The following is a 72,089-nucleotide window of genomic DNA, read 5'->3' as shown; positions in this document are numbered from 1 at the left end:
GCACTGGATAATATTTTAAAAGCATGAATTATGAAGTATCATTTACAAACAAGGAATTCTATTACTTGGGTGATCATTTTAACAATCTGCTTTTCTAATTTTATTTTTTTCTTTAAGGAAAATATGACCTAATCTTCCTTTATCAAATTTCTGAATCAACTCAACTGTTTTCTACAATTCCATCACTTGGTGTCTCCAGAATATATAATCAAAGGCATATACAATATATATCCTTTCCAGAATCACTTTGAACACATCCACAAGCAATTGCCTGTGTCAGAAAACCTCACTTTGAGTATACCTGGCTAAATACGAAGATTTACCAATTCATCTGTAAAATCATCATTTAAGAGGATTGATCCAGATATTGTCTTCTAGAACCTGAAATTTCTGATTCCATTTAGATCAGAATCATTCTTCCCTGATTCCATTCAGCTGTGACAATATGCCCAGAAGCTACTGCAGGTTTCACTAAATTATGGAGCAAATGTCAGACTTCCTTTGCATTATCAGACACACATCTTACATGGCCTCTTTATTGGGTTTTTATATCTTGAGAGGTTCTTATTAGAATGAAAGGGAGGCTTGCTAGGTGCAAATGACTGCTGTTCAACTATTTAAAGACACATTTAATTAAACTGGATTCATTGCCTGCATGGGGCAAGTTAAATGAAAACTAAATAGATGGAGTATGATTACATATTATTAAGAAGAGAGACAGCTCTGGAGACCAAATTCTTTTAACACAACATTAAACTGAACTCATTTCATATGCACAGTTTAGCACTGGCCTATAAGGAGAACGTGTTTTGAGAAAATCAGCAGAATGGTTATGAGCTCTAAACAGCTTTTAATAAAATGCAATGTTTCAGGGAAGAAGCAGTTTCTAAGCTTCACTTAAATATGCTAATTAAAGGAAATGAAGTTACCCACTGATTCAAGGTTCTCTTTGTTTCCCTTTGCTTTTTAGGTTCATCACACCCAGACAACTTTCTACCTTATCTTATAAATTCTGAGAAATTATTCAGATTTCTTATTAAAATCATGTCTGGAATTGCTGACAGATGGAGGAAAAAATGCTCAAGTCTATTAAATCTGCTGTTCATTTACATTGACTCTGCCTCTGGTGGTTTATAAAATGAAACATCCTTCATTTGGGATCTACAACTTTCTTACCAAATGGGCCTACCAAGGATAGCAATAATAGTGATTAGCTGTTACCTAGCTTTAGTGGGACACGTGGTTTCTAGACTTTACTTTATTTGGCAACTAAAACCATCCCAAAATTTAGATAGTAATGTACTTATGTCACAGGAATCAATAAGATGGGGTTCTAGCATCAGTAAAACCATTTATGCTGGCATTCAAATTCTGAATGATTCCAAAAATTTTATGTCCTCTCTAGCTCCATTTGAGGCAATGCAACTCTGCAGAAGACTCCAATATTTAAAAAAATATGTAATATAGTCAATGTAACTGCAGAGTTGAGGGGAGAATTTCAATAATATTTAAATAACAAATACTCTTGTGAAAGGTTTTACTGAATTCATGGAAATCATTTAAAGGACTAGAGCACATACTTTGTATATCTAGGTATTGTGTTAAATTCTTCCATACTGGGACTGACCTGAAGTATATTCTAGGGTTCAGATGATTGCCTTTCATGTGGCCAATCTAGGGTTTACTATATCTCAATGGGGTGCAACACAATGATTTCTTTCTTTTATTTTGTATAATGCCCTCGAGTCTTTCCTCTCTGGAGAAACTCACATTTCTCTTCACATTTTTCAACATACATAAACTCTGTCTCTCTTTCTGTGTCAGAATATTTTTGTCTCCCTTCTCATAGTCCCCAAATAAAGATTTAACTTAAAATATATTCCCTACTTTGCATGGCCCACTGAACACTAAATTGAAAGTAGCCTTTATGCACCCCTGGTTGTTGCTCAAAAATATTTTTATAGGGACCAGAGAGATAATACAGCAAGAAGGGTGCTTGACTTACCTGAAGCTGACCAGGATTTGGTCTCCATTTCCCATTTTCAAACACCATCAGTAGTAATTGTGTGTGTGTGTGTGTGTGTGTGTGTTTGTGTGTGTGTGTGTGTTGGCCACGTGCAAGGCAAACACACTCCTGCTGTGCTATTGCTCTGGCCCAAAGCTTAATATTCTTTGTTTTTAATATCTTTATTTAAACACCATGATTACAAACACGACTGTAGTTGGGTTTCAGTCACAAGAAGAACACTCCCCTTCACCAGTGTAATCCCTGAATATCATAGGAATAACCAACCCCTCCAATTCTCTTGTTTGCCATTACATAGGTATTAAACAATGTGGAGCAACCTTAATTGGAGCTGCCTATAATAAGTAACAATTGTCTAACTGTCCCATAGCTCCTTTTCATTTGCAAAACTTCTTATTCTACCCTTTGGTTGCATGAGTTGTCACATGTTCTCAGTTTAGCACACAGGGTCTCATTCTGTTCAAGAGACTCACTCAAAAATGTTTGAGGGCTCTAATTCTCATATTTTTAACCAGAAATATTGATTGAGTAAAATAATCTCTAAGGTAGCAATGATGACAGGCTATGTAACTGGCTTTACTAGTTGCCCTCCTTCAGAATCACGAGAGTACCTAACTGAAAAGACAGACATACATTGATGGAAAACTTAAGTCCAGTCATTAACAAAGCCAAAAACTTACACATGCACTTTCTAAGTACATGAAGCAATCAATTAAATTGTTTTTTAAGTAAATCTTAATCATTTTTATTATTAACATTTAAAAATTATAAAATATAGTATATCATCGCCATAAATTTTATAACTGTAGAAGCCCAGAGAGAGATAATAATTTTATAAAAAAACAAATTTACTATTACTTATGCCACATGTAGGCCAAATAGTGCAGATTAATTTTTCTAAAAGTTAAATCACAAATATCTAGAACTGAGTGAGAGGTGTCAGAGAGACAGTATAAGAGGTAAGGACTTGCTTTGTTCAGAGCAACCTTTTTTGGCAATTACTTTTGAATGACCTGTTAGTCTCATAGTAATTTTAACTTTCCAAAAGTATCTGTAGATATTAATGGAAGGCTTTTTAAAGGTAATCATTGGAATCTTCATTATTAATTTCATGTAGGAGAAAGAGTTTTGAATCAAAGAGAACTAGATTTAAAGTCCTAATTTCCCACTTATTAATGTTCTCTTTTGAATAAGTTGCTAGGCATTTATTTGCAGAAACATGAAGTTGAAGAGACTATTATCTAACACAAAACATTGCTTAGAAGATTAAATTAGAACTGTTAGAATCATAAAAATGATTTCCATACAACTTTTTATGTAAGCCTTACTAATTTATGGATTGACAGCTCACAGTGTCTTTAACTCAGTTTATGTGCTTTAAGTCATATACATATGTCATAGTGACTATTTTAGGATCTGTGCTAAATTTTGGTCATTGATAAGATATTGATGGGTGCTAAAGACTTAGATGAAAATACTGTCATTTCCAGAGTTTTCTCTTAGATAAACAAAACAATAATTTATTTTATTTATATTTGCTTTAAAAATAAACTCAGAAATAGAACTTTCTGACCACTTAAATGCAAGTTGAGATGAGTCTACTCATTTGCATAGATGACCTCTGCTTGAACTCATTTCTCTGGAAATAAAAGTTTAGTGCACTACTAATTCAACTTGAGAAAGTAATTGGAAGTCTTTAGCAAATGAGGAAAATTCTAATTTTATAGGACTGGAGATTTAATTCAAATGAAAAAACCTTCATTGATGACATGAGTTAATTGTGCAGTTAACATGGAATAACCTTACCTAGCATTACAAAGGCAATACAGCATTCATTTGCAGGTATAAATGATTAAAAGATTCTTTAACAGAAAAGCACATTTCTTAATATTTTCTCCATCTTGCATATTAAATGAAAGAGTTTATATTTACTAAGGAGTTTAATATCTTCCATAATACCTTATTGTAGAATACTAGTATAATTTCAAAATTTAGGCATAAAAATAAGATTTAAAAAAAATAAAATACTAATAAAAGAATATAGATTGCACTCTTGGAGATCATCTACTTTTTGATATCTTTGGGGACTTGAGTCTAATAGCAAAGTAAAATAAATAAACTAATTTGATACATCAAACAAAGCAACTTTTTTAATAGTAATAGGAATAACCACAAATATGAAAAGGCTATGTAGAGATTGCCTTGGGAATATATTTTTAGATAATATGCTCATATTGATATAATATTTAATGAACTCACATTACTCAATAACAAATTTTTAAAAGTCAAATAAAAACTGAGAATATTTGAATAGGTACATCTTCAAACAGTACATATTAATGTCAGTAGGCACAAGAAAAAAACTTAAGCTTAAAATATTATTGGAAATACAAATTAAAGTCACCATAAACACCTGTAAGAATGGTACATATCAAAAAGATTGAAAACAACTAATGTTAATAAGATTTTGGACAATTAAAGCTCTTGTACTCTGTAGGTAGAAATATAAATTAGTTCAACCTCTACTGGAAACAATACACAAATTTATGCTAAAATATAAAATGAAAGTATCATATTATGTAGTCATATAATTCCCAAGTATTTACCCAAATATTTTTCATAAATTTTAATTTGAAAAAAATAGCATTTTTCTATATTTATAGTAACCCGTTAAAGTAGACAAGATCAAGGATCAATACAAAATTTCATGGATTAATTACTAAAAATAAATTAATTATATAAATATAACTGCCTGAGCAGCTCTGTACTTCTGAGAATCTCCAGAGAACATGGAATTTGTGAGCAGTTAGTATTCAATGTCCATAGCAACCAGGAAATGGATATATATGCTAATAATGAAAATAAGTGCAAGGTACCAATGGCATGCAGTAAAAAGATCTTTCCCTGAAACTTTTATCTGGAATTTACCTATACATTTTCAATATTAATATAAACAGACATTTTTATATCTTATCTATTTCAATAAAATGTTCCAAAGTCTCTTCATATATACCCTAACCATATTCACCAGCATTACATTGTCCTTTAGTATGTCAGAATTATTATTATTATTTTTTTTTGTGGTTTTCGGGTCACACCGGCAGTGCTCAGGGGTTACTCCTGGCTCCATGCTCAGAAATTTCTCCTAGCAGGCACGGGGGACCATATGGGATGCAGGGATTTAAACCGATGACCTTCTGCATGAATGGCAACCGCCTTACCTCCATGCTATCTCTCTGGCCCCAGAATTATTTTTCTTGTTTTTATTGTGTTTTAAGGCAAATATGACCAAAATCAAATAGTTTCTTACTGCCTTTACAATCATTTTCAGGCAGAGAAATATACAAAGGGTAATATTTGTCATCCATCTCACTGATCATTGTTCAAATCCCTGGCACCACATAGCGTTACCTGAGCACTAATAGGAGTCACTCTTGAGCAGACAGACTAACTTGAGTCCTAAACATAAAAATATTTAATATACTTAAATTAATTTTGAGTTCCAGATTAAGATCTAGAAGGTACTACAACATCTGTCATCTATATTTCTTATGGGTTAGGTAAGGATTTTTCTGGCACTAGCTTTTTCAGTTCCGTAACTAAAACTTTTGGTAAAGGTCAAGGGAAAGATGTATATATATATAGGATTTATTTAAATGAAAAAATGGCAAAGCCCACTTCTGAATCTTCTCCTAAAACTTCTCCAAAACTAGTAGAGAAAAAAATAAGAGGTTAAAAATTAAAAAAAGAATGACATCTGAGTATTTTAAAGGACCTATGTGGGAAATACCAAATTTATCTTTAAGTTTGAGCTTTGTTGGAATCTGATAAGTTTTGAAAAAAAAAAAGGGTAGAAAATCACATTTCTACCAATACAAATAGAGTGTCCAAGTTATGTAGATGGTGTTGATTGAATTCTGATAAATTAAATCGAACAAAAGAACATCTACAGCAACTGGGTTAAATAAAGAGACAATCTTTGCTTCCCTGAAAAAAGTGTTAAAATAATCACATATTTAGGAACTATCATGAGGGTTTAAAACCCACCAGAGGGTAGAGTTTATCCTAATTAATGTTACTTTTTACCATTTATCTCATAACTCTATGGATATATCTAACTGATAGTGCACAATTATTGATGAGCACTTATATGCACTTGTATGACTAACGTTGATCAACTTCGTTGATGCAAGACACAAAATTGCCAAACATTTTTATGCTTTATATATTGTACCATTTTTACTTCTTCATATTCAACTTTAGGTCCTGTAGTCTTCTAAAATATTTCCAGTATCTCTGTGCAGTCTGATTGACTGCAATGGGCAACCAGCTCCTACCGAAATTCTCTGGAAAAGTTTAGATGAAAAATTGTGTACCCATTTTAAAATATGAATTATTCAGTGTTTTTGTTTGTTTGTTTGTTTCAGGGGTCACATCCGGCGACGTTCAGGGGTTACTCTGCGCTCCACTCAGAAATTGCTCCTGGCGGGCACGGGGGATCTTATGGGATGCTGCGATTCAAACCACTATCTGTCCTGGGTTGCTGCATGCAAGGCAAAAGCCTTATTGTTGTGCTATTGCTTCGGCCTCTATTCTATGTCTTTTTAAGGATTTTTTTTAAATTTTTGTTTGTGTCACACCTGGAGTTGCTCATGGATTATTCTAAAATTAGAGATGACTCATGGCAATATCAGGGGTCCATATGGGATGCTGAGGATCAAATATGGGAGCCTAAGTGCAAGACAAACACCCGATATGTGCTACCGCATCAGTCCCTCAGAGTGTATTATTTCTAACTTTCAACAAATTTTAAAAAGGACTGAAGAGGGGCTGGAGTGGTGGAGCAAGGGGTAACGTGTCTGCCTTGCCTGCACTAGCTTAAGATGAACCGTGGTTCAATCCCCCAGCGTCACATATGGTCCCCCAAGCCATTAGCGATTTCTGAGCACATAGCCAGGAGTAACTCCTGAGCATCACTGCGTATGGCCCAAAACCCCCAAAAATAAAAAAATAAATAAATAAAAATAAAAAAGAATTGAAGAGTAAAACACATTAATGCCATCTTTTGGAAAAGTACCCCATTCAATATGTAAGCCTGTCACTCTTATAATGGGAATGGTGAAGTCCTTTTCTAGGAACATTTTGTGGAGCTAATATAAAAAACCACCTTAACTACTAATTTTTAGTTATGAGAGCTAATGTAATTACTTAACTTCTCTCGGCACCTATAAATTTGAACCCTATTAGTTAATAGGGTTTAAGTGTTAAATTCTTAACACAATAAAGTAGTTAAATACTTAGCAACAGGGAACACTCAGTAGCTATAAATTCTATTACTATGGGTAGAAAAAAATTAAGCGTATACCCAAAAATAGTTCAGTGTTGGGCTTCATATCCATTCCTAGATCAAAGATTGGCCTTTTGTCAAATGTCAGTATCTTGGCTTTATTGACAATGAGTTTTAATTGAGTTTAAAATAGCTGTAAACAGGAGAGGTGCCACAGAATTCACTTGGTTTGAGATTTATCTTTTTAAGTTAGCAATTTCCTACAGAAAATCACATGTATCTGCTCAGATTGCAGTTTATTTTTGTTGTCTAGCTTCTGATTTCAAAAAAGTGACACATATTTACAAGCTAATTTGGTCCTACTATAATTAAAGCCTTTAAAATATCTTTAGAAACTCGGGTTAACAGCCAATTGAGAATGTGTAGATTCTTGAAAATCATTGTCCTTGATTGGTGAAGGAGACTGCAAACAGCTGTGAGCCTTGAAAGGGACTGGGAATCTGATGCTCATGTTCCTAATTGGATCCTTACCTGGAAACTTTCGAGGTACTGGATTCTTTCTTCCCACTCTTAAGTTCCTGCTAACTTCTCTGACTAAGGTTTCTATTCACCCTAACCTGTTACAAAAAAAACCTTGAATGTATTTCTTATCCTCAGGTACACATATGCACCTTCTAAAAACAAATTAACTTCTAATGCCTAAAAATGATCAAATTTCTATCTTGTATGCTTATTCTTCAACAGCTTAGCCTTTAATTTATTTCTCTGGTTTATGCTCACTCAGCTTCATATTTTAAAGGTGGGGATGGGGGCAGGCTCAGTTGATTAGCCTCAGATGCTATGCTTTTCTCTGTTCACAAAACAATAGCACATAGGTGATTTTATTGGTAAAATCTTGATAATAACTGATGGTTAGAATAAAATGTCAAAAATAAATGTTAGTGAGTATACACATAATATATTTTAGGTGATTTTTTTGTAATGGAAATAGAACTAAAATGTAATTAATGGTTTAGGAATATATATTGTTTGTTTTGTGACCACAGTGACTCTAGTTAGGACTTACTTGTTGCTTTATATTCAGGGATTAATCTTTTTAATTTTATTATTTTTTACTTTATGTTATTCTATTTTGTTGTTGTTGTTGGTTTTGGGCCCAGCAGTGCTCAGGGGTTACTCCTGGCTCTATGCTCAGAAACCGCCCCTGGCAGGCACAGGGGACCATATAGGATGCTGGGATTTGAACCACCGTCCTGCATGTAAGGCAAACACTTTACCTTCATGCTATCTCTCTGGCCCCTATGTTATTCTATTTTTTTTTTTTTTTGGTTTTTGAGCCACGCTGGTGGTGGTCAGGGGCTACTCCTGACTATGCACTCAGAAATCGCTCCTGGCTTGGGGAACCGTATGGGGTGCTGGGGAACCGGAGTCCATCTGTGTTGGCCTCGTGCAAGGCAAATGCCCTACCACTGTGCTATCGCATCTGCTCAGTTTAGGGATTAATCTTGGTGGACTTGGGGACCATATGAGGTGTCTGGATTTAGACCTGAATTGGACATGTGCAAGGCAATTATTTTTAAATAGATGAATAATCCGTAAGAGAATAATCTATTATATTGATAAGAAGAACCTAATAAACTAGAAAGAAGAGCAAAATGATTAAAGAGAAAAAGGAAATAGCAATCCATCCATTGCCATAATTTTGAGCTAATAGGAGCACTTGGCATCTGGGAGCAAATAAAGACATTGATATTTGTGAGTTAATGTGGGAGTTTGCAGAATATTTTTGCTGGATCTTTTTTTATTTAAGTCATATGAATTTGTGAAAGAGGAACTACATCATCATTACGAAAATGGTCTATTGGAATTAGGAATTTTATGTACTCCATAATAATGATAGAATGAAAAAAGAATAAATACAAAATACATTTTTCAGTTGGCATTGAAAGCTCACATGAGATTATCATGAATTTAAAATAAGGACTTTGACCTAGTATCATAAAATTATCTCTCTTTTAGTTATGTTAATTTACACAGTTCCAGACATGAAATAGGCAGATAGATGTAACTGGGGTTGTGGTTTTTCCTATGTTGAATTTAAGAGATGCAACAAAATATATTTTGCAAGGTGATTGTGATTCTTGGTTAAAATAATTAAGATAGCATAAGAAGGAATAAATTTATGTGAGTGAAGAGGCATAAATATTTAAAGCCCTGATATATCATAGGTACTCATGGAGGTGAAAGAAGTTTGTAGAAAGAATACTGAAAGAAGCAGCTAGAAACAATAGATAGTGGTTAATGCTATACTAGAAATGGAGATTATGAGGAAGACAGCATTAATAAAATAGTTTAAGTATTGGAGCAATTAACTGCAGGATATAGAATAGAGAATCGTAGGAAGAAAAGAGTTTATAAAATTAAGGTCAATATAAGAAAAACTCAATATATTAGAAACGTTGAAATCAACAAGAAGAGGGATCATATAAAATGGGTTTATCTGGGATAAAATAATATTTAAAATTTAAATATGTCTTGATAACTATAAAATAAAATCATCTGTTCATCTGAGTGTTAGGGTTGAGTGTTTGCAAGAAACAAAACTGAGAAATCAAGAAAGAGGGAACAATGAAGTATAAGTCCATTGTATAAGGTTGCAGAGAACTGACTAGTTTACTCAAGAGTATCAGGCTAAATTAGACTGATTTAGACTCTAAATAAAAGGTGTTTGTAATTATGAGAGGCCACAACTACTACAAGTCACATTAGAAACAATTTAGGAGTTAGTTACAGTATATGTGACCAGAAAAGTATTTCATAGGATCAAAAATGAAGAAAGCATAAAAATGTTGGATTTATATAATATCTATAATGATGAAAAATAAGAACTTGTTCTTATTGTTGAAATTTTTACTTTCTTGACTATGATTTACAGCTTTGTCTAATTAGGACTAAATAATTTCTTCGTATGTGTAAATTTCTTCTTATGACACTGGACGATGTTAAAGAGATAGTATTCTCAAGATCATGATGCACTGTGCCTGTGGTAATAAATTGAAATTGAGTATAAAACTGAGTTTGATTTTTTATGCTCAATCTCTAGGGATTAGCAGAAATGAAAGTGGGAAGTAGTGGTTATGAGAATGTGATATGCCACATCTGAAATTGAACCTTATTTTTATGGGACTGATTCTTCCAGTGCAACACTAAAGAGATACTACATCATGCTATGTTATCATAGTATAGATTTTGAAAGTGGAATGAGGGAAAAATAATACACACATTTTGATTTCATGAGTAGTAGAAACAAAAGAATATTTTTCTTCACAGTAATATTTAAGGTACATAGTGACAATGAATCAGGGACATTCACACTATCAGTGCTGTCCATCCTCCACCCCTGTTCCCAGCATGTATCCCGTATTTCCATCCTTAACCCACCCAGACTGCAAGTGTAACTGGTCCCCTCTATGTATAGCTTGTAGATTGGGCATCAATTCTCTTGTCGTTAACATTGGGTTTGGTGTTTAGTTCTGATCATTTTTTATTTCCATTTAATGTTCATACGACTGTTTGGTCCATCCATTCCACCCACCTCAATTTATGAGACAGTACAATATGATTCAAGTTATGTGGTTCTGTTGAAAAAAATAAGAGAAGAAAAATTAAAAAAAAACTGGGAGGAGTTCTTATAGAGACTATAAATATCAATTTAAAAGAAGAAAGAGAAAAAACCCATAACAACCCCTCAAAAAACCCACAAATAAACCCCAAAACCAGCACAACAGCAACAAACAAACAACAACCAAATAATAACCATAAGAACAAAATTTAAGAAGAGAGGGCTGTTTTATTTTTATATGTTGCATTTAGTCCTCTTGCTTTCAGCTTCATTTTCACTTAATGTTACAAAATATAACCCATTTTATATAAATTCAAATTACTCAATCATTTAAAGGAAAAGTTCAAATTCAGAAATTCTTTAAATACTTTGATTATATCTAGTTCCGATACTATAAATTTGGGATAGGAAAAATTTTAACTGAACTCTGCGAGTTCTGCTCATATCTGAACTGTAGATCTACAGTGATCTCTGTCGGAAATGCAATGTGATCACTGACATCTACTGTGCTTAATGGCAACAGGATTTTTACACACTGGTACAAGCAGCCTCTCTGGTTGCATTTTTATATTAAAGCTATTGAGAATCATTGACCATCTCTCAAACCTTGCCCACCCAGTTGAATAGTAGGCAAAGGATAGAGTCAATAGGTAACTTGATTTTATTTTGCTTGTAAAAAAAATGGAACGACATCTTGGGTATGGCATGCCCTTTTGTACTCATTTTCTCTTGCAGACTTACTTATGCTATGCCAAAAGTTTACCTTGCTATCCATAATTGAGAAAGAGTTCTTATTGACTTATTTCTTTCAACTCTTGACTCAATAGAAGATACAGATATAGTATGCTATCAATATTTAAAATATTTATATTTTGATATTGATATTTTATATTTTGATATTTATATTTAAAATATCAATATTTTGGTATCATAATAGAAATCTTACATTGGAGTTTGACATTGTGTTGCTCCAACCCCCATAATGAACAAAAATTCTCTCAACTAATAATCCTCTTTTTGCAACAACCAACTCTCCATTTGAGTTCAAACTATCCTTAACTTATGAAGACATGAGGGTTTGATCTAATAAAGTAAGATCCTTTTATTCACTCTCATCATATCCTTTCCCCCTGGATGAAGACTTTTGATGGCTTTGCCTTTCAGTTTCCCATTAGGAAACAACTTTGGAACTATCACTGAATAAAATACATAATAAATGTTTACATTTTACTAAGGCATCACTTTTTATCTTAGTGAAAATATTGTTAATGAATGAATTAATATGTAGGGTAATTGGGAAACCCTTTGAAAAAATATATTATAGAAATGGAAATAATTTCTTTAAATTCTTGAGAAGAGAGAGAATGAGCAGATGGCTCATTATGCTTTCAGGATTATTCCAAATGGCAAACTATTGCCTGGACAAATATTTGGAATCTAAATAACCCTTCTACATTTGTACAGAATATTTCAGTACTCTGTGTACTATGGAAGTCATGTTAACCATTATAAAAAGACATTAAACTTTCTAGTAAATAAACCTCTATGATTTATTAACACATTTGGATGGCTTTTGAAAAAAATCAAGGGGAGGAATAGACATCACCAAATGGCAGAGAAACTAACAAAGTCTTAGAAGACTATAGAATTTGAAGTTAAAATGATAAAATTTTTAACTATTTATAGTTATTTTTCAACAGATACTGCACGCTTTATTTGTAAATACCTGAACTATTTTAAAGTGAAAAGTGAGTATTCATAATGGGTTTATTTGAAAATAAATTTATTTTTAAATGTTATGAAAATTGATAGAATTTACAATCTTTATGAGAATATAATTTCCTCTTTTGTTATTTAGCTATATATAAAACCATATCAAGCAAATTATTTGAATGTAAAAAGAAAGTTAAAAAAAGTTAATTAGCAATATAAACTAAGTTTTAGAGTGAAAATGGGGGCTCTAAATGCCCTAGGTTTATTACTTGAAGTTAATTTAAAAGATTGTCAATAGGGATGTACTGAGAAAAATAGCACAGTACAACCTGTGTGATCAAATAGCCCACAGGCTGATTCCCACAGTGCCACTAATGACTTTGATATTAGGCAAATCTTAACCTCTTTTAGTTTAGACTACACTCTAAGTATCAATTTATTCCTCAGTAAAAGGAAATCATTAAGGTTATCTTTTTGATTTGCAGAAATGCAATAATATGCATGCTATATTGCATAGTATAGTTCCTAGGTTATAGATTTTAGGATTTTTACATTGCATTCTAGTGAATTTATTATGAAAAAGATTGAAGTGATAATTTCATATTTGAATTTTTCCCAACAATTTTAAAAATACATTCAGTAAAAGAGCTCATATGTGGGAATGGAATATAGTGGGAAAGATACCCACAGACATGGCAGGAAGTCTTCCTGATCTTGTTGCCTTCCAGTGACTAGATAAAGAAATGTCACACATCCAAGCAAAAGACACATCTATTTACACAGTTGTGGTTATTTCTGTGTCAAATTTACATTTGTTATTCTGGTTCTCTTGTCTTTTCCCAGGAATATTTTCTCATATTGCTCTATGTAGATTCTTCTATTTTTTTTGTCTGTTAATTTGTTTGTGTTACATTATTGATCCAAAGGAAGTAGGAGTGAGAGTGGGGGTGCAGTGAGGTAATGGAAGCTCTTACATTAAAAGAAAAATTGCTTGACATTTGTAGTTGCTTTGAATTCCTGACATTTGAGTTTAGATTAGCATCGTTAAGTTTATATAACATATATTTAAGGCACACAACTGGTACTGTTAAAAACTCTAATTTTAAATAACCATAGCTATCAGGGCTAGATATAAATTTATTCTTCAGATTGGGGAACAAAAAGGACCTATACATCCCTTTAATATTATTGTGCACAAGCTAGAAAACCTATGATATTTTTTCTATTGAAAAATGTATATTATGCTTAAGAACTCTTCCTAAAAGAGTCTTGAGCTGAGTCCTTTGGTGCAAAGTTGCAGCTCACTGCAGATTTTGATAGTTGAGTTACAACTCACTGAAAATCAGAGTTTAAATGAAAGTGCTGACAAACCTTCAAGCCAGGGCAGCACAAATGGCACCTTGATAATTTATAGTCTACAGGCAGCTCTTGGGTTTATTATCACAATGACAAATGCACTGTCATTGTTAATAGTATATTTCCCAGCAAGGGCTTCTTGTTATGCAAGCCAGGTTCTGTGTGTCATGCAGCATGATAGCAATAAAGTCTACAAGAATTTGTAATGAACTTCAATTACTAATAGATTATGGGTAATGGGAAATATGTGCAGTAAAGATATGGGTTTTTATATGCACCTTCTGGTATTCTACAAGGCAATGATTTATGCTACAATTTATGTTAACAGTTTCTGCTATGAAGAGGTCCAATTTGGTAGAAAGCAACTCCCTTCATAACAAATATTTAGCTATTTTGCATATAACATAAAGGTATAAAATTGATATTCAACTATTTAATTATAGCATTTTATTTTTATTGAAAAATGGAGACTTCCTTTTGATTAGTACTGTGGTAATATTCTTGATATAAACAAAACATGAGATAGATTAATGTCTTTAGTGAAATATAATATTTTATATGTAATTTCTTTGTATACTTTTTGCAGTAATGAATGGCCCATTTAAGATTTAATAGTATTGTCTTGCTTTTAATTTGACATTTTAAAAACTCATAAGTATTTATGCTAAATTAAGAAAATTTATGATCTATATTATTATTTTCTTATTATAGAGATTGACAGCTGTGGGATAAATGTGGAAGTACCTTTACAAGTGATTTATGTGTATTTGTATATGATATAAACACATACACACATATAGTCTATATATGCATAAATGTTATCAAAAATTGACAAATTACCACAGTCTGCCAGTGTTTGGTCCCTAAAATATTCAATAACATGAAACTACAAATAAACAAAACATTTCACAATGAATTGTGAATTGGATGTCAATGTATTTAGGTGTGTTAACATTAATCTAGGTGTGTGACTCAGTGGTTGATCACTTGTCTTGCATATGCTCTGTGTCTCATAAAATGAAAAAATAAAATTGTGAAAACAGAATAAGCAACCTTTGGAACCCATTGAAAGCAGCTTTACATGCATAAAGCGTATGTAGCAACTAAGATAGGTTATTATAAATTTTGTCTTTAACTCAAACACCCCATTTTTACCTTCATTTTCTTCTGAATTCACCTTAACATAGGAATCACATGCTATCTTACAAAGAGCACACAGAGACCTAATGAATATGTATATGTTTCCTATTATACTTTACTGGTAATCTTTGAATCATAATTTTTCTCTCTGATTAATGATGGGGTGAAAAATAATAGAAGTTCTTAGTGTCTAGAAAATGTTGGAATGTGGATAAGTGACCTAGCTTTGTCACTTTTTTACTCAGATGATATGGAAGTTCTGCAGCTTGTCAAACTACAGAAACTTGTTCTGAAAAATGAGAACAAACAGCAAAGAATACATTTTACTTAACAGAATGTCAGAATTTCCTTTAATGTCTTGCTTAAATTAAGTGTTCCGTTCATTTTAGATAATATTTATTGTTATCTGCAATATTTAGAGAAATGCTATCTACATAGATCAGTAAATGATTGAAGATTTATATAAGTACTGTTTTCATCACTAGTATTACTCAGAAATGGCAAATCTTGTGATTTTGAGGCTAAAGTAAGCCAGAGAATCATCTGACTGATTCATAGGAAGACACATGGCTTCACATGGTGCTTTAGACCTAGGGTGAAATCAAGGAATGAGCATATCTTTCAGGAATAGAACTGCTGGCCTCTAGCACCACAGGGTTCAAATTAAATTATATTGTTCGGTCTGAGCATTAACCATCTGGCTCAGTTAGTTGAATATACCAAGAGAGTTGGGGCTGGAGAGATAGCATGAAGGTAGGGCATTTTGCCTTGCATGCAGAAGGATGGTGGTTCAAATCCTGGCATCCCATATGGTCCCCTGAACCTGCCAGGAGCTAGTTCTGAGCATAGACCCAGGAGTAACCACTGAGTGCTGCAGGATGTGACTCAAAAAAACAAAAATCAAACAAACAAACAATAAAATAAAGAACATACCAAGAGTGACCTTTAAGCCCTAGAGCACTGTTTGGGAATCCCATACCCAACAACACACACAAGAAATGTAAATATTTGAGTCTCCCAGGTGACTCAAAACACTGAAATGGTACAAAGCAGTGCATGAGTATAATTTGTAAAATTTGTTGATATTCATTCAAGTTTGTAATTTATTTAAACAACCACTAAGTTTATTGTCTTCTAGGTGGATATCTATTAAACCTGGATATTTCTTAACATGGTATTTATTAAACATCTGGAATCAATGTAATTGATATATATTTTAGGTATAAAATGAATATACTTCTCATCTTTATGATTAGGGCCTAATTGGGAAAAATTTTCCAGCAAAAATATTCAACTAGACCTTGTACACATTTTTATTTTTTAATTTTTTTTCATTTTTTAATAACACTTAAGTGCAGTTTTATATCAGAAAAATTATTATGCTAATCTTATCTAGTTTTGAGAAATATGAACTTACTTTGGGTTGCTAATGCATGATTTTAACTATGATTACAAATAAATTAGTACCACTGGCCAGGATAGAAGGTTTCTCCTTAATGAAGCAACATTGCCTCATTAGATTACAGAACCCAAATCCTTGGACCTGTTGTTATGCATCGCACACCTTTCTGCAAAATGTGAGTTATCTCACTATGACATCTACATTCTAATTATCCAGAGAGAGAAAAGTGGGAGAGAACATAACTCTTCCTTTATGGACATACCCTACAAATTATGTAAATTCTCATATCACACTGCTAGACATTTATCATTTGCTATGCAACTTTATCTAGGCATTCATGCCTTAATTTAAAAATTAGGTGCTATAGTACGAAGGAAAGGAGAATTCTATATTGAAACAGCATTACTCTCTGCCACATTACCTTATAATTGTCAGTAAGCCAGAGATACACAGGCCTCTAATCACTTGGTTTTAGCAACTCATTTTTATTTTGAATACCAATAACTGAGACTGTCGTTATATAGGAATTGATGATAGGTTAGTTCTCTAAGACTATTCTTTGCTCAAGCAGATAGATGAAAGTCTTATGGCAACTGCCTTTTATTTAATTATTTTTATTTATTTTGGGATTTGGGCTGCATATGGAGGTGTTCAGGGATAAGCTTGATTTTTCTCAGATCTTTCCAGCATATGTGGTTCTAAGGAACAAACCATGGTTGGCCACATACAAGGCAAGTTTCCTACCTCCTCTACTCTCTGCTGCCCAGAGTTGCCCTTTATAGATATGATGGGAACAGAGTAGTTAATGGTCTAGAATGAATGGCTCTTTATGCACAAGGCTCTGATTTCAAGTATTTATACAGCATGGTCCCTCATGATGCCTGTCCACCCCCAGCACTACAAGGTGTGGTGGTTCCCCACATTGTGGGGTCTAGGCAATTTCTCATTGCTGGGCCTGAGCATAAAACAGTTTGGCACAGTTTTTGAGTATTACCAGAAATGCCCCCTAAAAATTGCTTGAGAATTCCTCTGCACAACATTCTGGAATCAAATTTTATTAAGTCTAATATGATTTTGCCAAGATCATTCCCAGGAAACACAATAAAACTTCAGAAGCTAACAGAGAATTTTTTTAGCAAAATTTGGGAATTTAGGAAGAATTGAAGATAAAAACAAACAAGGATCAAAAATTAGAGGCTATTATAGGTGTAGACTCAGAACATGGTCTCTGGGGACCATCTTTGTAGATTGTAGTTGTGCTTCCATTATCTGTGAAGAAAAAAAAAGTTACAAAACTACTTAAGTCTTTTTATCCTAATTTTACAATTAAGGGCAAAGAATAACCATAGGCTTTTGGTTTATATTAAATAATTTAACGGTTCTATCACATATAAGATCTCAATAAAGACTTAATAAAGCAGAGTCCTTAAATTTTATAAGGTCTGTTTTATTGAGCAGAAACTCTTCCTCCACAATTACCTCTTTTTCAAGCTAAAAATCTATAAATTAGAGAAATGGAAGAAAACTTAGTGAAGCAGCTGAGCCTGGGAGCCAATGTTGACTTCACCATTCCTAGAACACACAGATGGGAAACCCATGGGTTGCCAACCTTACCCAAACAAATTCATCCCATGAGGCTTCTTCAGAAGCAATAATCCTTGACTAATTTCCTCGTCTCATTTTCTGGGTATCTTTTATAAATGAGATGAACTCCAAACTCTTCTTACAATCAGCCCTGGAGAATTAAAAGAAAAACAAATAAACAATAATAACAAACCACAAAAACTGTAAAATACCTCCCATTAAAAGCTATTGTGGAATAGAATAAGCCTGTTGGAAAATGGACAAAACTGTAGCAATAGCTTGAAAAATAAGACGATGTGTTTGTCCTGATAATAAGTAGCCTGGAACAACAGCTTCTTCAAAACTCTATAATTTATATCCAGTCCCGACTTCAAAAAGTAGAGAACTAACTTATAAAACCCACACATCAACATGTGGAGAAAAAGGAATGTAATACGGAACTAAAATTAGCATGAAATTAGCTATCGTGGTACATAAATAGAGGTGCTGACATTCCCCTGCCTCTTCTGTATCAAGTCTTTGGAGAGCTTCCCAAGCTTGGACTACAAATGACGGCACCTATGATTTATTTCAATATTTCTACTCAAGGTAAATTATTTGCAAAGTCCTTCAGTAACATTAAGACAAATCAGAGAACAGATCATTCTTCAGCAGAGGAATAAGAGCATGGAAATATACTGCTTATCCAGAATTTCCACAATGTGTCACTGCAGCTTCCAGAACAGTGTATCATTGTATTTTTTAATCCATTGCTACAAAGATTATGGCAATATGACATGGAGCACTAATGAATTTTTGGCACATTTAGAAATTGTGACTGTTGTAGCTTTGGGAAGCTCTTAAATCAACTCCCTTTTTCATTGTAGTTGCCTTTTGGAGGTATATATCACACCACCTATAGCTTTAACTACTTTGCATTAGTTGATCTTGTACTAGGGATATATTTCAAAGTGTATGAGTCACTATGGCAAGGTTGTGTATGAGAGACAGATTCTTTTTATTAACTTTAATTAAAGAAAATTCATCACATAGTTAACATAGTTGACTATAATATATTTGTTTCCAGATAAGTGCAAACAGTAACTAAAAAGGAATAGAAAGAAAAAAGAAAAAGGAAGAGAAGAAAGAAAATTAAAAAAAAAAAGGTACAGTGGCATTTGCACAGGTTATATAGGTCAGGGTTTAGGATAGAGTCTCTTGGTTCTAGAGGTTCCTATCCATCGTTATTGTTGTGTTCAGTCTTCTGTAACACTTTCTCCCTGTTTTCGTTCAGTCCCTAAGCCAAAGTCTAGGATATTATGGATCCAAAGGTTCTGCTCAGTCTCTGTTGTCCAAGTTGGACATCTGCAATAAGACATCTTGTTGTTGTTGTTGTTGTTATTGTTGTTTATGTGTCCTGGGCTACAGCCTAGGGTAGGGTTTTCTTTATTAGTCCCAAGGTAGGCTCTGTTCAGTCACGGTTGTCAAAGTCAGTTTTCTGTTGTTGATGCTCTTATTTTTCACAGTTCAAAGGACAATATCTCTTCTGATTTCCATTTAGTGTTAGGTGATGTGATAGGACAGCTTGGTCTTAGGTCAAGTTTTCCTTTCCTCATTGTCATATCAAAACTGGCACAAGTTGGTGCCAGAGTAGTGTTATAAATCTCCAAAATTCCAAGATCGCTAGCTACAGTGGCTTGATTTTCTCACACACAACTGAGAGGAAACTTCCCTGGCATCACAAAAAAGCCTTTGGGATGAGGTAATGAGTATATATGGAGCCAGGGGTTGATCCCATGAAGGTATGCTTCAAGGATGGAGAAACCCTGTATCTCTTAGGTCATGGGAATTCCCTTTCTTCCCCAATGCTTACTGTGCTATGCAAAAAAAAAAAAAAAGAAGAAAGTGTGAGGGAAATGCCAAACCCTACCACTCCAGCACCCATACTTTTTCTTGTTTTGTTTGTATTTGTTAGTTTTTTACTTTATTTTCCTTCTCTTTTTTCTTCCACTTTTCTCTTTCTTTTTCACTCTTGTGGTTATTATTTAGAGATTTATTTTTATTTTTATATGCTGGGTCCATTTTTTTCTTTTTCTTCCATTTTTCTTTTTTTTCTCACCAATTTTTTTTCTCCCCCTTTTCTTATCCTTTTTATCTCCAATGACGGTAGAATAGATGCTCAATCTACAAAACAAGCTGTAAAGTGGAGACCAGTTGCACTAGTATTCTGGGGGGTAGAGGAGGGAGATATGGGATACATACTGGGAACAGGTGCGGAGGGAGGACAGCACTGGTGGTGGGAATGCCCCTTATTCATTGTCACTTGTACCATAAATGATGCAGTGAAAGATTTTTAATGCACTTTGGTCACAATAAAAAATATATATTTTAATGCAAAAAAATTTTTTTTCTGAGAGGATAAGATATAAAGAAGGACTTGGAATAGCAAGCTTGAGATTTGCACTAGAGGGTATGAATCAATCACTATAGCCTTAGACTTGAACTGGATTATACTGCCAAAATGCTCCTAATCTAAAACAGCCCCTTTTATATAAGCAATATTTATGCATGGGGAGATATATAGATTTCCCTAGATGACAAATTACTAGTTGCAGCAAGTGTAGGAAAAAAAAAAACCTGTATCTTACTCAAAACAAAAAAGTATAACGGTCTTCTTGACCTTATTTTGTGACTGGAAAAGTACTATTCCAAATAGTTTTTGTGATTTTGAAATAAAATAAACTTTTTCAATAAGACAAAAAAAATGTGCAGTGGCAGATGGGGGGCATTAGTGTTGGGAATGTTGCTCAGATGAAGGGGGGGTGTTCTTTTTTTATAACTAAAACTAGATACATAAAAACATGTATCTAATCATGGTGCTTAAATAAAGATATTTAAAAAAAGGTACAGTGGCAAGTAAAGTTGTGAAAATTATTGTATCTCCAAAGAAGTCATTAAGACAATGGCAGAAGTATACCCTTTTTGTTAGCTATCCATATGTTATTTCATTTGTTTATTAAAATTAGTGGTCAAATATACACATTGGCATCTAAATCAGGGTATTTCCAATAGGATGATAGCATCAAACAAATGAAGTTGTCCAGGAATTCAACTATACTGATATTGTGACTTTTGTGGATTGTGTTCTCAGCCACTAATACACACAGAAGAAGGATGCATGGGTGGAGGAAGATTGCCATACTTGCTCTAAAAAACCCATACTAAGCCCCAATATTAACATACCCAAAGTTTAGTCAGAATGGTATGTCCAAAGTGGAGAAGAGGAGTGGTGAGACAAGGCCATAGGCAAAGCAGTGATTAAGAGTGATGAATGAAGCAGACATGGCTTCAGCAGGACAGGGGCATGGACCACACTCTTCTACCAACATTGCCAGCTTCGTGCTGTGTGGCTTGTGATTTTTTTTTATGGTTTGGGTTACATGTATTTTGAGAAAAGAGTGATTCTATAAAGCTGGCCCAGTGCAAACATAGTAACTGTCCAGATTCTTTATTTAAACAGGAAATTGGGACCAGTAATAAATAGAGGCAGAGAAAGGAAAAAGTCAAGGCAATTATATGAAAGAACCCAGGTATTTCTGAGTACCTGGCATTATGAAAGGTAGTGGTAGAAGCCATTATGGTAAGTACCTCAATCATAGAGTTTTATCCATGTATATGAGGGAAATATATGTTGTTATTAAATGTTTTGTTCTTAAAAAATAAAGTAAAATAATTAGTAAGTCCAGTGATATTAATTTAAGAGTGCTATTTTTCCATAAAATGTTATTTTGATATGTATTTCAAATGTATTGCGGTATGGAGTTTTACAAAACAGCAATGGCTTAAACTATTGGGGGTATAATGCTTCTACATTATAGCCTCCTCAAAAGTACAACAAAACTCATTGGATGTTATCCCTCCTTTCAGGAATTTCAAGCTTTACTCCTGAAAATTCAGCTTAGAAGAGTAAGGATTTTCTTCCCATAGGAAATTGTTACTTTCCTTTGTTTATTTTATTATTACTTTTTTGTCACTGTACTCTTGGTTTTTCATGCCCTGTGCTCAGGGAACATTCCTGATAGCACTCAAGAGCCTAACCTGGATTCCAGGATGGAACCTGAGCCAGCAATGTGCAAGGCAAGAATCCTGCTCATTGTGCTCTCTGGACCCCCACCCTGTTTCAATGCACACCTCATCTGAGTAGGATCATTAAGTATTAGTTTTTTCCTTAAGACATTTTATTTAGTCTGACTATTTCCAGTTACATGCATGTTTTTACAAAATACAAGATCATATTTTTAAATTAGTTGAATAATATTCTAATGTATATATAAATACATATGTCACATTTTCAGATTGAAAATTGAAATTGAACTTTCTGTTTATTTTCAAAATCTCCTCTCCCTTTAAAATCACCATGTAGCATGGCAAGCAGCCACCTCTCTATTAGCTCTAGATTCTTATAGAAGCTAATTTTCTGAAGCTGCAAGGACCATTGGGGTTTGAGTGTGTTTTCTTTTTCCTTTATTTAATGTCTGACTTGTGACTGTGGAATTACATTACCTGAAATTTAGTCTTGTTCATTCTACTTCACCCATTTCATATATATGAACAATATATAATATATTATATGTAATATATGTATATATTAATTTGTAATTTATATGTATGTATGTATATATATATATATATATATATATATATATATTGCTTTTTGGGCAACACCAGGCGATGCTCAGGAGTTACTCCTGGCTATGCACTCGAAATTGCTCCTGGCTTGTCGGACCATATGGGAATCCAGGGTATCGAACCACAGTCCGTCCTAAGTTAGTGCATGAAGGAAACACCCTACTACTTGTGCCACCACTTCAGCCCCAAGGATCTTGTGTCTCCCTGTCGGGGAATCAAATCCCGGCCTCCCACATGACAGGAGAGGATACTCACCACTAAAATAACGAGAAGGACACATTAAAAATATTTTGGCAAGCCTTTTAATGCATACCCACAAAAACTACTAATTTATTAATCTATAATTGGGCATTGATTTATTTCCAAATCTTGCCTATTATAACATAAATCTGAAGTGAACATGAATATGAATGCCTTTTGTTGTTTTCTAAAATTGTTGTTTTTGTGTTTTTCAGATTCCTAAAAGTGAAAGTGTTGGATAACATAGTAGTTCTATTTTACTTCATTTGTAAAAACTAAATTTTGATACTGTTTTTTGTTTGTTTGTTTGTTTGTAGACTGAATACTATTTATCCTGAATGCTTGCTTCTTCTTATCTTTGATAACCAAACCCTTTTTAGATTGCAAATTGACCTTTAAAAACTGATAATTTAATAAAATGAGCAAGAAACTTGCTTTGCATGTAGCCTTCAAGGAATGGTCCCTGAATTTAGAACCAGTAGTAAATCCTGAGCATCATGATATGTGTCACCCAAATAAACAAAAATACTGATAAATTATAATGATAGATACAAAATTATCTCTCTTTAATGTGGTATAAAGGAATATAATATGGGAATAAGAAATGGTCAGGTACAACACAACCTGAAAAGTGGTTTACAGGACTGAGTTTACATTTTATTTTTGATTAAGGGGCAAGAAATACAAAATGGAGCAAGATAACCTCTTCACCAAGTGGTGTTGGGAAAACTAGTAAACTCCATGCAAAAAAGTGAACTGTGGGAGCCGGGGCAAGTCCAGTAAGGCCTCACCATCCACATGAACTCTAGGACTCTTTATTTTATAAGAAGACAACAAATACCCATCAAATAAGGACCTAATAACTAATATATACAAAGTACTGACAGAACTTAACAAGGAAAAAATCTAACCCCATCAAAAAATGAGAAGAAATGAACAAGCAAAGAAATACAAATGGCTAAAAAGCAGGTGAAAAAGGCTCCACATCACTAATCATCAGGGAAATGCAAACCAAAACAACAATGCAGTACCATCTCATGCCATAGAGACTAGCACACATCACAAAAAAAAAAAAAAAAAAAAAAAAAACAAGAACAATCAGTGCTGGAGGGATGTGGGGAGAAAGGAACTCTCATTTGCTGCTGGTGGAAATCCTGTCTAGTCCAGGCTTTATAGAAAACAATATTGAGATTCCTCAAAAACTGAAAATTGAGATCCCATATGATCCAGCTATACCACTTCTAGGGATATACCCTACGAACACAAAAACACAATAAAAATGCCTTCTGCACACCTAAATTTATTGCAGTGCTATTTACAATAGCCAGAATCTGGAAACAACCCAGATGCCCTACAACAGATGAGTGGTTAAATAAACTGCAGTACATATGCACAATGGAATACTACTCAGCTGTCAGGAAAAAGGAAATTTTCCTATACATGGATGGACATGGAAGCTATTATGTTGAATGAAATAAGTCAGAGGGAGAGAGATAGACACAGAATAGTCTCAATTATTATTGGAATTTTAGAAAAATAAAAACAATATTGTAATAATACCCACAGAAAATAGAGATCAGGGCTGGAGGGACCAGCTCACAATATGAGGCTTACCATAAAGATTGGTGAGTGCAGTTCAAGAAATAACTACACTAGCAACTAGCATGACAATGGTAGTGAGTGAGAAAAATAAAGTACCTGAGGGAGGAGGAGAATGGGAGACATTGGTGGTGAGAATGTTGTACTGGTGAAGGATGTGTTCTTTTCTATAACTGAAACCCAACACAAACACATTTATAATCATGGTGCTTAAATAAAGATATTATAAAAAAGTTACTATCCAAGTTCTTACTGCACTTATGCAGAATAACAAATACTTATACTAAAGACAAATGTAAAAAAAGAGAACTCAGACCTCTCTTTAACACCATGCACAAAGGTTAAATGAAAATAGATTAAAGATTTTTATAACAGAAATGAAATCTTAGCTACATAGAGGAAAGCATAGGCAAAACACTCCATAACACTGAGACTAAAGTTATATTCAAAGAGGAAACACCACAATCCAAGCAAGTATAAGCAGAGAAAAACAAATGGGACTACATTAAACAGAGAAGATTCTACATTTCAAAAAACAGGTGGCCAAAAGAAACATGAAAAAATGTGCCACATCACTAGTCATCAGTGAGCTACAAATAAAAACAAAAATCAGGTATCATCTCAGAGAGATGGTACACATCACAAGGAACAAGAACAGCCAGTGCTGGTGCATATATGGAGAGAAAGAAACTCTCATTCACTGCTGGTGGGAATGTTGTCTTGTTCAGCTTGTCTGGAAAACAATATGGATATTCTTCAAAAAAAATAAAAAACTGGAAATCGTGCTCCCATATGATCCAGCTATACCACTTTTACATATATATACTTAAGGAATACAGAAGCACAATAAAAATTTTCTCTGCAGTCCTGTGTTCAGCACAGAACTATTTACAATAGCCAGAATCTGAAAGGAATCTAGGTGCCCAACAACAAATGAGTGGCTATAAAAACTAGTAGATCTACACAATGGAATACTATACAGCCATTAGAAAAATGAAGTCATTAAATTTGCTTATACCTAGATACTCCAATAGATTGGTGTGGATATCATTATGCTGAGCGAAATGAGTTAGAGGGAGAAGGGTAAACAGAATAATTTCACTCATTTGTGGGATATAAGAAAAATAAAAGACAGTATGGCGATGATATCTAGAGACGATAGAGATAAGTATTAGGAGATACAGTCCATTATAGGAAGCTTGCCACAAAGAGCAGAGTGCAGTTAGAGTTGAGAAGGATATACTATGAAAGCAATATTGGAACTGATCACTCTGGACAAGAACTGGATGCTAAACAGGGATTAAGTGACATGCATGGCACCCCTTGTTAACAGTAGTGCAAATCAAAAAAAAAAACAGTAGTGCAAATCAAAGTGTCAACAAAGAAAAGAGACAAAGATACAAAGACGGAGGCAGAGAAAAGAGAGAGAAAGTGAAGTAAAATGCCTGCCTCAGAAACAGGCAGTGGAGGGTGCATGAAAGAGAAGAGGGTATCAGGGAGGATGAGAGGAGAACTGGGGACATTGATAGTGGGAAATATGCACAGGTGAAGCTTGTACTTTGTATAACTGTAACTCAATCATGAGCAACTTTACCTGTGGGGGGGAGGGAACTATTATGAACAACCCTGTAACTACCATGTTTAAATTTAAAAAAAAGACAAAATGAATGGAGGTGGAGGAGCACACTATTTGGGAGAGGACACTAAGGCATTGGTGGAGGGAAGATGTGGACACTGTTAGATGGTTTGGTATTAAATGCTGTGTTCATAAAATCTGATAAATTACATTAGATTCAATTACAGTGCTAAACAATAAGAATTTAATTGTATGGTGTCATACTCTCTAATATGTGTCCAAGGTCAAAATGGATCATATTTGCTCACTATATGGATGAACAATGTGAAATCAGATAATAGAGTTTACCTCTACCACAAATTTGTAGTTAGAGGTGGTCCTTCATTTACCTTGATTAGTTAAATCTCAACTTTCTCATCTTCACAATAGGAAAATAGCAATTAGTTTTAGAACATATAAGAGATCAAATGAGATAGTACATGCTATTGTAAGATATTTAAGTGGCAAGAAAAAGACCCATGAATACTTCACGCTTTGCATGTAGCCTGCAAGGAATGTCAATTCTTGACAGATAAGAAACTGATCATGAATATTTGAAACAGTCCTCTCTTGCCTTCAAAGGTTATGTGGTTATATTCAATCTGCATTTCTCTTTCTAACCAAGACATTCTAGTGAGATCCTCTTTCTTAAGACACTTAAGATTATGTAACCTTCCAGTAAACCTACTATAGAAAGCCCCTTAGCCTGACTCTTTCAAATTTATAATCCTCACTTCTTCATAAATGGCTGTGTAATTATTCTTTCTTCTTCGTATGCTCTTTTTCCAATTCTTTGCATGACATGCTCCTTCATTAAAATGCATATTCAGAATTAACTCATTTCAAAAGGTTTTCCCTGAATATCCCAATTAACTTTATTTTCTGTTCTCACTTATATTTTATTAATCATGCACATTACTGGCATGTAAAATTTTTTCCCTGTCCATTAAAAAAACAGGTAAATGAAGCTAAGAAATGCGTTGAGTTTTTTTCTGCATAATTGCCATGGCTTCAAGCACTATCTCACATCTTCAGTAAACATTGGCTGAATATTCATTTCATGATAGAGTGAAACAATGAATAACTAGTTTCATCACAATTATAATTTAAATTTTATAGAGAGGAATTAGAAAATATTTAATGTTTTTTAAAAAAATTTCCTATCAACTCCTGCCTAGTATATGACTTTTCACTGTTTTCTAATGTTCATCCACAGATCTATTCAGGAAGCATTGAGAAATTGGAACACTTTGTATAGTACAAATCATAGGTACCTAGAGAATAAGATTGGCTGATTTCCTAATGAAAAGTTTAGTTGGCCCATATATGAAATGTATGTTTCAGAAAGTACTAGCAGAGAAGGTAGAAACATTTGGTTAGAATTGTCAATTATAAGTGGATGAGAATAGCTTCTATAGCTATTAACTCCTTAATTTCATGCATAAATTGTTCTTAATAAGAACTTTATCTGCTTTACTTATCTATAAAATATTTTAGCATTGTGATTTACAAAGTTATTCTTAGTTAATTTTTATACATACAATGTTTCAGAATAAATCACAACACCGGTGTCAACCTCTCCCCACCAATTTTCCCAGAGTTCATTGCATACTACTTACTCCGCATGCCAGTCTGCCATCATAATGAACACCTTTATAAATTGATTGTTAAAGTTTGGGTCTTATGATTTCATTGATATTAACTCCATGGTTTGCATATTTAGTTCTGTCCTTCCTTAGCACCACCAATGTATATGAAATCCTTTGGCCCAGTTCCCCAATCATTTCATATCTCTTTCCCCTCCTCAATTCTATTTATTTTCTTCTCCTAACTGTCCTCTGGGGCCAAAAGTGTTCTAGACAACCCTGTTTAAGTCATTGCAAAATTATAATAACCACATATAAAAATATTGGCCTGTGTTTATCCTTCCTCAATTTTACTTCATTTAGCATGATATCTTCAGTTCTATCATGTTGCTGCAAATTGCATGAGCGATTGCATCATCTCTGAGAGCTACAAAGTATTCCACTCTATATATGTACCACATCTTAAAGATCTATTTGTTCTTGGACAACTAGGTTGATTCTAACTCATAGCTATTATACTGTATTTTCTGTTCCCACTTATATTTTATTAATCATGCACATTACTGGCATGTAAATTTTTCCCTGTCTTGGGGCCGGTGAGGTGGCGCTAGAGGTAAGGTGCCTGCCTTGCTAGCGCTAGCCAAGAAAGGACCGCGGTTCGATCCCCTGGCGTCCCATATGGTCCCCCCAAGCCAGGGGCAATTTCTGAGCGCTTAGCCAGGAGTAACCCCTGAGTATCAAACGGGTGTGGCCCAAAGAAAAAACAAAAAAATTTTTTTTTCCCTGTCCATTAAAAATCAGGTAAATGAAGATAAGAAATGCATTGAGTTTTTTTCTGCATAATTGCCATGGCTTCAAGTGCTGAGTGCTGTGATGAACAGTGTTGTGTATACATCCTTTTGAATGAATTTTTTTCGATCTTTGGGATATCTAAATGTGGAATTGCTAGATCATATGATAGTTCAATTCTTATTTTACTGAAAACCCTACAAAATATTTCCTGTAGGCAATGAACTAGACAACATTCCCACCAGCAGTGAATGAGCGTTTTTTTTTTTTCACCATATTACCAACACAGATTGTTCTAGTATTTTTGATATGTGTCATCCTCACTGGTATAAGATGATATCTCATTGTTGTCATGATGTAGATTTTCCTAATGATAATGAACAATTTTTCACGTGTCTGTTGGTCATCTGTTGATCTTTCTCAGAGAATTGTCTATGAATTTCCTCTTTCCATTTTTGATAGGGTTTTTAGATTTGGAGGGGTTGATCTTTGTGAGTACTTTGTATATCCTAGATATCCATCTATTATCTGATGTATTGAGTGTAAATATTTTCTCCAAGTTGGCTGTCTTTTGTTTTAACCCAAATTTCTTTTGCAATAAAATGCTTTTTCTTTTTGTATAGTCCCATTTGTTCAGATTTATTTGTGAAAATTGCCTTTGCCATTGGTATATTGTTGAAGATTCCTTTGAGGGCGAGATCTTAAGAGTGTTCTACCTATGTTTATTCTTAATGTTTTGATCACTATGGCTTTGTAGTACAGCCTCAAGTTAGGTAATGAGTTACCTCTCAGTTTCTTGGTTTGGTTTGGGCTATAAAAAATAATTCTGGGCCCGGAGAGATAGCACAGCAGTGTTTGCCTTGCAAGCAGCTGATCCAGGACCAAAGGTGATTGGTTCGAATTCCAGTCCCCCGTGCCTGCCAGGAGCTATTTCTGAGCAGACAGCCAGGAGTAACCCCTGAGCACTGCCGGGTGTGGCCCAAAAACCAATAATAATAATAATAATAATAATAATAATAATAATAATTCCACACAAACTTTATAACTCTTCTAAGAGTTATGTCTTTTTTATGACTCTTCTAAGTCCTTGAAGAACTTTATCTGAATTTGAATAAGGTGTGCATTGTATCTATATAGTAGTATAGGTATGATGGTCATCTATTTTGATATCTTGCTTATTCAGTTTCATTAGTCTCAAAGAATGCTTTTATTCCTTCCTTGATTTCTTCTTTAAACTAGCTGTTATTAACCAGCATGTTATTTAGTCTAGTCTCTCCACATTTTTATTATCTATATCTGAGGCATTGTGATCTGCTACAAAGTTGATATGATTCTTTTTTTTTTTTTTTTTGGTTTTTGGGCCACACCCGTTTGACGCTCAGGGGTTACTCCTGGCTATGCGCTCAGAAATCGCCCCTGGCTTGGGGGGACCATATGGGACGCCGGGAAATCGAACCGCGGTCCATTCCTTGGCTAGCGCTTGTAAGGCAGACACCTTACCTCTAGCGCCACCTTCCCGGCCCCCCCCCTTTTTTTTTTTTTGGAAATTCTTAAATTTTTAAATTTATGTAAGTTAGACTCACGTCCTAAAATGTGATCCATCCTGCTAAATGTTCGATGTGCACTAAAGAATAATGTATTTTTAGTTTTTTGAGGGTGAAGGACCTGTATGCATCCATTAATCTCTTCTAGTTTCTTATGTAGGGCTCTTGTGTCCTTACTGATGTTCTATCTAGTGGTTTTATCCAGTGATGAGAGTTGCATATTGTAATCTCCCACTACTGTCACATTTCCATCCATGTATTTCTCTAGGTTTGAGAGCAAAAGCCTTTCAAACTTAGCTGACCCAATATAATGTTGATTAAAGTTAATACTTTTTGATCTATTTCTTGGGTTTCACTTATCAATAAAGAGTGTCCACTCTAGTATCTAATTACTTTATATTGAATACAAGTTGGTCTAATGATCTGATAGCTGCCATTTTTTTCTATCCAGGGGTTTATACATGTTTTTTTATCTTTTTTAATCTGAGTTTATGTCTATCCTCAGATTATTTATGTTTCCTGTAAGCAACAAATGGATGTTTGTTTTTTTTTTCTGATCCAATTCTCCACTCTGTTCCTTTTGATGGGAGAATTTATTCCATTGACATTCAAGGAAACTCTACTGTGTAGAGTTGTCGCTTCTACAATTGGTTATTTTCTTTGTATAAGTGGCCTGTCAGAAGTTCATTTAGAATCACTTTGGTTTTCATGAATGCCACCAGTTCCTTTTTGTCTCAGAATGTTTTTATCCCTCCCACCCAACTAAATGCGAGTTCTTCTGGGTAGTGAACTCTAGGCTTATTTCATAATTTGAATATGTCATTCTAATCTTTTCTTGCCTGGACCATTTAAGATGGGAGATTTGGTATATTTCATTCCTTTATATTTATGGACTTCCTTCTCCTCTTCAGATTTAGTCCATCTCTCTTATTTTTTTTATTTGATTACTATAAGTCCTGGTGCTGTTCTATATTGGTTGGTATACTTTTGGCCTCTTAAATTTATGTAGCTGCCTCTTTCCAGAGAGTCTGCTATCATCTCTCGTTCCTTGTTCTTCACCTTTCCCTTTTTCCTCATCTTCTGGCATTCCTATAATTTGAATATTAGTCCTTTTGTATTTGTTTATTAAGTACTTTAATATTTCTTTCATCTTTTTCTCTTTGCTTTTTCAATTTCCTCATCAATGCTGGCTTGTAATTTGTCTTCAAGTGCATGTAGTTGGTTCTCCCCCAGTACATTTCTGCTATTATAACTTAATAGAGAGTTTAGTTCATTCAAATTCATTTGTATGGATTCTCTCTCTTCTGGAAAAATCTTTGAATTGGTTAAATTTCTCATCTGTTGATTTCTTAATTTCATAGGCCAGCACTTTCTAAATTTCTATTACTACTACATTGTGTTGATTTTAGGTTCTCATCAACCGGCTTAGTATATTGGCGGATTTATAGATTTCCCTAGTTTTCTCTTACTGTCCATAGTACAGAAAAGTTTCATAATTTTCACATTGTTCTTTGCATTTTGTGGGGTTTAATGGTGGAGTTTCAAGTTCCCTGTAACTTGATCATTTAAATTGTTTCTACTAAATGGCAATTAGTAATGTATCTGCATTTCAGATTATTTTTTGACCATAATTCGTTATTGTAGTACACAAAGAGAATTGTTGACTAATCACTCTGTTGAGTTAACTAAGTTGTTGGGTTTTTTATTTTGTTTTGTTTTTGTTTTTTCGGGTCACACTCAGTGATGTTCTGGGGTTACTCCTGGCTATAAACTCACATATTGCTCCTGGCTTGGGGGACCATATGGGACGGCAGGGGATCTAACTGAGATCCTTCCTAGGTTAGCGGTGCAAGGCAGATGACTTATGCCCTGTATCACCGCTCTGGCCCCAGTTAATTGAATTTTGAGGTTGTGTACTGTAGATAGATAAAAGTGCCATGTCCTACTTATGCAAAAATAGGGTGTATATATATATATATATATATATATATATATATATATATATATATATAAAAATTTGGGGGGGTTCAGGTGTCAGAAAAATATCAGTTGGGTAATTTTCTAGCCCAGGGCTTGATGTGAGAGCCTGATTTATTAGAGCATACAGTTTTGGCTTTAGGAGAGCAAGTCTCACTTACAGCATGGCATTCAAAGTTTAGACATCACATTTGGCACCTTACTTGCTCATGGCTTTGAGAAAGGGCAGCCTGCGTTTTATATTGATTTTCATAGGCAATTAACAATAATTAAAGGCTAGTACTTTTGAAATTCTATAAATTTATTTTATGAACATTTTTATATACTTTAAATTCTGAAATCATCTATGATTGTATTAATTTTGTTGATGAAGATATGTGAGTGTGGAGAGTAAAAGATTTGTATGAACCCAGGATATCAGATTCAAGCTATTCATCTAATAATAATATTATAAATAAAAGTTCCCAAGTGGGGCATTAAAAAGTTCTTATTTCCTTATAAATTACATTTATAATGTGAACCATGCAAATAAACTTTTAAATAACAACATATTTTGTGTAAATAATTCTTATTAAAAATTTAAAATAGGGACCGAAGCAATAGCACAGCTGGTCGGGTTTTTATCTTGCACGCTTCTAACCTGGGTTCAATTCCCAGTATCTCATCTAGTCCCCTTAGCCTGCCAAGAGATATTTCTGAGTGCAAAGCCAGGAATAACCCCTGAGCTCTGCCCCTACAAAAAAATAAACAAAATTTAAAATAAATCAAATTCACACTTGTGTCCACAATTTTAAAATAAAACTTAGTTCCATTATTTCTTATAACAATTGCATATGTCTTATGGATATAGAGTAGAAATTTAATCTTTCTGTTCAAATTAATTTTCATGTAAGAAAATTGTTTTGATGGGGGGCCATGCCAAACAGTGCTCAGGGCTTCTTTTTCTATGTCAGAAATTATTACTGGATCCTGAAGATGCTTGGAGGACCATATGTAGTTCAATCCTGAGATTGTACTGGGATAGGCAATAGGCAAAGAAAACATATTAACCCTTCTATTGTCTTTCCAGCTCCAACTTGATTGTTTTTATAATAAGCAAATACGTTTCTGAAATCCTGTGCTCCATTTAATGTTTCTAATTGGAGTTTGACAGTAAACCTAATCAAAAATAAAAATAAAAATTTATCAGAAATAATACTTTATAAATTCAAGTCATATCCACTCAGGAATTTTCAGGGAACTTGAAGGCTATGCTTGATAGTACTGAAGAAGGCCATGAGAATGAGGAACTGAACTCCAGACTGTTTACATATTAGGGTTATGCTTTACCATTTGACCTAACTTTCTCCTCTATATAGAAATGAATTTTAACAATGATAGTGAGACAAGGTTACTGTATACCAAGTCCATAAATGTACTGTTATTCTAAAGTAAATGATAGTTTAACAAATATTTAGTGGTTTGAGTGGTCCTGTTATATGAAGCAGATAGAAGGTATTTATTTTTATATTTTGTAGCAGGGAGAATGTCATTTTGACAACTTTCTATTTGTAGATCTATCATCTTTAATAAGTTTTATTTGTAGTTTATTTGCCCAATAAGTCTTGCATGTTGAGGCAACAACTAGTCATGTTGTAGATCAAATGTGGGGTGTCACACAAGAAAAGCATGTGCTCCAGAGTATCCTCCTTGTCTTTACCATTAACTTTTTTTTAAAGTAAAGACCATAATTTTCTCTGTAGTTTTTTGATTTTTTTGTTTGGCAAAGTTGTTCAAGGTTATGAAGGCTCAAATCGTGCGTGTCTCACAGATTTCTTTTGTCAATAGTGCATATGAGTATGATTTATGGTTCAGGAATCAGATGCAAGAATTTGATTGGATAACTGTCATTTCATTTGTTGTAACTTGTAATTCAAAAACATTGATGAAGTTGTCTAAAAAGAGAACAATGCAAGTCAACTTTAATTATTATGAACAGTAAAATTTGATTAAACATTGGTATAAATAGATTCTGTACTTAAGTATATTCCCTGGGTTTCAACCAGGAGACAAGAACATTAACACTTAAGTCACCATAATGCAATACTGAATAGTAGATTTGTCATATAAAAGGGTTAAAAAAAAAAACCAAGGAAGGCTTTATCACTGAAAGAACCAGGAGCTTTTTATTAAAATCTTACTTTTGTTTCCAAAGAAGGTTTTAATGGTTAACTTACCCTCAAATAGTTATTATTAATTATAAAATTACTTACTAAACAATATATAATGTTTTATAAGACCTACCATTAAAGATAAAATAAAAACTATCAAACATTTAGTAAATCCTTCAAATTCTATAGTCCAAAGTTGGCATTTGGTTTCAGAGGTCTTAGAGGTGTTATTATTTATAAGGTATCAACATAATTTCAAGAATTTTTAGAAGTTGAGTAAATATTAAATGGTACAATGTAAGTTAGTACTGCTTTCAGAAGTTATTTATAATATATTGCTCTGGGATTACTCCTCACAGTGCTCAGGGAACCATGTGGCACTGGGATCAAACATGGATCTTCCTTATGCAAAGCATGCACTCCAGTCTACCCCTTTAGTACCAAAAGTTAGTGTTTTTATTTTCCAATGTTAATATAGCTAATATATAATTAATATATATAATTAATAATAGTTAATAAATAAATAATAATAGTTAATATAATTAACATAGTTAATATAGTGTTAATATAGTTATTATTTTGAAGTTCCTCAGTCTCACAGTTTACACTTACATTTAAAATATATCCAAGGCCTTTTTTTAAAAAATAAACTATAAATTATTGTAATGGTATATAGAGGTATTCAGAAACTCATTTTAAAATAACTGTCAAAATAAAAATATTTTTACAAATATGACCTTTTTTAAAATTTTTATATATTGAATGGAATAATACATTAAGAACTGCAGTACAGTTCAGTAGCTTTGCACCTGTCTACAGGCATGAGGTCTCCAATTTGCTCCCCAGAATCAACCCTACATACTGAGTGCAATCCTGGAATCACTAATTTCTGTGCCCCCCTCAGAAGCCAACAAGGCATGTAATGTAATCAAAAGTATGTAATCATTTTAACAAGTGTGTGACACTTGGCAAATACTATGACTGTTTAAGGACCATAATCAAATACGTATGACTTTCAATCATTGTGACCAATAGCAACAAAGGGGTGAACTAGCATGAAGTCACAAATAAAATTAGAAGAGAAAAATAAGGTAGAAGAAATAACAACACATCTGATTTGATTGTGTAGTTTCTGGAAATGTACATTTAATAATGAATAAAAATATAGCAGAAACATAACAAACATAGACAAATAATCTTCACAAAAGGGGAAAACTCAATAAACATACTTTGTTGATGTTCAAAATATTGCCAATAATTTTATACCAGTACTTAAAGAATTCATAGACATGCTTTATTGGTAATATGGGAATATTGGTATATACATGGAAAGCATTTTTTTTGCTAATAGGCCAATGTTACTTAATCTTTTTACTTTTCCACCTTAGCTGGTATTTAGCCTGACCGTGATATCTATAGGAGGGATAAAAATCATACAAACAATATCACACATAGAAGTCTTGAAATTCCTTGAAATTTTCTAAAATTTCACATATAAAAGACACTTTTTATACTATTTGATATCTGTATAATTTCAATAACAGAAACGAGTGTCCAACATTGTTGAAAATAGAATTTTTGAAAAGATCCAACAGATGTGGTTACTTATGAATCAATTACTATGAAACTCAAACTGTTATTAAAAAAAACCTTTCCATCTTTCTTCACACTGAATTCAGGTTCTTGTAGATCTTTCATAATTTCTGCTTTGAGATCAGGTGGTGCTGTTGTGGTAAAATTGCAGGTTTCTGTTAAAAAATCCCAAAGGTAGTCTCCATTTTCACTGCCATCAACGAAACAATCAGATATGTCCATGGTGGATAGAAGGTCATGGCACTCATATTGAACCCCCAGCTTGTCCAGCATCTGAGTGAGGTCAGAGGATGTGATATACTGGCAAAGGTCATTCAGAGGTAAGCGGGATCCATACTTTTTCCATAGCTTGTCCCAGCCACTGGCTCCTGTGTACAAGAAAAATCCTTGCTTTCATGAGTTTTTCTTTTCATTTATCAACCCTATATAGTCAGTGCTCCAGATAATTAAAATAGAACAGCACTTTCATTTGTAACATAATACAATTGTAACACAATTAATGAGAAGGAAAAATCATATCAGCAAATAATTCAGATTAATGCTAAGGCATCTTTGGTGCTAAAGGCCATTTTCAAAAGCCAATCAGAATAAGAAATAAGGAGGGTTCCTGTTGCAGCTTCATTTAATCAAGAGACATCTGAGCAGATATGTAGGAAAACCATGTTAATATAATGGGGAAGATTAATTCAGGGAAAGAAAAGAGTAACTGCAAAGGCATGAAGCATTCACATGTTTAACATGTTTAAGAACTAACTAGAAAGTTAGTGAGATTTTTACTGAATGAGTCAGGGGATAGAAGAAGGAATTGAGGTCATGTACTGGCAAGTGAGAATGAATAGGATACTAAATTATGGAGAGAGATGGGGAAGCCATTGTAGCATTATCTACAGAACACTTTGGACTGATATACATTTTCTGTTTCTGCAGAACTTTGAATTGGTTAATGTGACTAAGAGAATAAAAATTAAGTTTTATTTCACTTAAATTCATTTCTATTTAAATTAAAAAAAATTAGTGGACAAGGCAGCAGAATTCCTCAAAGGATATATATTAACAAGGTCTCTTTGGCCAGGCTGATGAGAATAGATTATAACAATTTAAGGGCAGTAAGAAGATTGCATGAGAGATAATGGTACAATGGACTAGCAAGTTAGGCGAGATGAGAAATGGTTGAAATTTTTTTTAAATATTACATTCTAAGATCAAATCAGATATGTAAAACAACTTGTAATTTATGGTGAATAAAAGAAATCAGATTGCCCTGATAATTTGGGGGCATAAAACATGAAAAGAAATCGTTTTTGTTTGGAGTGGAAAGAATGAGGGAGAGTCAGTGTTTTGTTTGTTTAATAAAAATTTTAATTGAATCACTATCAGATAGTTATAAAGTTGTAATTAACTGAGTTTTACTCATACAATGTTCCAACACTCATCCTTTAACCAGTGCATGTTACCCACTACCAAAGTCCTGAGTTTCCTTCCTGCCAATCCACTCCCCATTGCCTGTCTCTATAGCAAACATGTTTCCTCTCTCTCTTTATCTCTCTCTCACTCTCTCTTTCTCTCCTCTGTCTCTTCCTTTTGAGGAGGAACTGTTTTAATGCATCACAAATAGCTGCTTTCAGAAATGTAAATAAATGTGAAATACTTAATAAACATTTGAGTAGAGAGAGAAAGCAGGCAGTTGTTAGTCCTGAGATCAGAGGAAATGTGAGAACTAGTAAAATCACTCCTGTATACCTATTTACCCAAACCAAAATCAGGTAGCTTCTCATGTCAATATGCTGCTTTAGACAGACAATAACTAAGTTTTTTCTATAAATTTTGTTCCTAAATTTGTAAGATAGTTTAACAATGGCTGTTATAGTTATCTATAAATTCAGCCCAGCACAGAAGCTAGGAGAAGCGACTTCTGAGAATGAGTCATTGGTTGGACAGTTCTGACACATAATAAAAGAGATGGATTTGTCAGTTTCTCAGAACCTCAATTTGCTTATCTGTAAAATGGAGATAACCAGACTTGCCTCAAATAAAATGACAAGTATTAAATGAGATCATTTAAGTGAATCATTGCACAATACTAGGTGCATGGCTGATGTGTGTGAGTACTTATAAAATGAATTAGTGCTATTTGGAATTAGTCTGACAATGGATTTCCCCTTCTTGCAACTTCAAGACTGTGTGAAAACAAATTTACTGGTCAGAAGCCTACAGAGTCATAAATCAAATCAAATGTGCATCTCTTTACAGACCTTGCATACATTCATGTAATACTGGGCTGCTCATTTCATGGCCAAGAGAGCACAATTATAATTTCTAAAGCCAAACTGCAGGAATATGAAGTCTAACTTTTCTTCCCATTTGTTTTATAAACCTAACCTCAGTGGTTTTATCATTGTTATTTCTACTTGTTTGTTTTCAATTTTTTAATTTTTAGATTTTGGGCTACATCCACTAATAGGGTTTATTCCTGGCTTTGTGCTTAGGTATCACTCCAGGTAGGGATCATGAGACCACATGAGGTGAAGGAAAGTAACCCAGGTCAGCTGCATGTAAGTAAAATATAGTAACTCCTGTACTATTTCTTCTAGGCCCTCTATATCATCCGAAAATCTAATCATAAAAGTTCTATATGAATTCACTGAGATAATATTACAAAGTCATTGGGAGCCAAAGATGACCCAGGTAGATAATGCTCATGTGTTTGAAAGTTAAAACAAATTATTAAAAGAGAACCTGTTTTTCTATTAGCTGCCAAGATTAAAAGTGAAGTTTTTTTAAGTGAAATTTTTAGATACAAGTTATTTTGGTACCCAAACCTCCTTTATATTGTAAGGATAGAGAAGTACATAAAAATGTACATCCATACTTATACTGTCTTTAATTATAAGCTGCTCAGAGACATCTGGTCTTATCTATAAATTACATTAAAATGCCCTTATTTAATTTTACAGGTACATCCATGGCAGGAAATGCAAATAATAGCCCAGATTATTGATGTTTCTTTGATATTTTAAAGGAGGCAGTGATAACCTACGGGATTTATAGATGGAAGAGCAACAATAAAACAAAAAAAAATAAAGCATCAAGTTCAGTGAGGAGAAAAAACTCATGAAAATGTATCAAAAAAAAACTTCTATTTTAAAGACAGTGATTATATTTCAATTTATGACAGTCTACAAACAAGATTTTGCACACAAATCTAGGAACCACATATGCTTCATCTAGTGAGCTAAGCAGAGGGAGAGAAAGTTCAATGGGTTAATTAAGTAAGTGCTTTAAGTGGGAAGTTAATGTTTAACTTCTGGCAATACAAGGTCCCCGCAAGCACCCCAGCTGTGGCTCCTGATCACAGCTGAGGGTAGGCACCAAAAAAAAAAAAAACGAATACAAAAATTTCAGTAACTGAGGAAAGTCTGTTTTCATTACTATTTTCTTTGTTTATTCTTTTCTTTTATTTATTTTCATTTTATATATTGAATCATAGTAAATTACAGTTATTCATTATTGGATTTCAGGCATCCAATGTTCCAAATCAATTCCTTCAATAATGCCCACTTCTCTCATCAATCTCAAGTTTCCCTTCCACCCCAGTTTGTTTTAGGATGGTTCGTTCATGCCTGTTGTTGCTACTATATGCTCACTTCTTGGGAGCACTAATGTGATACTCAGGAATCATGTGTTACTAGGGATCTAACCATGGCTTCCTATTGCCAAGCATGCACAATAGCCTCTGAGTTTTCTCCTCACCCACATTATTACTCTTTTTAATTTGTCAGAGAAAAAAAGAACCAAACACTAACTGCAGAAAATCTGCCTATATTATTGTTGTGTGTTCAGGTGTCTTTCCTGAGAAAAATGAGTTTATACTTTCTGCCTGATGTATTATCATAATGGCTCTCAGAGGGTACAACATATGGTGTTACTTTTAATTTCGACATAATTTAAGCCCAATTCTTCTTTCCTACTGTGTTAAAAATAAGATGCCATGATTTGCTCTCTTCCTTACTAAGCAGAAAGGACAAACAACTTCAATGAGCTCTTTCTAGGCAGAATAAATTATATTTAATTGTCAACTCTCAATTAATGTTGGCAAACACATTTTAGGAAAAACATGCTTATTGATTTCATTTCATGGAGTCAGTTTCATTTCATTTTGTGCCATTTTTTGACACAGATAAAACCCATTTTAATACCCTCCAAGCTACCTCATTTTCTAATCTCAGTATGCACTTGTCTATTTGTCTATTATCTTTATTATATATTTTATTCATGTGAGAACAATCTTCAAGTATCCATAACTTTATAGATTTTCTGATTTTATGTATATCCTAATCAGTTTTAACTAAAACATTCTGTCATGAGGGAGGAACATTTAGGAATATAGTTAGTTCCCATCTCACAAGAGAGAAATACTAAATTATCATTTATTTCAATTCAAGTGAATTGACTATTAAGTGCTAAGGTCTTGCCAAGGGACATAATAGAGATAAGTAGAGAATAACCTCCTCCAAAAACAATCTCGTTCAACACTATATGCCTCTCATAGTAAACTCAGTACATAGTTGACTATGTTTACATGTCACAATCGTCCACAAGATTAAGAGTCTTTTAAAGGTAAAGGAAAAGCAATTTAATTTTTTGTAGTGGCTGTAAGTTTTGAGCTCATAAAAGTGAAATGCACCAGGTTTTCCCAGGACTATTCTGCGCAGCCAATCTGGGAACAAGAGTAGAACTGGATTTCAAATATAGCTGAATACATAAAATATATTTTAATCAAGAGAGATATATGCTACATACTTAAATTCAGAAACTGACTCCATATTTTATTATCTTGCAACCCAACAGATTTTAAAAATGAGTGTCCATATGGTGCTCAAAAATAAATAATTTTGTGTAGTTCTAGAAATAACTCATTGTTTCAGTAATAAGAAAGCATGTAAAGAGAATAACACCTTTACAGTGTAGTATGTGTAGGATGATCCTTTAAAGAAGTTCAGAATATTTTATATCCTTTTCTGCCTCACAAATTGAGGGAGAAATAATGGAGGGTCCCAAGCCCAAACAGGTGCATAAACATTGAGTAGAAATAAAAAATAATCATACTTAAACACCAAATCCAAAGCCAACGACAATAGAATCGAAACCCAATCTACAACAAGCTAGACACAGAGGTCAGGACCACTAGCAGCCTGGGGGTCATGGGAGGGGGATATGGGATGCATGCTGGGAACAGGGGTGGAGGGAGGACAACACTGGTGGTGGGAATGCCCCTGATTCAATGTCACTATGTACCTAAAATATTACTGTGAAAGATTTGTAATTTACTTTGGTCAAAATAAAAATTAATTAAAAAAAAAAGTTCAGAATATTTTAAAGGAGCCTGGGTAAAAAATATTATATAAATGGGTGTGAGGTAGCTGAGTACAACCCTCACTAAAGGACCAACTAGTAGTATAGGACAACCACAGAAAGAATACAAGGTCAAAAGAGGGGCCTGGGTGTAAATCATTTGAGAAACACCAATTAAGGCATTGTTATTTGCCTTGAGAAGCAAGATAAATCAGTGCACTTAGAAATGTCACTTAGTGTTAAGTTCTAGGTTTCTCTGGACCCTGTTTAGTGAAAACTGACTTAAACAATGCAGTGTAGCTATGAATTACAACTTTACCTGAAGCAAAGAAAATACAGAAACAAGTGTCTTTACTTGGTAATTATGATTCAAATTCTACTTAGAAAACGAGGTGGGGAGGAGTGAGATGGGGGCATTGGTGTGGGAATGTTGCACTGATGAAGAGGGGAGTGTTCTTTTTATGACCGTAACCCAACTACAAACATGTTTGTAAATAGAGTGCATAACTAAAGATATTTAAAAAAAAAAGAAAATGGAGGTAGGACATAATAAAAAAAAGTCCAGTATGAACCACATTGTTATAGGTATATCAAGCTTGGTGAAAATACTCAATTTTAAGGAATGATCTTATTGGCAAAATATGAAGAATGAGGTTTCAATAATTATAGATGGGCTTGAAAAGGAGCTAAAGCACAGTGGTAGGGCATTTGCCTTCCAGCGACTGGCCCAGGACAGACCTGCATTCAATCCCCAGTGTCCCAAATTGTCCACTGAGCCAGTAGCAATTTCTGAGCACACAACCAGGAGTAACCCCTAAGTGTCACTGGGTGTGGCCCTCCCAAAACAAAACAAAACAAATAAAAAAGAAAAGTTAGGAAACTATTTTATAAAGGTATGAGGAAGCTGGGCCAGAGAAATAGTACAATGGGTAAGATATTTGTTTTGCATGCAGCTGACCAGGGTGCGATCCACAGTTTCCCAAGTAATCCTCTGAACACTGGTGATCTCTACCCACAATATTGGGATTAAGCCCTATGTAGAAGAATGTGGCCAAAAACCAACCAACTAAAGAAACAAGGGTGTGAGAAAGTAAAGTAGAAACCACTGAAGAAGTGGTAAGTCTTCTCAAATCTATGTGCTGCCACAGATTGCCACAGATCCTTGCAAGCTAAGATTTGATGTGTTATTAGCAATGACAAAGTGACTCATAAAATTAAAGATCAATCATGTATGCTGACTGATAATTATTTTAAATAAATCTAAGCAGGCATTATAGATTTTTCTAGTCTTGAAACAAAGCTTAATACATTGTCTCATGTTCCTTTTGTATGCATGAATGTAATAAGTAAATCACTATGAAAGATAAAAGAAAGTGCAGCCACTTTTATATACTTAGGGGGCAACAGAACCTATCTCAGAACAATGTATCATTATTAGATTATTATTATTTTGCTTTATTATTATAGGCACACAGTTTACTGAAGTGAAAAGTTATAATGAAGGAAACTTAAACTGCATTCTATACACTTAATAAAGTACATGAGTAAAATGAGGGCTGATACAATGGGGCAGTGCAGAAAAAAGGGATAGACAATTATGAACTACAAATGAGTAGACACTGGTTGAGAAAGCTTTCAGGTAGAAGAGAGTGAGTAGCATGGGACTTTGATGCTTTTGATATCTGTTCTTTCTCACTCTTCTAAGAAAGAGTATATATAAAAGGTAAGAAACCATTGGAGTCCTTTCAATAATTAAATTTTTATTTACTATATTATTATGTCTTGCAATAGTATCCATTGACAATATTTTCTCTTGGGACATTTTCATCCTATGTTGTTTGTACTAGTTAGGATTTTTAATAGCAGAGTGAAAATCCCATCATTCAAAGGCATTGGTTAAAAATATTCTTATTCAAATATAACTATATATACACATATACATACATATGTATTCAGAAAAAGGTAACTATATTTTGAAACTTTACTCCATATCTTTAATTTTCTCCAGGAATGCATATATATCATATATATTTTAACCATATATATGTAAAAGCAATAATGCAGAGTAATTATTATCTAATTTCACTTAAACTAAGACTTAGAAACAGTTCATCATTTAGGAAATACCTCAGTATTCTATCTACTTGCATTATAATACACTTAACTTACTTCTTTAAATTGGCAATTCATGTCTTATATGATGCCAATGAAACATGATTTGTCTCAACCTATTCATGATACAGAATGCAGAATAGTATATGCATAATTCATTTAGTCAATTTGAGTTGCTTATAGACAATTCAAGCTAGTTCCTAAAGGCTTGCTTTTATTTCTTACTGTTATAAAAATATAAACTCATAGACAACTTCCTCAGTCTCTCAAATACTTAATCATTGAAAATAAAATTATTTTGTTTATGTGCCATACTCTGTGTAGCTCAGGAGTTATCCTGGCTTTGTGTTTGAGTCATTGTTGGAGATGCTCAATGGACATATTGACAGGGATTGAACCTATGTCAGCCAAGTGTAAAACAAACATCCTACCAACTGCGCTATTGCCTAGCACTATTTTAGTACATACCACGTAAATAGAGAGGTGGCTGGTAGAGACAGGTTTGAATGCAGGGCTACTAATGGAACAAGCTTAAAAGGTTAAATAAAAGCTTAGGAGCCACACATGGTGGCTAGGGCTTTAATAAAGTTGATATCTCCTATTCCTGACTGTCTGTGAATCCTATTCCTGACTGTCTGTGAATCATTTCCTGGCTACCACCTCAGGCCAGCTGGAGGGGGTTGCAGGCGCACGGCCCAGGTGAGCAGAGAAAGGCCTCTTCATCTCTCCATCTCGTCATCCACCACCATCCAGGACTCAATAATTAATATGTTAATTCGAAGTGTGCATTAATTTAGTAATTTATTTTTACACAGTTGGTAACTGTACAGTGATGCTCAAGGCTACTTCTAGGTCAGTGCTTGTTGATTACTCCCAGTATTACCCAGAGAGCGTGAAATTCCAAAAATCATGCTCCAACATGCAAATAATGAGCTCCATACCTTTGAGCTACCCTCCCACTAATTGTGTACTAATTTTAGAGAAGTTAAAAGAAAAACAGCCAGTTTACATAAACATTAATCAATGATAAGACTGTCCTCTATTATGTATTAATTTTTAAGTAACCAAAGATAAAATAATATATTAAAATATACCCTCAGCACAGAGGTTGTTTTTCTTTAATACTCCCACATGAATTCATACCCAACTTTACAAATAACAAACAGCCATGCATGCATCCTAGTACATTTCCCTATCTCTAAATATAAATGAAAATTATGACATGTTTTTTGAATATAGAGTCTGATATAAACTTAGAAAGATATTATCATATATCTAGTTTCAAACTGAAAAGCAATGTGTGGACAAACCATAAAGTATGTTGAATAAAAAATTAATAAATGATAAAAGCAATATAAATGTCTCATTACATATTTATTTATATATATACATATATATTTACTTATTCTCTCAGTGTGGTTCTTATTATACCACTATTAACAACAAAATATGATCAAATACTTTTTTAATAATAAAAACAATATGAACCATTTTTCAAAGTTATTTGAGAAATCTGTAATAAACAAGGTTGATAATGACTCTGAAAATACAAATTTATCAAATGTGATATCCCAAATATCAAAACAATTATTTATTAGTAGTGTTGGAAAAGAAATAGAAAGTGGCCACTCCATTTGGTCTCATTAAAAAATATCAAGTTAGTTGTATTTGTTCTTGGTTACAGGAAAAGGGGTTTTATATAGAGATAATAGAGACAAATTTTCCCAAATAAAAAGTAGACATTTAATTTTCCTAATTCCTAAATTGAGTTATTTTGAAGGACTTAGCTAATACTGTTAATTAATTTACTATGATCAGAAGCCCAGGATTTCATAATGAAGATGAACTACACCAACTACCTTCAAAGACATGAATCCATGCACACATGCATTATTACTGTTTTAAATTCAGACTGAATAAAAATATTACCTGAAACAATAATAATGAGAATCTTAGCATTGGTAGCTAAGAGATTATGAAAGAATTTTAGGGTAGCTGGAATGTCTTTTACATAATACAGCATCTGTAAATGAAAGGAACAAAAATGAGATACATTTTTCACAACAATGAATCTCTTGTTGCTTTAACTAAATACTAGAAAGTTTAGATTTTCAAATTGAATGCATATTTACTCAAAAACCAACTGGAAAACATAAAAATATGAAGTTTTATCAACTAAAATGAATATTTTTAAATGTGCTTTTCTAGATTCAATAGCACAGGCACTTATTGCTTAAAATAGCTACCACTTTGTAATAAGACTAATCTTCATATTTTGTATCAGAGCCTTGATTCATTTCTCTCTATTTAGATATTTATGTGTGTATGTATTTATATGTATATATGTATTTAATTTGAGTTTTGGGTCACACCTGGCTGCACTCATAATTTACTTCTGGCTATGTGCTAGCTGTACTCAAAACATACTTCTGGCACTGTGCTATTTTGATTTTCTCCTCATACTTGAGAGGCTAGGAGGATCACATGGGGTATCAGAAATCAAACATGGATTGGCCACATGCAAGTCAAATGCCTTACCCTTGGTACTATTGCTCTGGCTCCTTATGCGATAATTTTTTTTGAACTGGAGATAGTGGAGAAAATAGTGCCAATATTATAGAAGCAGATCCAATTCAAAGAATGTTGCTCTAAGACCCTTGCAATTATGTTCAAGATGCATTTTATCAATCACAGAAAATGTGACAGACTCTGAGGTTGACAGAGTTTCATGGTACATAGACTGCTTAAAGCATGAGGTAACATGCTTGGACACAAAATACTAGTGATTTCCTGCCATTTTAAATAAACCTGAACCATCTCAGATAAAGTATAAGCAGAGTCTATCCACACAACACAAATAGAATTTGAATGAGTTAAAAATTACACCCTTTTTACTGTATTTATTTAACTCTTATCTTAAAAAAAATAAGAGCTTATTAAACCTTCTGCTATTGCTTTAATGAATTAGTTGGTGATACAATAACTTTCACAAATATACTTGCTACTGAACTTATTCTTTTTTCTTTTCTCTTCCATTTCTTTAGTTCTTTTTTCTATTTTTTAATAATTTTGCTTTTGGTCATCTTGAAACAAATGTATTGTGAATAGTTATGTCAACTGTGTGAGGCATTTTCTTTAAATAAATTTATAAAGAAAAGTCTCCCAATGGTTTGCTTATATCCATGAATCTATCCCCACAGAAAACCTTCTTTTGAGGAATATATTATAAGAAATATTTTACCTGAATCATATGAATAAAATCCCACTTTTGAAGTTCATTACTCTCTATAATTCTGTTTTGATATTCAGATGATGTCTCATTATGCCAGGCAAACTTTATGTTCTCAAGATTTGATGTTTTGGCCACAAGCTCTAAGGTTTAGTGAAGAGGTAAAAAACCATCAATTTTAAGTGCAAATGTGGACCCTACTTCCGTATAGAATTTTAATGCAATAAATATTATATACCTAACAAACATAAAGCATATTTTTGTTCTCTCTAGGAGACCAAAGAGCTCATATTGCTTTTTTTTCTGGCTATAGATAAAATCAGAAATAAAAGAGTTAGTTAAAGCAATTATAAGAAACCTGAACAAGCATAGGTTACTTTATCTCTTATACTAATGAAAAATCACTGGTGAATTTTATAAAAATATTCATGTAAAGCTGGTGTTAAGGTTCTATAATTCATGAAATCAACCAACAATGACTCACAGCTTTGCCTGACCTGCCACCTAACTTAAAAAGATTTTGATCTAAAAGCTTATCATATCCTATTTCCTATCTTCAGTGTTTGTGACATTATAATTTTTGAATGATTGAAATGATTAAAACAATGACACTTAGTGACCTGTAAAAATGAAAAATGTTGGTCATTATAAATAAAATCTTACAGGAGAACACGCAGAACCATTAGTTTGTATATTAACTATAGCTGCCTTTATTCTATGGCAACAGAGTTGAGACACTATGTGGACTAAACTTTAGAAAATCTTTCTAATTTAATCTTTTTAAGGTAAATGCCTATTTCTGCTATAATTAGATCTTATAATTACATATAATTTTCACTGAATATAATTCACTAATTTCACTAAATATAACTTTCACTGAAAAGTTTTTCTTAAATATTTCTGAATAAATAAATATTCTAAAATTTTGGTCTAAATTAAATATAAATTCATAGTAATAATCAGTGAATAGGAAGTCAGTAAAAACAAGTTTCATTACACACTTTTTTATTCCAAAGTATTGTCATGCTTAAAAAAATTAATTAGCTTCTTCTCCCAATAAGCCACAAAAAGCATACATGCAATAGCTATATAGTTAATGACCCAAAGGTCAAATTTGGGAGGTGTTTCTCAGGATAGGATGTAACATATGGTTATACGTACCTTTGTATTTGGCGATTTGTTCAACACTTGGCTCAATGACTTCACTTTTGATATGCATTGCTGGGTACTGAGCCCGCACTTTGGAAATAATTTGAAGATCTATTTCACCTAGAATACAAACAAAGGAAAAAGATTACATCAGCCCAGAAAGAATTGATTAAGAATAATTTGGGCTAGTTTAATATCTGTGACATAGACAGAAAAGCCTAAACTTTTCTTTATCCTAAATGAGAAATAATGAGCGATTCTTTCCATGTCAAGATGCTATCATTGGAATAATTTAAACATGAGTAGTGCAATTTAAGGAGTACTGTGATAGCCAATCATTCATGTAACCCTTATTTCATACTAATTACTATATAATACATATGGTTCTATTTATTATAAGATGAAATCTACCTGCTTTTGATATCAGTAAATCAGAATACTAAGTCAGAAGAAACAATATTAATGGCCATTTTAAAATTTTACCAACAAGGGGACTTTAGTGATGGCGCAGCAGTAGGGCATTTGCCTTGCACATGACTGACCGAGGACAGACTGAGGTTCTATCCCCTGGCATCCCATATGGTCCCCCAAGCCAGAGGCTATTTCTGAGTGCATAGCCAGGAGTAACCCCTGAGCATCACTAGGTGTGGCCTAAAAAGCAAACAAACAAAAACCTCCTCTTTTCTTATTACTTACTGACAATTTCAACTTAAGTTTTTCACATTTCTTTCTTCTTTCTTTCTTTCTTTCTTTCTTTCTTTTTCTTTCTTTCTTTCTTTCTTTTTCTTTCTTTCTTTCTTTCTTTCTTTTTGCTGTGTTGTTTGAATTCATTTTTAATTTAATTTTATTTTATTGAAATCACTGTAATTTGCTAAGTCCTTCATAATTGGTTTACAGATATACAATGAATCAGGGCCAATCCCACCACCAGTGTTGATCTCCCTCCATGAATCTTCTTGTTTTGTACCCTTTGCACACCACCCTGCAAGTATAAAAGGCCCATTTAAAACTTAGATTGTTAGAATTTGGTGTCTTAATTCCATTGTTGTTAAATTTGGCTTGGACATTTAGTATTTAGTTCTGTCCTTTTTTTTAATCTCCATCAATGCACCTGAGACTGCTTGGCTCCTGGCCACCATATTTTGATATTTGTGTTTTTCTTCCTTCACTCAGTTTCAGTCCTTCTTGCTATAATGTGGGGCAAAGGGTGTCTGAAATAACTCCTCTTTAGACCATTGCATTTCTTCATGCAATTATTCTAAATACCATATGTAAGTGATATCATTCTGCAGTTATCACATTTATTAATTTTGGGGGGAGGGGTTGGGTCACACCTGGCAGCGCTCAGGGGTTACTCCTGGCTCTACGCTCAGAAATCACTCCTGGAAGGCTCAGGGGACCATATGGGATGCCAGGATTTGAACCAATGACCTTCTGCATGAAAGGCAAATGCCTTACTTCCATGCTATCTATCTGGCCCCTCATATTTATTTTTTAAAATTATGGCATTAACCTTCACTAAGCTAAACTTTCTGATGGCAAAACTAGTATATAAAAGTAATGTTAGGCTTTAACATTTTGACATAAATAATATTAACAGAACTTTTCCAAGAAGTCAACTAAAAGTTTATGTCATTCAGACTGGGAGATCTAGAAGCAAGGAGATTGGGGGAAAATAAGATCTAAACTAGGTTAAGAGGGAAGTCTAAAAAAATTCGAACATATATAAGCATAAAATAATGAGTTCAAGAGCATTCCATTTAATTACAGTGTTTAGAAAAAATATGTGACAAGTTATATTCAATGTCGATCTCAGAATGATTACTTATGGTGTTTTTCCCTCCGTCACTTATTTATTATTTGAAATGTTCTTACAAGTTTTCTTTGAAACAGTTCATTTTAAAACATTAATTTTCCAGTTAGAGAAACACTTCCTTTACCATCTAACAAAAATCGTTTCTTCTATAAAATAGTCTTAAACCATAATTGATCCTGAATATCATTTCATATCCAAATAACTAGCTAGAGGCATTTTTGCCAAATATGGAACAACACACATTAGCAATACTTGGCATTTAACATTTAACTCTCTATAATAATTAGCTTTTAAGGTCAGAATTGCCCTTACCACTAAGTTTCTAATTAAACATATTTAAATAAGGTATCCTTTATAACCGAGAACTTGTTCTCTTATATATTATATGCGTGTATTTTATTTTATAAGACATCTGAAATATAGTAGTTGTTATCATGTAGGAAATATAAAAATAGCAGAAACAAAAGTTTATTTCATATCTCTAAGCTGTAGTCTGCATTAGGGACTTATTCTTTGTTTCTTATTCTTTCTTTCTTTTTTCTTTTTTTTTTACCAATATAGAAACCTAAAATTAACTTTCATTGCTAAAAAGTATAGATTCATCGATAAATCAGCTCAATGAATATTTGAATGTATGTACAGTTCAACAGAATAAAAATAGTTACAGCCATTGAAAAAAATAGCTCCACATGTATCTGGAGGGAAAACATGAATATGAAGAGAAAAATCATAGATACAATTGAATATTATTTGGCTTTATGAAAGATGAAATCATAGAATTTGCTATGTGAATGGGTCAGTAGAAGATCACATTGAGTGAGGTTATTCAGAAGGACAGAATGATCTCTGTCATATCTGGGATATAAGGAAACATGGCAGGGGAATAGCAAATGCCTAAAAGCAGCAAAAACAGAAATATTCTTTAGTAGGAAGTTACTAGAAGAAGAAATGCAAAAAAATGAGGAGTGCAAAAAGGCACTGGGAAATGGTGGAGTGAAACACACTGGAAAATGTAGAGCTTGAACTGGAATGTCTTATGTATAAAATTTTGCCAATACAATATTTTCCAGCGTATAAGATGGCCCCCTAATTTTAGACTTCCTCTCTGACTCTGGCCAATCTGAGCAGGCTTTTTTCAGTGTAGATTCGGGTCCAGAACATTGTCTAATTTGCATGCATAAAAAGCCTGCTTGGATTGACTGAGCTAGAGAGGCTGTCCGAGCAGCCTTGCAGTGATTGGTGCAGGGTCGAGTTGGAAAATTAGTTTCGTGGCAATATCCAGACAATTTTGTTAGCTGCATATTGAAACGTTTTTCGGGATATACTTAGCGTATAAGAGGACCCCCAATTTTCAGTTGACATTTTTTTATTTCTAAAGTCGTCTTATATGCGGGAAAATATGGTAATACTTTTATAAAATAAAAGTATTAAACAAAAATTTTATTTATTTTTATTTATTTTATTTATTTATTTTTTACATAATTTTTTGCTTTTACTAAGGTCACACGTATGGTGCTGGGGATGGCTGGGGGTAATCCAGTGACTTTGTGAGTCATAGAATGTGGCTGTTGAACCCCAACAGAGGGGCCCAATACTTCAGAGAGTGGCTTCTGAGAACTGCTGGGGAAGCCCCCCGCCCCCTCAAAAGACATATAAGTTACTTCAGATGTTACGAAATAAAACAACATATTTAGGTTGCCACATAGTTATTTAATTAGTTAGAATAAATGACACTTCCAAAATAGGAAACTTCAATACTGACAAGAAACTAATTGGGAAATATTTCTTAGCCATGCAAAATTGTCCAATTTCCCTTTTAAGTCAAGATTCCCAGTAAAGAGAACTATGATGACGAATGAATGAAAAAAGTCTGTTACATGGCACTTCTTTTTTTAAGCTTATTTTGCTACAAATTACCATGAAAGAGGATTATATTTTCTAACTAGATTGCTCTCCTAACAGTCACTTGTTTTCTTCTCTCTTGTCCTCCCTTCCCCTTTCCTGTTTCCTTGTCTCTGTCTCTCAAACACACATCAAGCTGTGCTGAGGAATCTTACCCACCAGAACTTGGGGATCCTTACATGGTGCTAGGGAATGAACCCAGGTTGGCTGCTTGAGGGACAAAAGCACTATCTTCTGAACTGTATCTCCTGGCCCCACTTTTCCCTTTTTTGTGGGGGGCACACCCGGTGATGCTCAGGGGTCAGCCGCTATGCGCTCAGAAATCGCTCCTGACTTGGGGGACCACATGAGACAGCGTCCCAAACAAGATTTTTAATTTAAATAAATTATAAGGAAAATTTAAATTGCGAATTATGTTTGCAAGTGGTCTTCTGGATGCAGAAGCATGTTTAAAAGGCAGGATATAAAGACAAGCTAGAAAGAAATCATTGGCAAAAGCCCTCTCATAAACCCTTACTTAACTGGAAAACTGAGTGAAAACAAGTAATCTTCTGGAGTTAAGCAATGCTTTTGTTATAATTTGCATTTTGATGGACATTTGTGTTTGCTCTGAGAAAATCCAGGGTAGTTGAGGTAGAAGTTTAAGAATTTTCATAAATTCATTTCCGTGGACTTTGGGTTCATTCCTATGGCATTACATCTAGAACACATTAATTTTCCTTGTGTATATTTTAAACAGTTAAGATGGTGTTTAATGTGTTATATGCATTCTATAAACTTTTCTTATTATTATACAATGATAATACTAATTTTTTATTATCAGAAACATAATAAATCCTCATACATGCTTGTCAGGGATTAAATATTTTACTAATATTACAGATAGTAATGAGCTCAAATGGCTCCAATTCTTTTCACTTTCCTTCAAAGTTTGATTAAATTTTTAGTTAAAGGATATTCAAGGGTCTCCTGATTTTAGCTATAAAATTGAAAAATAAATATCACATAAACTATATGCCATAGTTTTTACTTATTTTGACAGCTTTTTGTGACCAGTTGACATGTAACACTATATGATATACAATGTGATATTATACATTTTTATATATAAAATCATTACTATAATAAAGTTAGTCACCAATATAATTAATACCTGCCATTTCTCTTTTCTTGTGGTAAGAATATTTAAGGTTTGCAGCCCTGGGGGTGATGGTGGGGGATATGGGTTGCAGAAGGGAATAGGGGTGGGGGAGGACAAAATTGGTGATGGATATTCCCCTGATTCAATGTTAATTGGTACCTAAAATACTACTATGAAAGATATGTAAGCCAATATGGTCAAAATAAAAATTAAAAAAAAGGAATATTTAAGATGTACTCTCCTAGAAAGTATTATTATAATGTAGAAGATTAAATTTGTAAAAAAAAACTCTTGATTTAAAACAGAAATTTTGTACCAACTCTGTTCTCAACTAACTTCCTACTCTCAACTACAGGATCTGTCAACTTATTCTTCTCTACTACTCTTTGTCAGTCTACTCTTCATTAGTTTAGCAAATAAAAATAGATCACTGGTATTATTTTTTCTCACAAAGTGATATTTTTGCAGTTACAAGATTTATAGCAAAAACATCACATATGTATTTAAAGAGGAGTATAGTAGAGTTTATTGGCAAAACTCAGGATATTGCAAAAACAAGGAAAAGACACTGGTTTCATATTCCAGGCAACTTTTTTTTCTGATTTTTTAATGATTATAGTGAATGAAAGAGCAAAGAAGGTTGTATTTTTGCTTAAAATACAAGGCTATTGGACTAAACTGGAAGAAGTTATGAAAAAGAGTAGTTAGATGCTACAGTGAGCTAAAACTGAACTCAAAATTAATATTCATCAGAATTCTCCAAGGCACATTTTGCTAATATCTCTGCCCTTTCAACTGCATATCTATAAATTAAGAATTATATGGTCTATACTATTAGGTTATTGTAAAGGTTATAGGCAATCTATATAAATAATTTACTATAGTTCATAACATATAATAATTACTCAATAAGTCAAAGCTTAATAAATTATTCTAAATACATTCATTCATTTGAGCAGCTACTAAATGCCAGGTTTTAATCACTGTAGATACAGAGGTAAATGAAACATTAAAAAAAAAGTCTTTATGAATGGCCATGGTCCAATCGCTATCATGATTCAAACAAAAAAAGGAATGAGGGGAAGTTTATAACTTCCAAATGAATGGACTCATAAACTTCACAAAAGGTGACATTTGAGAGAAGTCCAGAATAATCAGAAAAAGATAATTGGAGGGTGCATTTCTAGTGAACAAGTCTGCAATCAAATAACTGGTTTGAATAGATCCATTGCATAGATACCTGGTTTGTCCCTCTGCTCATATTTAGACTGAAATCCAAATACAAGCCCTAGGGTGCCTAGAGCTTCCCATAAAGAAAATATTTAAAAGATGAATAAAATTTGGAGCTGCTGTTTGACTTCAATCTATTCTTCAGGGTTTGTCCTATAAGTTATATGTGTGAATTCTTTAGATTTATTTACTATTGGGTGCATTAACACTATTATTTTTCATGTTTCATTATTAGATCAGGCACATGCAAACACACACACATACACACACATACACACACACACAGAGAAAATTTATCTAGGAGGAAAATTTGTTTTAGTATTTAAAAAAAATATTGTCAGGTATGTTTGCATCTAGATCAAAAGCGATGTGATTTCATTTAATTTTTATTTATTTGTTTTCAATAGTGGGGTGCTCTCATGCTATGTTCAGGAGATCTGTGGGTACTATCAGCATAACTTGCTCCAGCAGAAAATGCAGTAGTTCAACACAATGGCTGAAGATGCCCTGCTACTGGGGAATTGCAAAATTGGGGATTACCTGGATCATCCCACAGTATTCAGGGGCGCAAGGGCTCTAGCTGATGATGTTCAGGGTAGTGTTTAAAACAAACAAACAAAAAAAACCGACTTAACTTCTGTATTACCTTCTAGCCCTAATAATCTGATTTTTCAGTGAGAAAGGCAGAAAATTTAATCCAGAATTGTGGACTCAGCATTTCTTTCTCTCTCTCTCTCTCTCTCTCTCTCTCTCTCTCTCTCTCTCTCTCTCTCTCTCTCTCTCTCTCTCTCTCTCTCTCTCTCTCTCTCTCTCTCTCTCATACTGGTTTTCTCTCTCATCTCTCAATATTTAAACAATTCTGTTGGTCTAGAAAGTTTAGATTAGAACATTGAATTAGCTCTCGTATCTCAAGAAGCACCTATAAATATGCAATTTGAGTAAAAGGGAAATTTCCATTTGTTTTCTTGTGTCTTCTGGTTCTTGATCTAGGACTTCTACTGCCTGAATGGTTTGTAACTGCAGAAAATCTACAGAAAACTATGTTGCCCAATTCTCCATGATATACAAACTTAGAGATGCTCTAATGGATTCTGAGCACTGAGGTATAAACATGTTTAGTAGAAAACACAGATGAGACTCAACATCATCTACGGTAATTGTTTTTATTTGTAATGTATTTTTTGAAGATCTTTTTTTTAACAGCATTTTTAACAGCAGTTAAAATACATGCCTTGCTGAGGAAAATTAGCAGTCATTTATACCCCCAGTAGAATAGAAACTGATATCTCACTGTGCTTGTACAGTAAGAAGCAGGAAACAATGAACAGAAAACATCACATAGAGTAAGAAATATGCAGTGGACAGTCATCATCCTGCTGATCATCACCATACCTTCATCACAATAGATGTTTTTAAAGCCAGATAAGGAGGAAACTGTAGACTCTGAAGTAAAACTATGCTAAGTTCTGCTAAACTATAGTACACATAAGATTGTCTTTAAAGTGTTAGTACAGAGAAAATACTATCACTGGCAGTCAAATGGCAAAAAAAAAAAAAAAAAATCTTGTCATGAAACCTATATGTCTCTGCAGGAAATCAGCTAGCCAACACAGCTCTTAGAAGTTGTTAAGTCTAGTCTTTACCACCCATTATCTTTCATCAACTGATAAAGATATACATTAAAATGGAATTATCTTCATGTCCTAACTATACAAACAGAGCTAAAGGCATAATATCCACAATGTTAATATCTCACTATTAGAAAAAGTAAATGTCAGCATTTTCTCTTATCTTTTTTTCTTCCCAGGTGAGATTGTTGTGTAGGAATTATTTTCATATTCTAACTTGAAAAGTTATCCCATAAATATATCAAGTATTAAGTATTTCCTACAGTAGTAAATTATAGTCTCTAAAATGGATCTGTGGAACTGCTGATTTAATTGTCATCCTTTTTTTTTTTTTTTTTTTTTTTTTTTTTTTGGTTTTTGGGCCACACCCTGTGACGCTCAGGGGTTACTCCTGGCTATGCGCTCAGAAGTTGCTCCTGGCTTCTTAGGGGACCATATGGGACACCGGGGGATCGAACCGCGGTCCGTCCTAGGCTAGCGCAGGCAAGGCAGGCACCTTACCTCCAGCGCCACCGCCCGGCCCCTCATCCTTTATATAAGTAAAAAAAAAGTAAAACACATGAATATAAAGTGCACAAGTAACTATGTACATGAATAAAAAGACCCTAGGAATTAAGCCCAATCTCCATAACTCCAACCCTTTGACTAATGTATAACTAATTTGGAAATCTATAAAATGATGATGAGACTAGCCTTCACTATGCCATGCACATAAGTATGTGCATTAAATCATAAAGTCATATTTAATAGAGTATGTACAAGAACTGGCAAGGTATCTATGTGTATCTCAGCAGAGTTACAGAAAATCACATGCCAGGGACTTTCAAGTATATTATAAACAATTGTCAAACCTAATGATAACCACAAAAAAGCTAACGTAACAAAATAATGTGGATTTATGATATTGCATTTTCCCTACTTAATTTCTTAAGGCCATAACATGTTTATTCATCTTGAGACTGCACAACTGAGTTTCTTTTCTTTTCTTAGTATAGTCATTTAATTTGTGAATAATAGGAGGTTTGTCTTCATTTTGTTTATAATTCCCTGCTTTTCTGTTTCAAACCTTATTGAATTAATCAAAACAATCTTGATTACTCTGACAATGACAATGGCTCCACTATTGCAGCATTATATTGTTTGCTTAAATCTGTAATGCATCTGTTTCTAAAATTACTTCAATATACACAGAAAGGTTTAAATACAAGGGAGTAAACTATTTTAATAAAAAAGATACAAGGAGAGTTTTTAATGAGCATTTTATTATGAATGCTTTCGTTTTGGTTTTGTTTTATTTTGCGGCTATACCCGGCAGTGCTCAGGGATTACTCCTAGCTTTGAGCTCAGGAATCATGCCTTGTGGGGTGCCTGGGGTTGGGCATATGAGGTCCTGAAGATTGAACCCAAGTCAGCCCTCAACCATGTGCAAGACAAGCGTCCTTCCCACTGTACTAATGCTTGGACCTTAACAAGTGCTTTTGACAGAACTTTTATATTCAAAGTCCCAGATTCAAATTACAGAATAAAAACAGCATCCTATATTTATCTGAGTGAGAATAAAGTTTATTCTTTTTACTATTTTAATTCTTTTCTTTTTGAAGGACTTTGCTGGCCTCAGTGAGATAATTTATAAATAACAGCTTTAAAGATATTCAAAAACTGATCTTGCTAGGGCCAAGAACTCATGCAGTATTTAGGGCTCCTGTCTTGCACCTGGTGGACAAATTTGCCACCCTATATAATTCTCTGCACTCCAGTAGGAGTGATCCCTGATCATAAAACTAGGAATTAGGCCTGAGTATTACAAATATGACCCTCAAACAAAAAGAAAAAAGTGCCTGAGCAATAGCACAGCTGTTGGGTATTTGCCTTGCATTCGGCTGACCCAGGTTAGATCCCCAGCATCCCATATGGTTTCCTAAGCAGTCTGCTCTGGATGCAGAGCCAAGACACACACACACACACACACACACACACACACACACACACACACACACACACATCTGATAATGTAGTAACTAATAGTTTGATACAGGAGTAAAAATAGTTGTTTGTGCTTATTTCAGATTGTAAGAAACTGGAGCATATATCAAAAATTATTATGTCTGAAAGTGTTGGTGTTAGACCTAGAGCAGTAGGAGAGATGGCAAAAGACAGCAGGAGCAGGGAGTCCAGTAAACAGTTTCACAAGAAATCCAGCAGAAATCATTCAGCAAGAACAGTCCAGCAGGGGTGGCAGCAGCAGAGTCTCTTTCCCCATTTAGCACTGCAGCAGGGCCTGGGAGTGGGGTGGGGGTGGGGGATTATAACTTCAGGGCCAATGGTCATCCTGCAGCAATGACAAGAGGCAGGCTTCTGGTATCTTGACCCTGAAAGGAACAGTAACACTTTTATGGCTGACCAGGGGCCCTATATGTCACATTGACATGCCATTTATGAAAGGACACTGATTCTTTAAATGAAAGTTCCATTTAAATTCAATTTTCTCAATAAAATCAAACAGGTGCCTTCCCTTTTTTTTTTCTTTTCAGAATGACAGCACCTTTAGTGACCCAAGTGCTAAGGAATTAATGCCTGATCTCCTTCCATATCATATCTGACAAAAATTTTTCTTGTGTTGGGGGACAAGAGCCATAACATCGCAGGTAGGGCATTCACCTTGCACACAGCCAACCTGGGTTCAATACTTGGCATCCCATATGGTTCCCTGAGCCACAAAGAGCAATTTCTGAGCATAGAGCCACGAGTAACCCCTGAGTGCCACCGAATGTGAGCAAAAACAAAACAGAATTCTTTTTCTTGTTTTTTTTTAAACTTCTAGATCTTTATTACCAAACATTTTTTGTTCTACACATCTTCGTTCATTAATTATAGCACTAAGCCTAGAAATCTCTTTCAACCATAGACTTTTGAGGAACAAATATTTTGTAGAAGATATTTAAAATATTTTAAAATATTTTGTAGAAGATATTTAAAGATGATGATGAACACATTTAAATTCTTTTGGGGGGAAATATCTAACATCCTCTGTTTCCCCAATCATTTCTAATTGCTGAAATATACTGTTAACTTCTTTCAGACTACTGAAACTGTTAACCTATGCTTTCTACCACCTTCTAGCTTCTAAACCTGATGACATACTTCCTTTTCCAATTCTTTCCTAATTATATCTGTTCTACTTGTATCTAACTGCTTAAATAAAGTGAACTTTCATGTCACATTGACATGTCATTTATGAAAGGACACTGATTAATCAACTGATTAGATTTTCAAATAGTTGGTCATAACTAAATGCTTCGTTTCTCCTTCAGCAAGTCAATAATTAACCTTTGTATCTCTCTGCTACAAATGTTGACTGGACCAATGTCAGGAATCTGGGTTTGCATTGTGGTAGGTTCTAAATTTTCATATTTGCAAAAAGAAGTTTCAGTGGTCTCCAAACTTTCTTCCCTCCTTTTTAAAAGTCTGGAAAAATTTTACAATCTGTTCTCGTTCAGCAAGAAAATTGTTAATTTTTCTCAACATATTTCAACAAAATTGTTACCAAAATTTTCTATGAAATTAGTCAACCAGCATTTAATACTTGAAATGTTTCAAAGAATTAAAAATTATTTATAGAATTCTGGAAAGAACTTATAGCATGTATGGTGCTTGCCATGCATGAGAACAATCTAGATAGATCACCAGGCATTTCATATAGTCCCCTAAGAACCACCAGCAGTGATTCCTGAGAGCGGGGCAGTAAAGAGTAACCCCTGAACACCACTGGGTATAGCCCAAACCACAACAAAAATTATTTATAGACAGATATATATGGCAGCATGATTAAATTAATATACAGCAGGTTAATAAAAATACATGGAAAAAGTTGGATAAAATTAGAATAATTTAGTTGTAGTTTGTCTAACTTAAAATCTTTCTGGTACTTTGAACATAAAAATTGAAAATAAGGAGACCAGAGAGATAGCATGGAGGTAAGGCATTTGCCTTGCATGCAGAAGGTTGCTGGTTCGAATCCCAGAATCCCATATGGTACCCCAAGCCAGCCAGGAGTGATTTCTGAGCATAGAGCCAGGAGTAGTAACCCCTGAGTACTGCTGGGTGTGACTCAAAACCAAAAAAAAAAAAAAAAGAAAAGAAAATAAATAAAATAAATTGTTTAATGCAAATCACACAGCAAGTATCCCCTGAGCATCATCAGGTCTGGCCCTAAAACCAAAAATAAATTGATAAATAAAGAAATTTGTTTTTTTCCATGTGCTTTTTAATATAAAAACTACAGTCACTAATTTTAGGGAAGTGTAGATAATGGACCAAAATGGATGTGCTATGAGATTTGAATACTATGTATAGTATTGCTTTCGATATTTAAAGATTACTTCTTCAATCAACAAAATACTTGAAGATTTCAGGTAAAGCAATACAGTGCTTCCTATATTTCATAAAGCACATAAAATCATAACTTATATGGACCAATAATGTTTATTTCTAATATTTTTAACATTAAACTTGTAATTTATTGGTTACAGTGTTACATATCAATGTTTCTGTGGTAGTAGATTACTTTTTATATAATATATAAAAACTTTCTATCATTCTCCTTTCCTTTGATCATTGTGAGCTCTAATACTTGCTTAACTTTTGAATTACATTGTCAAGCATCACAACCACGCCACATTCTCCCAACTTAGGATCCTCTTTTCCCACAATTGCCCATTACTATAGTAAGGAGGCAGATGACAGAAAGGCAACATAAGCATCTTGTTTAAGTTTTTGAAAAAGAAAACTAATTTGCTTCTAAGAATGAACATACATGACAAAAATAAAAATTTTCATTTAGGGTGATATTTAATTTGTTTTTGTTACATTTACATTGTGGATGGGTGAAATAACAGCAATATTATTAATACAGAAAAAATATTTACAACAAATATGTGGGAAAAACTACTTTTAGGTATTTGAAAAACCAATAAAAGAAAGTAAAATAAGAGAAGCTCGTAAATTAAAACAAAAGCAAAATCCTAAAGATGGGGCCAGAGAGGTGGTGCAGAGGTAAGGCATTTGCCTTGCACTTGGCTGGCCTAGGATGGGCTGCAGTTCGATCCCCTGGCAACCCATATGGTCACCCAGGCTAGGAGCGATTTCTGAGTACATAGCCAGGAGTATCCCCTGAGCCTCACCATGTGTGGCCCAAAATAAAACAACAACAAAAAAACAATAAACAAAAACAGAATCCTACAGATACATTATTATAGCTTACCACAAGGTACAAAATGGGTCCAAAAAAAACCCCAAATATCGAGATGTTCAAATGTTTCAGACACAGTATTAATTGTGGAACATGTTCAGAGGCTGAATCTTGAAGGTAAGGTGAAAAAGCAACCTTCCTGCCTTCTATATATTACCTAACATTAGGAAAAGGCTAGTTATTAGAAACATATCTCCCAATTTGTGATCTGAACATTCAAAGTAATGAGGAGAGCTATCCTATTGTTTCCAAAACACAGAAATATCATGCTAAGGACATTTAGCTATCAGGCTATTAAATAGATTGATTTTGATCTAATGCAGGGCTCTTGAGCAGTGAAAGTTCTATTTCTATATTGAATTTCTCTTGGAGTTCTTGACTTCCTACCAAATATTTAAGAAGTGTGTTTCATTAGGTCACCCAAAATTTTGTCAAGGCAAACCTGGCACTTATAAAAAGTTAGGGCTCCGAAATAAGAACTCTAAAAGTGTGTTCTGCTTGTTTAGAAAAGTTCTCCTCATTGTTATGATTTGCACCTTTATGCAAGGAATTACTGTGTGGGCCAAGTATTCTTTTCTCAACACAGTTTATAAGCATTGGGATAAATTTACATTAGAAATACAATTAACTTTATATTAAAAGGTCAATTAACTTGGCCACAATAGATTGTTTTTAATTACTTTTCCTTGTAGGGCTTCTCTTGTACAAGGAAATGTGACACTATTCTATTAAATGCCAATCTCATTGCCTGTTGTTTGCCTAAAACTCATATTCAAAATATACTGGAAATGATTGTATTAACTAAAAATAGAAAACACCTTATGCAGTTCATTGCTCTAAAATCTTTAGAATTTAAAATATCAATAAACAATATTAAAATAGTATAGTTAAACATTCTAAATAAGAACATTCATAAAATATCTGTCTATTATTTGTCTTTAGTGGTTTTATTCTCTTGGTGAAAGATCATGATCACATAGCATTATTTTCAAGGTTAGTTCTTATATCTCAATATATATTATGAAAAACTAACAAATAATGGCAAAAACACCAGGCATTTCAATAAAAGGCCCTTTAATATTTGTCCAAATTATTCCATTTAGCTCATTCATACAGTACTAGAACATTCATATTTAAGAGATTTGAGATAACCACTTAGGATTATATTACAAACAATAATATGTTTCTATTACAAGTGGCAACCAATATCAAATAAGTTCTCAGCAGTTGTTTCAAAATAAAATAACATATAAAATGATAGGATTACATTGTATATATTATCTCAGGTGTCTTAAAGACTAGCATTTTAAAAATAATGTAAAATTTGATGTATATGGAGAAATATTAAGTTAATTAAAATGAGTTTTAGAGAGAGTAAAAACAGAATAAATAGGATTAAAAATAAAAGATAGCATGGTACTAATACCAAAACACAATAGGGACAATAGAGGGACAGGAGGACTAGTCCACAGTAGGAAGTTTCTTTCAGCTAAGGTTGCCAGTTCATCAGCAGAAGAATGAGAATCATGCTTACTTTAATTTTATTTATAGATTTTTTTCCCTCTAGGATCAAAATTCTGATCCCAAGGGTAGCTAGACTAGAACATGTTTTATAGTGTAAGGCTTGGGAGTTTGTTTAATGATTAGAGGGCTATTTTGGAATTGAATTGGAGGAAGAGTCAGGTGTGGACCAGTACATCTTGGTATGTAAGTATACAAATTAACTATGCAAATAATGTATTTTCTACGAGAGTTATTTTCTCAGACAAAAGATGTATGCATTGATCTGCATGTTAGTATACAATTCTTTTTGCCTTCATTGAACAATGGCAGCTTACAAACCAATCATGAACCACAAATTAAATGGCATTAGTCAGCAGCAACTGTGAATTTTTTGTAAATTTGAATAATTTTTCATAGAAGTTATCTTTAAAGATATACCATATGGTTGTTTTTTTTTTTTTTTTTTTTTTTTTTTTACTGATAATAAAGAAAGGGTCCAGAAAAAGAGTACAAGAGTACCATCTTACCTTGCATACAATCAAACCCGGCTCTAATTTAGCACTGCTTCTAACTTTAGACACCATCAATAAGTAGTCCCTGAGCTGGCAAAGCCAGTTTTAGGCCCCAAGCACCATCAAGTGTGACTCAATACCCCTTCGCCACCCAAAAATAATAATAAAATTATACTACTAATAATAAAAATCAGAACCTAATGAAGACTGATGTCCTGAACTATAAATCACTGGGGGTATTCCTCTTAGTTGAAATGGTTAGTCCTCTTACTAGTTTAAATATGTCACTCATTTTCAAAAGAAAAACAATTTTCCTCAGTATTGTCATCAGACAGTATGTTGTTTGGAGAGTAATTCAAAATTCAAAAACGTGTTATTCATACCTGCACCTCCGCCAATGCTGAGAATTTTAATTTCTGGTTTTGTGTCTCCAATCCTGAAAAAAAGAAGTGTAGTTTAAGAAAAAAGTGCTAGGTACTTTGTCAAATTTAATGATCATGTCTAATTGAAAAGAAAAAACTAAAATTATACTGAACCAAAATGAGGCAAATATGAAAGGTCTCAATCAGTTATAGAGCTGTAAAATCTGCTTTAAAAATCTTTAGAAATACAGGTTCTTTTCGTTAACAATCTTTGCTATAGTGTTACAGAAATAAATGTTGTGGGGCCTGCTAAGTGGCGCAGAGTCCTGGTGCTAGCCTAGGAATGGACTACGGACCGCGGTTCGATCCCTGGCATCCTATATGGTCTCCCAAGTCAGAAACGATTTCTGAGCGCATAGCTTGGAGTAACCCCTGAGCGACACCAGGTGTGGCCCAAAAAAACAAAAGAAAAAAAAGGAAAGAAAGAAAGATAGTAAGCCTAACAGAGGTTGTAAATGCCATTTGTTTAGATATATATTTAGATAAATTTATTTAGATATTTGAGAAACAGAAAAGAAAAAGAATTTGAATTTCCTCACATAAGTTATTCATTGCAGGTGGGAGAAAGGTTGTAATGATTTATACTCTCTCCAAAACATTTACTTTCTTTAGTTTTCTTTTTGCTAAGTTCCTTTCAATAAAAAATGTTTATTGGAGATTTAAATATACCTATTCTAAGAAATGAAGACACTAAAATAATTTATACAAAACTTTACTCTTAATAAAACTGAGATATAAAGCCTGTATGTATTATAGTTTTAGAAACTAAGGAGAGGTTGGAAAGAGTGCAGTGGGAAAGGCAGTGCCTAGAAGAATGTAGCTGACCTGGACTCAATTTACCACACTACATATGGTCACCCATCTTATTAAGAATGATACATTATCATAGAGCCAGGAATAGGCCTTGAGCACTATGGGTTCAACCCCCTAAAATAATGAGAAAAAAAGAGACAGAGAGCATTTGTAATTGATAGAAGCAATGGAGGAACTTGCTCTAGACTGATGTTGAACAAAAGGCTGGTAGGGGTTTCAGTTAAAAGAACGTTCAGTTTATGGGGCTGGAGTGGTAGCACAGAGGTGGCACAGGGGTAAGGCATTTGACTTGCACGTGGCTGACCTAGGACGGACCATGGTTTGAACTCCTGCGTCCCAAATGGTCCCCCAAACCAGAAGCGACTTCTGAGTGTAGAGCCAGGAGTAACCCCTGAGCATCCCTGGATATTGCCGAAAAAACAAAAGCAAACAAACAAACAAAAGAACATCCAGTTCATATGACCTGTGAAGGACTGTGCTACAAAAAAAGCTATCGAGAATAGTTCAATTTTAAGTGCAACTTTATTTTTCTTTTTCAGCGCTTCCTGCCCTCTCTTCCGTTCTCTGTTCTCTGCCCCTCCTTTTCCCTTCCATTATTTGTTTATTTTCTCCCCCTTTACTTGTTTGTTTTTGAGTCTAGTCATATTTTAAGTTTAAATAGACATTTGAATATACAGGATTTAAATTCATTAGGAGAGACATCAGGGTCAGTGATGTTTTCTGGAGGATTCTTTTTAGAAAGTAATAATCAAAATATCTAGAGTAGGGGGCCGGAGAGATAGCACAGTGGTAGGGTGTTTGCCTTGCAAGCTGCTGACCCAGGGAGAAGTTGGTTCAAATCCCAGCATCCCATATGGTCCCCTGAGCCAGGAGCAATTTCTGAGCAGAAAGCCAGGAGTAACCCCTGAACACTGCAGGCTGTGGTCCAACCCTCCCAAATATATAATATATAATATATTATAATATAATATATTAATTGTATTATGTAATAAATATAAAATTACATATATAATACATATGTACGTATATATTAGATTACATTGTCCAACAATGTACTGTGATGCAGTTGTATGCTCCAAATACACACATACTTCTTCCTTTTTCCCTTGTCTGTATGTGCACACGTGTGTATGTGTGTGGTGGTAATCACAACGACAGTTCTATGTTGCACATTTATTGCTATATGTTGCATATTGTTATATGTTGCAATATTTATTGTAGTATTCACTAACTTTATTTGCACTGTCAACGCTCTACAACACCAACACAACTGTAGAGTCCTCACACACTTGAATGTGGTACACTCAAATGTGATTTGTTGTAATGTTAGGACCCCAAATGGCAGTACTGCTTAGAGAATATTTGGGGTGGTACAGAAGATTATGGCCTCAAGTCTGCCAACACTGTTGCTTTACCTCAAAACAAAACCAGTGTTTAACTCATAGAATTTGGAGAAATACATTCCAGAGACAAAACAGTAAAACATAGGAGGAGAAGAGAAAGACATTAACTGTAAAGTGTAGCAGAGCATATAAAAAGAAGGGGCCTGGGGACCGGAGAGATAGCACAGCAGCGTTTGCCTTGCAAGCAGCCAATCCAGGACCAAGGTGGTTGGTTCGAATCCCGGTGTCCCATATGGTCCCCCGTGCCTGCCAGGAGCTATTTCTGAGCAGACAGCCAGGAGTAACCCTTGAGCACCACCGGGTGTGACCCAAACCCCCCCCCCAAAAAGGGGCTGAAAGATATAGCAGGAAGGTGCCTTGAAGCTAGAACAATAATAAAGTGGGTAGGGTTCTTGTCTTGCATGGCACTGACCTGGATTTTATTTCAGGCACACATGTGGTCCTCTGAGACCTGCCAGGAATAAACCCTGGTGTGGGTGTAGCAGAAAAGTTTTTTTTTTAATTTAAAAAATAAAATGTAGGGGCCGGAGTGATAGCGCAGTGGTAGGGCATTTGCCTGGCACGTGGTTAACCCAGGATAGACACAGGTTTGATCCCCAGCATCCCATATGGTCCCCCTAGCCAGGAATGATTTGAGTGCAAAGCCAGCACTATGATTTCTGAGCATCACCAGATGTGGCCCATAAATAAAATAATAATAATAATAAAATAAAAAATAAAAGTAAAAATAATAAAAGACCAAGTGTGAATGTATATGCTCGTTTAGCTATACCATTATAGCTAAATTAAGAAAAATAGTATCTTATTTAAAATAAGAAAAGAAAATTCAATATGTAACAGCCTAAATATTCAGGATCTTAAAAGAAATCAATTGCTTCTGAAGAGTGGAAATTAGAGATTTTAATGGGCTGTGTAAGAAACCAGTATTATTGTGTTACTATCATGATAAGCATTTTAGAACTATTTGATTTTTTAAATATGAGCACGTCACGCTTTAACAGAAAAGAAAACTTAAGGAGAAATCTTGCCTACTTATCACCATTTTAAGCAGCAAACTTAAAGGTTATTAACTAAATGTCATTCCAAACATCACCATCAGGATATCTTTTTTAATAAATGATATCTGGGTTCAGCTTGTTTCAAATCAGGGGCTAGAGGGCAGGTACAGCAGGTAAGGTTTTTAACTTGCAAGCAGCTGACCCCGGTCCAATGCCCATACAGCATAAGGCTCTGAGGCACTGCCAGGAAAGATCTTTCAAAACTGTGGAGTGTGAGCCAAAAAACAAAACTAAAATAAATAAATAATCAGATTTCCTATTTCTATATTAGCATGATAATTTAATTATGCCTTTGAAACTTCTACAGTTTTTCCCATATTTGATAGTCAGTATTTCCAATTAGATTGTTTACACCCTGAAAACAGTATGACAGAATCCTGATTATGTAATAATATACCATCCAAAGTACCCCTTCCAACTGATGGCTTAAGAAAACCAAATAACTGGATAGTTATGCACATGAACATTTAGGATGATGAAATGCTCATAAATGAATTCTTATCTTTAACTTTAGAAATAAGCAAAAGGGAATTAAGAAGTAGATTTTAGGGGTTGGACAATAGCACAGAAAATAGTGTCTTGTACATGGCAGACCCGAGTTTGAGCCCCAGAATTCCATATAATCAAAAGTGAATTTTAGGCACAGAGCCAGGAGTAACTCCTGAGGGCTGCTGGGAGTGGCCCATAATAAAAAATACAGTTTCTCATATCACAAGTTCTATTTGCTTTTTTCTTTGATTTTTCCACCATTAACCTATTGCTTATTAATATAATATGCATTGCTTTGTTTTTAACAATGCATTTAATAACTGAACTATGCTAAATCTAAAAGGATGCATGCTTCCAAATATATCCAACCAAGTCTAAATGCAGTCCCGATGAAAGAAGAATTTCCAGCTTAAAATAGAGAAATTAAGCAAGAGATAAAATATCAGCTTCCTTTTGCTACTGCAGTTTGGATCCCCAGTTATTCCTTCTCAGTTTTCTATTATTATTTCCTGAAGCAGAGTAAGTTACAAGCCAAGCACCCCTACGTAGGTGATTTGATTATCTTTAGCATGTGGAATCTGTTACTTTCATAATGCTTATCAACGGTGGCACAAATTGAACACATTAATCACACCAAAAAAAAAAAAATGCGAGAAGGATAGTAACTACTGACTTTCACTGATAATGGAAAAATGCTTTTTTACAGGTCTACAAGGCTACTGTTCAGTTGAAAGGGTAAGACTATTTTTTGAGTGATAACTATAATAAAGGAACAGCAGACTGAATTTAAATGGATATTAAGAGAACTGAGAGGCACCCTCTCAATCCTGAGGGGGTGAAGAGTATTCGGTAATCATTTACATTGGATCCTAGTTGAAAATAAAATACTAGATTTCTTTGGGGACTTTTTTTTTTTTTTTTTGATATGTAAAATTTGCTGGAAGGCTGCAAAACCTGAGCTCAGAGATGTGTATCTTATCTTTCCCTGAATGAACACAGGGATTTGTGGCCACAAATGGTTAACGCTTATCTCAGCGCAGCTGGAAATACTGCGCAAATCAGAGCCTTTGAATGAAGCAAACAGAGAAGGAAAGCACCGCGGGAGAAGGGGAGCGGGGTGCTGAGGGCCTAGCAGAGCTGGATTCAGCAGCTCCCTATCCCCCCACTCTCCCCACACCCAACCTTGTGGGCTGTGCTGGCCCATCTATCACTTGCACAGACCTCGCCCTAGGCTTGTCGCTTTTAACAAAAGCGTCCTTTTTTGTTACCTTGCTAGTATGCCTGGCAGCCTCTTGTCCATGAATTCCTGCATGCACTGATGTTCCGTGGAATTGCTGAGAAACCTCCGGAAAGATTCAACGTATCTGCTGTGGTCAGAAAACAAGCTCCTCATGGAAGATGCCATGTTTGGTTTTTCGGAAAAGACAGGGAGGGAAGGCTTAGTTTCCTCCTCCTTCTCTTCCCAGTTCCTTTTATTTCTCCCCACCCCCATCAATTTTGAGCCAAAAAAAAAAGAGAGAGAGAGAGAGAGAGAGAGAGAGAGAGAGAGAGACTTGTTTTGAATTTAACTTGCAGGAAAGGCTGGTGTGCAAAGCTCATTGCTAAGTCATTATTAGCACAGGACTTCACATAGATACTTTGGTCCCTGGGCAGTGGTTTGCTAAGATTTGGAGGGAGGGAGACAGGCTAGTGAATCCACTGCTGAAATTTGTTTTAGAACTCTGGTGTGTGTGTGCGTGTAAAGAGTCGCCATTCTAATCACTTTCTGTTTTCACAGCAACTGCCACTAGTAAGTTCTGAGTCAGAAATAGTGGAAAGACCGGTGCTAAGAGGAAGTAACTTTTATCTTGCCTTCCTCAGACCTGATTTGGGGTATGACCTTGAACACAGAAACAGAATAGTGCCTGGGTACTGCAGGTTGTGATTTCAAATATTCCCTGCCTCTCAGGACACTCAGACTGCCAGCTCTGAAAGACAATTCACTTTCAGGATTCTACAGCTGCTAAAACCTTCCCCTGGAGATTGAAGATTCATCATGGATTTTTAGATTATTTTTCTGTAGCATTTTCAGGCTTTCAAGCCTTAATTCTTGAACCAAAGTGTGTAACTTTTGGGGGAGGAACTAGAAAACTACACACTAGGTTTGAGGAACCCAAAGTGTGTGTGTGGGGGGGGGGCGCGGATAGTTAGGAAAGAGACTATCTGGGGCACTAATTTAGGATAACAGCATAAAAGCCTGATTCTAAGAAGTCCTTCACTAAGATATTCTGAAACTGGGATATTATATGCAGAGTTGGATGACCTGTTGGACGCAAGAGTTATTTACCATCAAAGATCCCAGGGTAGGGCGCTTGCATTGCACTTAGCCAACCGAAGCTCAATTCCTGGCACCACAAGAAGTGCCTTGATCATTGCCTGGAGAGAGGCTAAAGAGCAGTTAATATTAAGTCCTGAGCACTGCTAGGTGTTGCCAAAACACACACACACACACACACACAAACACACACAAAACACAAAACACAAAACAAAACAAAAGAAAACCCCAACAAACAAAAGAGAACCCAACTATTTCAGATTTATGTTCCACATTCCTTTAGACTTCTCTTTGGATCCACTCAAATTGAACCTCTTACTGGAATAGATTCCTGTACTTTACTGCCAACAATAGTGTCAGCTCATATTGTCCCTCCTTCTGTACTAACCTCCTTCTCTTATTCCACCCTCTGAAGATGTTCCATTTTCTTATGTTCCACCAGCTTCATGAATGATTGCATAGGTTGTAGTTTTTCCCAAAAAGAACTCATTTCTGAGCCTTTTAAATCTCTGATAGCATCTATTTTTTAGGCTTATTAATATTTAATTTTGAAGAGGGTGGGGCAATTGAGTGGTACTCATGTGCCAACAACTAGGTTTGCTCACAGGAATCAGTCTCTGCAGTGCTCATGAGGTAGGTATACAGAATATAAAATCCAAGCCTCCCATAAGCAATTTTTGTGCTTTCACTCTTTGAACTTTTTACTGGACATTGTTTCTCCTACTTCTTATAGAGGAACTGCATGACTACTCCTTCCCTATCATGTGCTTGCCACTATAGGCTTTCAGTTATTTAGAAATGATAAAAATATGCTTATCTGTCTCCCCATAACTCACTTCTACATAATGTCACTTTCTCTGCTCAAACCTAATCAAAAGGAATCTTATTTTTTATCCCATATAATCTTTGACAATTTTTAAATAGACTCTTAGGATAGCTCTGCTTCCAGAGATGTTTCTTCCATCTATCTTAGTACATTGAACTATTATAACAAGAACATCCAGGTAGTTTACACAAGTTCTTTGTATCTCACTGTTTTGGAGAAGAATAGACCTAGAATGATCTAACTCATTTTTGAGATATAATAAAAAAAATATTATGGTAATAATATTAAAGACAATACAGATAAGTGCCATGGCACAAAGATTCCCATAAATATGGGGAGAGTGGAGTTAGGACAGAGAAAGGATTATTATACAATGGTAGTTGGAAGTGATTACTCTGGACTGTTGCTATGTTTTTGCAATATAACCATGGCATTTTTCTGATTAGTTTTTCAGTTCTTAAAAAAAGAAAATCTTGCTGCATGAAGCAAGACTTCATTTGACTACATGCCAATTTCAGTAATCACAACTTCTTTTAAAATTTTTTATAGAATATTTGTTTCATAATCCATATTGTATCTAAAATTTCTATGAGACTTGAAACATCTAGGTGGAAGTTGCATTTGTTAAATTTGACATTATTCTTACATTTTTTTTTGAAAATTAGGATTATATTATAGTGCATATGTCCTTTGCCAATATTTCCCAAAAGTCACTATTAATGACTTCACTGTTGTTTTTATAAATTATTTTATTATATTGACATGTAATTAATCTAGATTAGAAAGATTATCTAATTTAGAATTTGTATTTTTTTTTGTTTTTGGGTAACACCCAGCAGCATTCAGGGGTTACTCCTGGCTCTATGCTCAGAAATCACTCCTGGCAAGCTCAGGGGACCATTTGGGACAGCAGGATTCAACCTTCTGCATGCAAGGCAAACACCTTACCTCCATGCTATCTCTCCGGCCACAAAATCTTAGACTTTTATCTACTTTAAGCTTCTGTACCCCGTCAGTTATCTTTTATTAAACTGTTACAGTGCCTTAGGTATGTTATATCATTTAATTCTTCCAGCCCTCTGGGGATGTACCTACAGAGATCCTAAAGCAAGACTCAGAGCAAATAAATTATACAAGTTATAAACCTCCAGAATGAATAGTCTGGGTTTAAATTCCAATTAAATAAACCCATGGGTTATTTCTTTTTAATGACATGGCACTACCACTCACACTCTGTACCTTTTTAGTATCAATATCATTTTTAATAAGAGAATAGACTAGAACTAAGTAAGATGAAATGAATCTGTATTCTTCCCTTCTCCTGTTATAATTTTATTCATGGTAGGTCAAAAAGAAAAAGATTTTCCTTATTTATTCTTACTCCTCTGTAAGCCTCAAAAAATACCAAGCCTCAAAAAATGAACACAAGAAGAATAACTATGACAAAATTCTAAGGTTCCTTTTTTTTTATTATAAATAACAATACTCTTCTTTCTTCATTCAAGTCAATCTGTAGTCTTTTGATCACTATTTCTTTTTTATTTTGACTTCTAATAAAAAATTGTTTTTTTTTTTCTCAGTCTACTGAGAGTATTCCAACAGGTTTCACCTTGGTATTGAGAAGTAAAGATCAACTTAGAGCCTCTGGACCTCAGGAGGCCAGTGTTACTGCTTAAAGCTTGAAATTTGCCAATATATAGATGGACATGGAGACTATTATACTGAGTGAAATTAGTCAAGGGGAGAGATATAGACACAGAATAGTCTCACTCATCTGTGGGATTTAAGAAAAATTTTAAAAAGTATGGTAAAAATATCCTAACACAATAGAGATGCAGGTAGGAAGGACCAGCCCATGATATGAAGTTTAACCAAAAAGAGTGGTGAGTGCAGTAAGAGAAAAAATTGTACTAACAACTATAATAAAAATAATAGAGAAGGTAGGGCCGGAGCAATAGCACAGTGGTAGCATGTTTGTCTTGCACATGGCTGACCCAGGACAGACCTGGGCTCCATCCCTGGTGTCCCATGTTGTCCCCCAAGCCAAAAGC

General features: G+C 34.1%; 1 protein-coding gene across 1 annotated transcript; it reads right to left on the bottom strand.

Moving 5' to 3' along the window:
- Positions 1-35,570: 35,570 nt before the first annotated feature.
- HNMT (histamine N-methyltransferase) lies at positions 35,571-68,362 on the bottom strand. Its single transcript, XM_049773764.1, has 6 exons — positions 68,167-68,362; positions 63,097-63,149; positions 47,746-47,853; positions 46,597-46,727; positions 45,285-45,378; positions 35,571-36,259 (listed from the first exon to the last, which is right to left on the bottom strand). The coding sequence occupies exons 1-6, from the start codon at positions 68,301-68,303 to the stop codon at positions 35,904-35,906; spliced, it is 879 nt and encodes a 292-aa protein (XP_049629721.1). The 5' UTR covers positions 68,304-68,362; the 3' UTR covers positions 35,571-35,903.
- Positions 68,363-72,089: the final 3,727 nt, after the last annotated feature.

This window comes from Suncus etruscus, chromosome 5, assembly GCF_024139225.1.
Source record: "Suncus etruscus isolate mSunEtr1 chromosome 5, mSunEtr1.pri.cur, whole genome shotgun sequence".
In the NCBI taxonomy this organism is placed as follows: Eukaryota; Metazoa; Chordata; class Mammalia; order Eulipotyphla; family Soricidae; genus Suncus; species Suncus etruscus.
Note: the sequence above shows the minus strand (reverse complement) of the source record. Positions and strands in the feature narration are given on the sequence as shown.

Coding starts and splice junctions, on each gene's coding strand:
- HNMT (XM_049773764.1), bottom strand. CDS start 68,303: ATGGCATCTTCCATGAGGAGCTTGTTTTCTGACCACAGCAGATACGTT. Junction 45,379..46,596: donor ATTTTATTCATATGATTCAG/GTAAAATATTTC, acceptor TTTCATTTACAG/ATGCTGTATTATGTAAAAGA. Junction 36,260..45,284: donor TCTCATTATTATTGTTTCAG/GTAATATTTTTA, acceptor TCTTGTACACAG/GAGCCAGTGGCTGGGACAAG.